We start from the raw sequence: 72089 nt of genomic DNA on the forward strand, positions 1-72089 counted from the left end.
GGGGGGTGGGGAGAGGCCGCTTTAAGGAGCGGGGGGGGTGGGGAGAGGCCGCTTTAAGGAGCGGGGGGGGGTGGGGAGAGGCCGCTTTAAGGAGCGGGGGGGGGGTGGGGAGAGGCCGCTTTAAGGAGCCGGGGGGGGGGGGGGTTGGTGGGGAGAGGCCGCTTTAAGGAGCGGGGGGGGGGGTTGGTGGGGAGAGGCCGCTTTAAGGAGCGGGGTGGGGAGAGGCCGCTTGAAGGAGCCGGGGGGGGGGGGGGTTGGTGGGGAGAGGCCGCTTTAAGGAGCGGGGGGGGGGTGGGGAGAGGCCGCTTTAAGGAGCGGGGGGGGTGGGGAGAGGCCGCTTTAAGGAGCGGGGGGGGGAGGGGAGAGGCCGCTTTAAGGAGCGGGGGGGGTGGGGAGAGGCCGCTTTAAGGAGCGGGGGGGGGGAGGGGAGAGGCCGCTTTAAGGAGCGGGGGGGGTGGGGAGAGGCCGCTTTAAGGAGCGGGGGGGGGGGTTGGGAGAGGCCGCTTTAAGGAGCGGGGTGGGGAGAGGCCGCTTTAAGGAGCCGGGGGGGGGTTGGTGGGGAGAGGCCGCTTTAAGGAGCGGGGGAGGGGAGAGGCCGCTTTAAGGAGCGGGGGGGGGATGGGGAGAGGCCGCTTTAAGGAGCGGGGGGGGGGGTGGGGAGAGGCCGCTTTAAGGAGCGGGGTGGGGAGAGGCCGCTTTAAGGAGCCGGGGGGGGGGGGTTGGTGGGGAGAGGCCGCTTTAAGGAGCGGGGTGGGGAGAGGCCGCTTTAAGGAGCCGGGGGGGGGGGGGGTTGGTGGGGAGAGGCCGCTTTAAGGAGCGGGGGAGGGGAGAGGCCGCTTTAAGGAGCGGGGGGGGGGGAGGGGAGGGGCCGCTTTAAGGAGCGGGGGGGGGGTGGGGAGAGGCCGCTTTAAGGAGCGGGGGGGGTGGGGAGAGGCCGCTTTAAGGAGCGGGGGGGGGTGGGGAGAGGCCGCTTTAAGGAGCGGGGGAGGGGAGAGGCCGCTTTAAGGAGCGGGGGGGGGGAGGGGAGAGGCCGCTTTAAGGAGCGGGGGGGGGTGGGGAGAGGCCGCTTTAAGGAGCGGGGGGGGGGTGGGGAGAGGCCGCTTTAAGGAGCGGGGGGGGGGTGGGGAGAGGCCGCTTTAAGGAGCGGGGGGGGGAGGGGAGAGGCCGCTTTAAGGAGCGGGGGGGGGAGGGGAGAGGCCGCTTTAAGGAGCGGGGGGGGGGGGTGGGGAGAGGCCGCTTTAAGGAGCCGGGAGCTGTCCCTGGTGTCGGTGCTGAACGCCAGGCTGGGAGTTTGGTGCGGAGGCCGGGCTGGAGATCGCAGGCTGAGGCTGAACCGGAATCAGAGGAGCGGCGGGGAGGGACTGAGCTCCGGAACCGGAGAGACCGAAGCGGTTTAATCATCAAAATAAACAGCCTGAGCGACTCGGAGATCGGCGGCCAGCCCCAGTGAGCCGGCCCCGGACCGGCTCTGAACCCGGCCCCGGACCGCCTCCACCTTCCGATCCATCGATTGATTTCTTGCAATTCACCTGCAGAACGCGCGACTCTGAAACTGATCAAATGACGATGCATTTATTCACCAACCGATTTATCGATACTGGCCCGAGTGGAACTGCTGAAATCGCTTTAAAATCGGCTCCACATTTGTGATTTCCGAGCCCAGAACGGATTCATTTCCGATTGTTACTGTTGGGGGAGAAAAGAAAGAAATCCAATAATAAATCGATCAATAATTCAGCACAGGCTCCGCTCCTGGAGGCCCGGCACTGTCCCGGGCTCGGTTCAGTCTGTCCCAGGGACCCCGGGCTCGGTTCAGTCTGTCCCAGGGATCCCGGGCTCGGTTCAGTCTGTCCCAGGGATCCCGGGCTCGGTTCAGTCTGTCCCAAGGACCCCGGGCTCAGTTTCGTCTGTCCCAAGGACCCCGGGCTCGGTTCAGTCTGTCCCAAGGACCACGGGCTCGCTTCAGTCTGTCCCAAGGACCCCGGGCTCGGTTCCGTCTGTCCCAGGGACCCCGGGCTCGGTTCCGTCTGTCCCAGGGACCCCGGGCTCGGTTCAGTCTGTCCCAAGGACCCCGGGCTCGGTTCAGTCTGTCCCAGGGACCCCGGGCTCGGTTCAGTCTGTCCCAGGGACCCCGGGCTCGGTTCAGTCTGTCCCAGGGACCCCGGGCTCGGTTCAGTCCCCGGGCTCGGCTCAGTCTGTTCCAGGGACCCCGAGCTCGGTTCAGTCTGTCCCAGGGATCCCGGGCTCGGCTCAGTCTGTCCCAGGGACCCCGAGCTCGGTTCAGTCTGTCCCAGGGATCCCGGGCTCGGCTCAGTCTGTCCCAAGGACCCCGGGCTCGGTTCAGTCTGTCCCAGGGACCCCGGGCTCGGCTCAGTCTGTTCAAGGACCCCGGGCTCGGCTCAGTCTGTCCCAGGGACCCCGGGCTCGGCTCAGTCTGTCCCAGGGACCCCGGGCTCGGTTCAGTCTGTCCCAGGGACCCTGACCAGGGCTTGTTCTGTTGCTCAGCTGCACATTGTTGGCTCACAACACACAGATGTTGCGCCAGGTCCGGCTCAAGTGCCGCTGCCGCATGTTGTTCAGTGACCTGAAGGTTTTGTTCCTCGGGCGACCTCCTCCTCCGCCTCCTGTTATGAATTACGACCAAATCTCACGGCCGATCAACAACGGAGTCCCGTCCAACAACAACACACTGCCGCCGGTTGGCAAAGGGAGTAAGTCGCGGGCAGGCGGCGCCGCGCCAGGGGAGGAGTGCCCTCAGGAACACCAGTACAGCGGCTATGAGCAGCCCATGGGGAGTCCCTCACCCGAGGAGTATTACCGGAGGAAAGGCGAGGACAGAGTGTCTCTCACCAGCAGCATTGCCAGTGGCTGTAGATCACCTCAGTGCCGGATCTGCTTCCAGGGGCCTGAGCAGGTGAGTGATGGACCTTTCCCAATTACAGCTTGTTCCACCTTTCAAACCCACCCCCATCTCCGCTCCGGTATCCCTCGTCCCTCCACTCCCCCACTTTCAAGGACATTGTCTGCATGAAAGAAATATTAGCACTTTTTGGGAGGGAAGAGCTGGGTTACATGGCATCTCAGGTAACTGGGATGATAATGAGTTTGGTATGTTGATGTCATTGAATTGTTTACTTGTGAACACATTTTTAAAAATTGTCAAAACCTTGCTCATGAAGACAGAGTCCCTCTTACCCCTCACTGGCGACAATTTGGGTTTTTTGGGTACAAGCAAAATAGTTACCCCTCACTGGCGACAGTGGGTACATGCCACAGGCACAAGTCTCAAGAACCTGGCCTGAACATAAAGTATCAGTGGATACTGATGATCAGACACACCTGGTGTCCACACACACTCACACCTACACCTCCAATAGAAGTGTCCACACAAAAGAGCGGCGAGAGCGGGAGCAGCGACACGGAGAGCGCCGAGAGCGGGAGCAGCGACACGGAGAGCGCCGAGAGCGGGAGCAGCGACACGGAGAGCGCCGAGAGCGGGAGCAGCGACACGGAGAGCGCCGAGAGCGGGAGCAGCGACACGGAGAGCGCCGAGAGCGGGAGCAGCGACACGGAGAGCGCCGAGAGCGGGAGCAGCGACACGGAGAGCGCCGAGAGCGGGAGCAGCGACACGGAGAGCGCCGAGAGCGGGAGCAGCGACACGGAGAGCGCCGAGAGCGGGAGCAGCGACACGGAGAGCGCCGAGAGCGGGAGCAGCGACACGGAGAGCGCCGAGAGCGGCAGCAGCGACACGGAGAGCGCCGAGAGCGGGAGCAGCGACACGGAGAGCGCCGAGAGCGGGAGCAGCGACACGGAGAGCGCCGAGAGCGGGAGCAGCGACACGGAGAGCGCCGAGAGCGGGAGCAGGACAAAGAGCACCGAGAGTGGGAGCAGCACAGGAAGGAGCGGACCTAGTGGGAGCAGTCTTGAGCGGCAGCAACTCAACAGATCGCACTCTCCAACCAGTATTCTGTTCCGAGTACTGGTGAGGGCGATGGTTCCTCTGGGGAGTGCAGCCAGAGATGAGTCCATGGCACCACGGGTGGCTCAGCTGCATATGGCGGGGGGGGGGGGGGAAAGAGTGGATGAGCAATAGTGGTAGGGAATTCGATAGTTAGGGTAGCAGGCAGGCGTTTCTGCAGCTGCAGACGTGACTCCAGGACGGTATGTTGCCTCCCAGCATCAAGGATGTCACTGAGCGGCTGCAGGGCACTCTGAGGTGGGAGGGTGAACAGCCAGAGGTTGTTGTCCATATCGGTACCAATGACATAGGCAGAAAGAGGTCCTGCAGGCAGAGTTTAGGGAGCTAGGAAAGAGATTAAAAAGCAGGACCTCAAAGGTAGTAATCTCCAGATTACTCCCAGCACCATGTGCTACTGACTACAGGAATAGGAGGATAGAACAGATGAATGCGTGGCTGGAGAGATGGTGCAGGAGGGAGGGCTTTAGATTCCCGAGGCATTGGGACCGTTTCTGGGGAAGGTGGGACCTGTACAAGCCGGACGGGTTACACCTCAACAGAGCCGGGACCGATATTCTCACAGGGAGGTTTGTTAGTGCTGTTGGGGTGGGGTTAAACTTGCTTGGCAGGGGGCTGGGCACCAGCATATAGGAATAGAAAAGAGGAATAAGGTGCATAAAAGGAGTGACTGTGTTGGATAGTACTAGAGAAGAAAGTACTAGAGGCAGTAGTAGTACCATATTAGATAGGAACAGGTTAAGAAAGACGACGAAATATTCAAAAATGGGATTAGAATGCATGTACGTAAACGCACAAAGTGTGGTGAATAAGGTTGGTGAGCTACAAGCACAATTAGCCGTGAACGGAAATGTGGCTCAAAAACGGTGAGGACTGGGCACTTACTATTCAAGGGTACAAGGTGTTCAGAAAAGATAGGGAAGGAAAAAAGGGAGGTGGGGTGGCAGTGCTGATTAAGGAAGACATTGTAGTGTTGGAAAGGGAGGACGTTCCCTGAATGGACAAGGACAGAATCCATTTAGTTAGAGTTGAGGAACAAAAAGGGTCTGATCACACTATTGGGGGTATTCTACAGGCCTCCAAATAGTGAGAGGGAGGTAGAGGAGCAAATCTGCAGGGAAATCACAGAGATATGCACGAGCTATAGAGTGGTGATATTGGGGGACTTTAATTACCCAAATATCGATTGGGATAATGCTAGGGTAAAGGGAAAGGAAGGGGAGGAATTTCTGAAATGTGTACAGGAGAATTTCCTTGACCAGTATGTTCTTGGCCCAACTAGGAAGGAGGCATTGCTGGATCTGGTGCTGGGGAATGAGGTGGGCCAGGTCGACCAAGTGTCTGTTGTAGAACACTTGGGTACGAGTGATCATCGTATCATAAGATTTAGATTAGCTATGGAGAGGAGCAAGGAACAATCTAGAGTGGAACTTCTAAACTGGAATAGGGCTAACTTCAATGGGATGCTAACTTCAGGGTAAAATGGAACCAAAGACTGACAGGGAAAACTGTAACAGAACAATGGGTGATCTTTAAGGAGGAGATTTTCCAAGTACAGGCTAGGTACATTCCAACAAGAGGGAAGGGTAAGGGAACCAAAGCAAGGGCTCCTTGGATGACGAGGGAGATAGAGAAGATGATGAAACAAAAAAAGTGTATGATGCATGTCAGGTGATTTCTTAAAGAGAGAACCAGACCAAATACAGTGGCCCAGAAATTAGGTTCAGGGGCTTGCCGCGCGTGCAAGCCCCCGATGTGCACTCACCCTGCGCGCCGACAGCTGAAGCCTGGGCCTGCTTGGAATTCCTGTCACTGGCCCGGTTCAGCTGTCGGCGCGCTATGCTTGCCTGATCCAGCGGTGTAGTTAGTGCGATGTGCCGGCTGGGATCAGGTGAGCACTGGGCAGCCAATCGGGAGGGAAAACTTCATTCATGAGTTTGATAGTAAGAACTGTCAAACTCATGAAAAGTACGGGCGCCCAAAACACTACTTAAACTTTAAATAAAATTTTAATAAACATCCCACTAATTAAATGAACTATAAATAACTTTAAAAAACTATTTTAAACAATTAATCAAATTTTTGAAAAAAATAATTTTTTAAGAAATCGGGTCTAAAAATAAACTTACCTTACTGTAAAGTCTTTAAAAACAATAAAGCTGTGGAAAAAATGTTATAATTTTAAATAATAGACCACTTACCTTAAAGAATCAAGTCCTTACGCCTCCTTTTTACATTTCTAAAAAGTTGAGGCCCTTACACACGGGCAAACCTGTCAAAAAGAAGGAAGTTCAACGCGTGCGCGCAGAGTCCTGCGCACACGCGTTGGACCTCTGAACCCCTTGGAGGAAATGCCGGTTTCCCGCACATGCGCTGTGCATGCTGAAATCCGGCACTTCCAACGGGCCCACGCGTGAGGGTTTGAGTACAGGAACAAGGATGTCTTGCTGTAGTTGTACAGGGTCTTGAGAGTATTGTGTGCAGTTTTGGTTGCCTTATCTGAGGAAGGACGTTCTTGCCATGGAGGGAGTGCAGCGAAGATTCACCAGGCTGATACCTGGGATGGCAGGAATGACGTATGAGGAAAGATTGGGTCAATTGGGCTTATACTCGTTGGAGTTTAGAAGAATGAGAGGGGACTTCATTGAAACTTATAAAATTCTGACAGGACTGGACAGACTAGACGCAGGAAGGATGTTCTCGATGGTCGGGGAGTCCAGAACCAGGGGTCACAGTCGAAGGGTAAGGGGTAAGTCATTTAGGACAGAGATGAGGAGGAATTTCTTCACCCAGAAAGTGGTGAACCTGTGGAATTCTCTACCACAGAAGGCAGCAGAGGCCAATTCATTAAATATATTCAAGAAGGAGTTGGATATATTTCTTAAGGCTAAAGGGATATGGAGAGAAAGCAGGGACCGGGTACTGAGTTTGGATGATCAGCCATGATCTCACTGAATGGCGGAGCAGGCTCGAGGGGCCGAATGGCCTACTCATGCTCCTATCTTCTATGTTTCTATGATCTTATTGAATGGTAGAGGAACGCAGTAGTAATTGGGGATTTGATAGTCAGGGGGACAGACAGGCAGTTCTGCAATTGTCGACGTGAGACCCATATGGTATGATGCCTCCCTGTTGCCAGGGTAAGGGACATCACGGAGAGGATGCAAAACTTTCTGCGGGGGGAAACGGGATGAGCCAGAAGTCATGGTCCATGTCAGAACCGACATAGGGAGGAAGAGGGTTGAGGTCCTGCAGTCAGAGTTTAAGGAGCTAGGGAGGAAGTTAAAAAGCAGGACCTCAAAGGTAGTAATCACTGGATTATTCTCAGCGCCACACGCTAGTGAGAGTAGAAATTGGAGGATATGGCAGGTTAATGCATGGCTAAACACATGGTGCAGGAGGGAGGGCTTCAGATTCCTGGGGCACTGGGACCAGTTCTGTGGCAGGAGGGACTGGTTCAAGATGGACAGGTTGCAACTGAACAGAGCTGGGACCAGTAACCTCGCGGGCAGATTAACTAATCCTGTGGGGGAGTGTTTAAACTAATTCAGCAGGAGGTTGGGTACCAAGATGTAATATAAAAAAATAGAAACAAGGTGTACAGGGACTGGGAGAGACAGTGAGAGTTAGAAATACAGAATTAGTTGGGATCATCAAAAATACAAGGAGGTCTAAGTTAGGTTTGGAGTGTAAATGCATGGTGTGGTAAATAAGGTTGGTGAACTGCAGATGCAAATAGCCACGTGGGAATATGATGTATTGGCGGTAACAGAGATCTGCCTTAAAGGGGAAAATTGGATGGTTAATATTCCTGGGCACAAGGTATTCAGGAAAGATAGGGAAGGCAAAAAAGGAGGGGGAGCAGTTTTGCTCAAGAAAAATATTAGTTTTCAAAAGAGAGAATGTACTTGAGCAGATTTGCCAAGAAATTACTCCAGTGCAAGCACTATAGAGTGTTGATAATGGGAGACTTTAATTAATCCAATATTGAATGGGGCAGTGATTTAAAAAAAAAAAAATTAAATTTGTTTTTATGGGATGTGGGCGTCTCTGGCAAGGCCAGCATTTATTGCCCATCCCTAGTTGCCCTTGAGAAGGCGGTGGTGAGCCGCGACCTTGAACCGCTGCAGTCCGTGTGGTGAAGGTACTCCCACAGTGCTGTTAGGGAGGGAGTTCCAGGATTTTGACCCAGCGACGATGAAGGAATGGCGATATACTTCTAAGTCAGGATGGTGTGTGACTTGGAGGGGATCTTGGAGGTGGTGGTGTTCCCATGAGTCTGCTGCCCTTGTCCTTCTAGGTGGAAGAGGTCGCAGGTTTGGGAGGTGCTGTTGAAGAAGTCTTGGCGAGTTGCTGCATTGCATCTTGTAGATGGTACACACTGCAGCCACGGTGCGCCGGTGATGGAGGGAGTGAATGTTTAAAGTGGTGGATGGGGTGCGAATCAAGCAGGCTGCTTTTTCCTGGATGGTGTCGAGCTTCTTGAGTGTTCTTGGAGCTGCACTCATCCAGGCAAGTGGAGAGTATTCCATCACACTCCTTACTTGTGCCTTGTAGATGGTGGAAAGGCTTTGGGGAGTTAGAAGGTGAGACACTTGCCGCAGAATACTCAGCCTCTCACCTGCTCTTGTTGCCACAGTATTTATGTGGCTGGTCCAGTTAAGTTTCTGATCAATGGTGACCCCCAGGATGTTGATGGTGGGGGATTCGGTGATGGTAATGCCATTGAATGTCAGGGGGTGGTATTTAGACTCTTGCTTGTTGGAGATACTCATTGCCTGGCACTTCTGTGGCACGAATGTTACCTGCCACTTATCAGCCGAAGCCTGAACGTCGTCCAGGTCTTGCTGCATGCGGGCATGGACTGCTTCATTATCTGAGGAGTTGTGAATGGCACTGAACACTGTGCAGTCATCAGTGAACATCCCCATTTCTGACCTTATGTTGGAGGGAAGGTCATTGATGAAGCAGCTGAAGATGGTTGGGCCTAGGACACTGCCCTGAGGAACTCCTGCAGTGATGTCCTGGGGCTGTGATGATTGACCTTCAACCACCACAACCATCTTCCTTTGTGCTAGGTATGACTCCAGCCAGTGGAGCATTTTCCCTCCGATTCCCATTGACTTCAGTTTTACTAGGGCTCCTTGATGCTACACTCGGTCAAATGCTGCCTTGATGAGAAGGGCAGTCACTCTCTCCTCACCTCTGGAATTCAGCTCTTTTGTCCATGTTTGGACCAAGGAAGTAATGAGGTCGGGAGCGGAGTGGTCTTGGCGGAACCCAAACTGGGCATCAGTGAGCAGGTTATTGGTGAGTAAGCGTCACTTGACAGCACTGTCAATGATACCATCCATCATTTTGCTGATGATTGAGAGTGGACTGATGGGGCGTTAATTGCCCGGGTTGGATTTGTCCTGCAGGACATACCTGGGCCGTTTTCCACATTGTCGGATAGATGCCAGTGTTGTAGCTGTACTAGAACAGCTTGGCTAGAGGCGTGGCTAGTTCTGGAGCACAAGTCTTCAGCACGATAGCCAGGATGTTGTTGTGGCCCATAGCCTTTGCTGTATCCAGTGTGCTCAGCCGTTTCTTGATATCATGTGGAGTGAATCGAATTGGCTGAAGACTGACTTCTGTGGTGGTGGGGACCTCAGGAGTAGGCCGATATGAATCACCCACTCGGCACTTCTGGCTGAAGATGGTAGCAAATGCTTCAGCCTTGTCTTTTGCACTTGTGCTGGGCTCCACCATCATTGAGGATGGGGATATTCATGGAGCCTCCTCCCATTAGTTGTTTAATGGTCCACCACCATTCACGAGTGGATGTGGCAGGACTGCAGAGCTTTGATCTGATCCGTTGATTGTGGGCTCGCTTAGCCCTGTCTATAGCATGCTGCTTTCACTTTTTAGCATGCATGTAGTCCTGTGTTGCAGCTTCCCCAGGTTGGCACCTCATTTTTAGGTACACCTGGTGCTGCTCCTGGCACCCTCTTCTACACTCCTTATTGAACCAGGGTTGGTCCCCTGGCTTGATGGTAATGGTAGAGTGAGGGATATGCCAGGCTATGAGGTTACAGATTGTGGTGGAATACAATTCTGCTGTTGCTGATGGCCCATAGCGCCTCATGGATGCCCAGTTTTGAGCTGCTAGATCTGTTCTGAATCTATCCCATTTAGCACGATGGTAGCGCCACACAACACAATGGAGGCTGTCCTCAGTGTGAAGATGGGACTTCATCTCCACAATGATTGTGCGGTGGTCACTGCTACCAATACTGTCATGGACAGATGCATCTGCGACAGGTAGGTTGGTGAGGACGAGATCGAGTAGGTTTTTCCCTCGTGTTGGTTCTCTCACCACGTGTCGCAGACCCAGACTGGCAGTTATGTCCTTCAGGACTCAGCCAGCTCAGTTAGTAGAAGTGCTACTGAGCCACTCTTGGTGATGGACATTGATGTCCCCCACCCAGAGTACATTCTGTGCCCTTGCTACTCTCAGTGCTTCTTCCAAGTGGTGTTCAACATGGAGGTGTTCTGATTATCAGCTGAGGGAGGGCGGTAGGTGGTAATCAGCAGGAGGTTTCTTTGCCCATGCTTGACCTGGAGCCATGAGACTTCATGGGGTCCGGAGTCAATGTTGAGGACTCCCAGGGCCACTCCTTCCTTACTATATACCACTGTGCCGCCAGCCCTGGTGGGTCTGTCCTGCTGGTGGGAAGGACAGACCCAGGGATGGTGATGGAGGAGTCTGGGACATTGGCTGAAAGGTATGATTCTGTGAGTATGACTGTCAGGCTGTTGCTTGACTAGTCTGTGTGACAGCTCTCCCAATTTTGGCACAAGTCCCCAGATGTTGGTGTGGAGGACTTTGCAGGGTCGATGGACTGGGTGTGCTGTTGCCGTGTCCGTAGCTGGTGCTGAGGGCGATGCCGATGGTCCGTTCAGTTTCATTCTTATTATTGTGTTTCGTAGCATTTGCAGTAAGTGTTGGCTGCTCGAGGAATTCCGGCTCCGTGTTGAAGAGCTGGAGTCCGAGCTTCAAACACTGAGACACATCAGGGAGGGGGAGAGTTACCTGGACTCTGTGTATCACGAGGTAGTCACACCAATTAGATTAATTAATTCAGATGTAGTCCGTGGCCAGGGTCAGGATGGTGTGACTAGAAGTGAGGCAGGTACGGGGATCCAGGAGGTAGTGTTGGAGGAGCCGCAGCCCTTGCACTTGTCCAACAGGTTCGAGGCTCTTACTCCCTGTGAGGAGGGGAACAGGGACTGCGGGGAGGATGAGCAACCTGGCCACAGCACCATGGAGCGGGGGGCCATTCAAGTGGGGGGAGTTAAAAGAAATGTTGTAGTGGTAGGGGATAGTATCGTTAGGGGGATAGATAGAGTTCTTTGCAGCTGAGAGCGAGAGTCCCGAAGGCTGTGTTGCCTGCCCGGTGCCAGGGTTAAGGACATCTCCTCTGGACTGGAGAGAAACTTGGAGTGGGAGGGGGAGGATCCAGTTGTCGTGGTCCATGTTGGTATCAATGACATAGATAGGACAAGGAAGGAGGTTCTGCTGAGGGAGTTTGAGCAGCTAGGGGCCAAATTAAAAAGCAGAACCACAAGGGTAATAATCCTGAGCCACGAGCGAATTTGGCTAGGACAAATAAAATTAGAGAGTTAAATGCGTGGCTCAAAGACTGGTGTGGGAGAAATGGGTTTTGCTTCCTGGGACACTGGCACCAGTACTGGGGCAGGAGGGACGGGCTTCACTTGGCCAGTGCTGGGACTAGAGTCCTGGAGGATCATATAACTTGGGCTGTAGAGAGGGCTTTAAACTAACTAGTGGGGGGGGGGAGGTTCCTAGAGAGCAAATAATAAAAATGACAACAGAGAAGGTCATAGACTTAGGTAGCAGTGGGGAAATTAAAAACCAGAGCGTGTCAGGAAGGGGCAGAAGGTATGGAGTAAAAGGTAAAGTAATAAAAAGGGTAAAAGCAGGAACTAAGTGTCACAAAACATCTTTGAAAGTTCTCTATCTGAATGCACGTAACATTCGTAACAAAATAGACGAGTTAATGGCACAAATAACTACATATGGGTATGATCTTGTGGCCATTACAGAAACATGGCTGCAGGGTGACAATGCCTGGGAATTAAACATACCAGGTTATTTAACGATCAGGAAGGACAGGCAGGAAGGAAGGGGAGGTGGGGTGGCTATGTTAATAAAGGAAGGAATCACTGTAATACAGAGAAATGATATTGGGTCAAAAGATCAGGATAATGAAACAGTTTGGGTGGAGATAAGGAATAATAAGGGGAAAAAAGCACTAGTGGGCGTAGTCTATAGGCCTCCGAACAGTGGCAACTCTGTTGGACGGAGTATCAATCAGGAAATAGTTGAGGCTTGTAATAAGGGAACATCTATAATTATGGGGGATTTTAACTATCATATTAATTGGACAAATCAAATTGGGCAGGGCTGCCTTGAGGATGAGTTCATTGAGTGTATTAGGGATGGGTTTCTTGAGCAGTATGTAACTGAACCGACCAGGGGGCAAGCAACCTTAGATCTGGCCCTGTGTAACGAGACAGGATTAATTAAAAATGTCCTAGTAAAGGATCCCCTTGGAATGAGTGACCATAACATGGTTGAATTCCATATTCAATTAGAGGGTGAGAAGGTTGGATCTCAAACAAGCGTGCTAAGCTTGAATAAAGGAGACTATGAAGGTATGAGAGCGGAATTGAGTAGAGTGGATTGGGAAAATAGATTAAAGGGTAAGACGATACATGATCAGTGGTGTACATTTAAGGAGTTATTTTACAACTTCCAAAAAATATATATTCCACTGAGAAGAAAAGGGTGTAAAAGAAAAGACAGCCATCCGTGGCTAAGTAAAGAAATTAAGGATAGTATTTGACTAAAAACAAGGGCATATAAGGTAGCCAAATCTAGTGGGAGGATAGAGGATTGGGAAAACTTTAAAAGACAGCAAAAAATAACAAAAAGATTGATTAAGAAAGGGAAGATAGATTATGAAAGTAAATTAGCAAAAAATATAAAAACAGATAGTAAGAGTTTTTATAGTTATATAAAAAGAAAAAGGGTGGCTAAAGTAAATGTTGGTCCCTTAGAGGATGAGACCGGGAAATTAATGGTGGGAAATATGGAGATGGCAAAAACACTGAATGAATATTTTACATCAGTCTTTACAGTAGAGGACACTAAGAATATCCCAACACTGGACAAACAGGGGGCCAAAGGGGGGGAGGAGCTAAACACGATCAAAATCACTAAGGAAGTGGTACTCGGTAAAATAATGGGACTCAAGGCGGATAAATCACCTGGACCTGATGGCTTACATCCTAGGGTCTTGAGGGAAGTGGCGGTAGGGATTGTGGAAGCATTGATAATTTTCCAAAACTTCCTGGACTCGGCAAAGGTCCCGGCAAACTGGAAAACTGCTAATGTCACACCCTTATTTAAAAAGGGCAGTAGACAGAAGGCTGGAAACTATAGACCGGTTAGCCTAACATCTGTGGCAGGTAAAATTTTGGAGTCCATTATTAAGGAGACAGTAACAGGACATTTGGATAATCATAATTGAATAGGACAAAGTCAGCATGGTTTTATGAAGGGGAAGTCATGTTTGACAAATTTGCTGGAGTTCTTTGAGGAAGTAACATATCGGGTGGATGAAGGGGAACCAGTGGACGTAGTGTATTTAGACTTCCAAAAGGCATTTGACAAGGTGCCACACAAAAGATTATTGCTTAAGATAAAAAATCACGGGATTGGGGGTAATATTCTGGCATGGATAGAGGATTGGCTATCTAACAGAAGGCAGAGTTTTGGGATAAATGGTTCATAGATACATAGAGATAGGAACAGGAGTAGGCCATTCGGCCCTTCGAGCCTGCTCCGCCATTCAATGAGATCATGGCTGATCTTCGTCTGAGATCATAGCTGATCTTACCAGTTCAGTACCCCGTCCCCGCCTTTTCTCCGTAACCCTTAATCCCCTTAGCCTTCAGAAATATATCCAATTCTCTCTTGAAAATATTTATTGAATTAGCCTTCACAGCCCTCTGTGGCAGGGAATTCCACAGGCTCACCACTCTGAGTGAAGAAATTCTTCCTCATCTCTGTTTTAAATGATTTGCCCGCTATTTTTAGACTGTGGCCCCTGGTTCTGTGCTCCCCGGCCATTGGAAACATTCTCTCTGAATTCAGCCTGTCCAGGCCTGCCATAATTTTATATGTTTCGATGAGATCCCCTCTCAATCTTCTAAACTCCAGTGAGTACAAGCCCAAACTATTTAATCTCTCTTCGTAGGTCATTCCCGCCTTTCCAGGTATCAGCCTGGTGAATCGCCGTTGCACTCTTTCCATGGCAAGAACATCCTTCCGCAGATGGGGCGACCAAAACTGTACACAATACTCCAGATGCGGTCTCACCAGCACCTTGTACAGCTGTAGTAAGGTATCCCTATTCCTATACTCGAACCCCCTTGATATGAAGGCCAACATACCATTTGCCTTCTTAATCGCCTGTTGCACCTGCATGCTCTCCTTCAGTGACTGGTGCACAAGAACACCCAGGTCCCTCTGCACTTCCCCATCTCCCAATCTATTGCCATTTAGATAATAATCTACCCTCCTGTTTTTACCCCCAAAGTGGATAACCTCGCATTTATCCACATTATAGTGCATCTGCCACGTATCCGCCCATTCCCCCAACCTGTCCAAATCACACTGTAGCCTCCTGACATCCTCATCAGAGCCCACCCCTCCTCCTAGTTTAGTGTCGTCAGCGAATTTGGAAATATTGCATCCAATTCCCTGATCCAGATCATTTATATATATTGTGAACAGCTGGGGTCCCAGGACAGATCCTTGCGGCACCCCGCTGGTCACTGCCTGCCACTCCGAAAACGAGCCGTTTATTCCAACTCTCTGTTTTCTATCCGCCAGCCAGTTCTCTATCCACGTTAATACTTTGCCCCCAATCCCATGAGCCTTAATTTTGCATGATAATCTTTTGTGTGGAACCTTATCGAAGGCTTTCTGGAAGTCAAGGTACACCACATCCACTGGCTCTCCCCCATCTATTCTACCAGTTACCTCCTCAAAAAATTCCAGCAGATTAGTCAAACACGATTTACCCTTTGTAAATCCATGTTGACTCTGTCCGATCCTTTCCCCATTTGTCAAGTGCTCCGCTATTTTATCCTTAATAATGGACTCTAGCATTTTGCCCACAACCGATGTAAGGCTTACTGGTCTATAATTCCCTGCTTTCTCTCTACCCCCCTTTTTAAATATTGGGGTAACATTAGCTACCCTCCAATCCACGGGTACTGTTCCCGAGTCAATGGAGTTCCGGAAGATGATCCTTAGAGCATCTGCTATCTCCAGGGCCACCTCCTTAAGTACCCTAGGATGTAGTTTATCAGGCCCTGGGGATTTGTCGGCCTTCAGTCCCCTCAACTTACCCAACACCATATCCCTAGAGATACTAATTTCTGTCAGCTCCTCCCTCTCATTAGTCCCTATGTTTGCCGATATTCCTGGGAGGTTATTTGTGTCCTCCTTTGTGAATACAGAACCAAAGTATGAGTTTAATTGGTCTGCCATTTCCTTATTCTCCATTATATATTCTCCCGAATCGGACTGCAAGGGACCGACTTGGGATTTTACCAGTCTTTTCCTCCTGATATACCGATAAAAGCTTTTGCAGTCTGTCTTTATGTTTGCTGCAAGTTTACTTTCGTATTCTATTTTCCCCTTCCTGATTAATCCCTTTGTCCTCTTTTGCTGTATCCTGTACTGCCCCCAATCTTCCGGTCTGGTGCTTTTTTTTGCCAGTTGATATGCCCTTTTTTTTGATTTTATGCTGTCCCTAATTTCCCTCGTTATCCACGGTTGAGTCACCTTTTTAGGTTTATTTTTATGCCAAACCGGTATAAACATGTTCTGGAATTCTTCCATTCTATCTTTGAATGCTTGCCATTGTCTATCCACTGTCAATCCCCCCAGAAACACCACCCAATCAATCTTACCCAATTCCCGTCTCATACCCTCGTAATTCCCTTTATTTAAGTTCTGGACCTTAGTCTCTGATTCAATTTCCTCACTCTCCATCTCGACTGAGAGCTCGATCATATTATGATCGCTCTGACCCAAGGGGCCTCGTACAAGAAGATTGCTGATAAGTCCCTTCTCATTGCACAATACCCAGTCTAAAATGGCCTGATCTCGAGTCGGCTCCTCGACATATTGGTCCAGATAACCGTCCCGAAAACATTCCAGGAATTCCTCCTCCTCAGAATTTTTACTAATTTGGGTAGTCCAATCAATATGTAAATTAAAGTCACCCATGATGACAGCTGTGCTCTTATCGCACGCTTCTCTAATTTCCCTTTTTATGCCTTCCCTCACCTCCATATTACTATTTGGAGGCCTATATATCACACCCACTAACGTTTTCCTCCCCTTGCTATTTCTCATTTCTACCCATACAGATTCCGTTTCATCCGAGTTAATATCCTTCCTTTCCATTGCATTAATCCCCTCCTTTACCAGCAATGCTACCCCACCTCCCCTACCTTTTTGCCGATCCTTCCTAAATATTGTATATCCCTGGATGTTAAGTTCCCAGCCTTGCCCACCCTGCAGCCACGTTTCTGTAATCCCAATCAAATCATACTTGTTTACCTCTATTTCCACAACTAATTCATCCACCTTGTTCCTAATGCTTCTAGCATTAAGATACAAAGCCTTCAGGCTTGCTTTATTCACACTCTCATTATGAATTAGTTTGGCCCTTTGTGTTTCTCTCCTTTGCTTATTGCTTCTCACCTTTCTACCATCTATTTCTGACTTCATATGACTTCCCTCTTTTCCACTACCTAGGTTCCCATCCCCCTGCCAAATTAGTTTAAATCCTCCCGAACCGCCCTAGAAAATATTACCCCGAGGACATCGGCTCCCTCACAGTTCAGGTGTAGACCGTCCCCTTGGTACAGGTCACTCCTCCCCAAGAACTGGTTCCAATGCCTCAGGAATTTAAATCCCTCTCCCTTGCACCACTGCTCAAGCCACGTATTTAGCTTATCTATCTTACTCTCTCTAAACTTATTAGCTCGTGGCACTGGTAGCAATCCAGAGATTACTACCTTTGAGGTCCTACTTTTCAATTTAGCTCCTAACTCCCTAAATTCAGCTTGTAGGACCTCCTCCCTCTTTTTACCTACATCGTTGGTACCTACATGTACCACGACAACTGGCTGATCCCCCTCCCCCTTCAGAATGCTCTGCACCCGCTCCGAGACATCCTTGACCCTTGCACCAGGGAGGCAACATACCATCTTGGAGTCTCGGTCTCGGCCACAGAAACTCCTATCTATCCCCCTTACAATTGAATCCCCTATCACTATAGCCCTATCCCTCTTTTTTCCGCCCTTCTGTGCAGCAGAGCCAGTCATGGTGCCCTGAACCTGGCTGCTGGTGCCTTCCCCTGATAAGTCATCTCCCCCAACAGTACCCAAAACGGTAAACCTGTTTTGGAGGGAGATGACCGCAGGCGACTCCTGCACTACCTTCCTGCCTTTACCCTGCCTGTTCATTCTCAGACTGGCAATCAGTAACAAGTGGTGTTCCGCAGGGGTCAGTGCTGGGTCCCCAACTCTTTACAATCTATATTAACGATTTGGAGGAGGGGACCGAGTGTAACATATCAAAGTTTGCAGATGATACTAAGATGGGAGGGAAAGTAGTGAGTGAGGAGGACATAAAAAACCTGCAAGGGGACATAGACAGGCTAAGTAAGTGGGCAGAGATTTGGCAGATGGAATACAATACTGGAAAGTGTGAGGTTATGCACTTTGGCAGGAAAAATCGTAGAGCAAGTTATTATCTTAATGGCAAGAAACTGGAAAGTACTGAAGTACAAAGGGATCTGGGGGTCCTGGTGCACGAAACTCAAAAGGTTAGTATGCAGGTGCAGCAAGTGATTAAGAAGGCCAATGGAATGTTGGCTTTCATTGCTAGGGGGATAGAATATAAAAATAGGGAGGTATTGCTTCAATTGTACAAGGTATTGGTGAGACCGCACCTGGAATACTGCGTACAGTTTTGGTGTCCATACTTAAGAAAGGACATACTTGCTCTCGAGTCAGTACAAAGAAGGTTCACTCGGTTAATCCCGGGGATGAGGGGATGGACATATGAGGAGAGGTTGAGTAGATTGGGACTCTACTCATTGGAGTTCAGAAGAATGAGAGGCGATCTTATTGAAACATATAAGATTGTGAAGGGGTTGGATTGGGTGGATGCGGTGAGGATGTTCCCGATGATGGGTGAAACTAGAACTAGGGGGCATAGTCTTAGAATAAGGGGCTGCTCTTTCAAAACTGAGATGAGGAGGAACTACTTCACTCAGAGGGTGGTAGGTCCATGGAATATGCTGCCCCAAAAAGCTGTAGAAGCTACATCATTACATAAATTTAAAACAGAAATAGACAGTTTCCTAGAAGTAAAGGGAATTAAGGGTTACGGGGAGCGGGCAGGAATTTGGACATGAGTCTAGGTTCGGATCGGTCATGGTCCGGTGGGTAGCGGAGCGGGCCCAGGGGCCATGTAGCCTGATCCTGCTCCTATTTCATGTGTCTAATTCTGTTAGGTTCAGGAGATGGTTCTGTGATAGTAGATTGGCGGTTAGGATCAGATCAGCCATGATCTTATTGAATGGCGGAGCAGGCTCGAGGGGCCGATTGGCCTACTCCTGCTCCTATTTCTTATGTTCTTATGTAGCGGTTTGGTACAACTGAGTGGCTTGCTAGACCATTTCAGAGGGCAGTTAAGAGTCAACCATATTGCTGTGGGTCTGGAGTGACATATAGGCAGACCAGGTAAGGACGGCAGATTTCCTTCCCTAAAGTACATTAGTGAACCAGTTTGTGTTAAGGGCAGAGATTGTGAGGAATTTCTGAAGTGTGTTCAGGAAACTTTTCTTGATCAGTATGTTTTCTGCCAAATGAGGAAGGAGGCATTGCTGGATGACGTTCTGGGGAATGAAGTGGGTGAAGTGGAGAATGTCATAGTGGGGGAGCATCTCAGGAATAGTGATCATTGTATCATAAGGTTTGGATTAGTTATGGAGAAGGACAAGGAGCAATCTAGAATAAAAATACTTAACCGAGGAGGGCTAATTTCAGCGAATTTAAAGAGCAGATGGTTCGGGTACAGTCTAGGGACATTCCCACAAGGGGGAAATGAGGGCAACCAAAGCCAGAGCTCCCTGGATGACGAAGGAATTAGGAGTAGGATGAAACAGAAAAAGGGGGCATATGACAGATGTCAGCTTGATAATACAAGGGAGAATTAGGCTAAATATAAAAGGTACAGCGGAGAAGGGAAAAAGGAAATAAGAGGGGCAAAGAGACAGTACGAGAATCGATTGGCGACTAACATAAAAGGGAATCCAAAGGTCTTCTGTCGGCATATTAACAGTAAAAGAATTGACAGAGGAGCTGTGGGGCCGATTAGGGACAAAAATGGAGATCTACTGACGGAGGCAGAAGGCATGGCTGAGGCATCGGTGTTTACCAAGGAAGAGGACTTTGCCAGGGGCCATGTCTTAAAGTTAGAGCCTGGCCTTTCAGTAAACGAGGAGGTTGTCGGGATACTGGCCGAGATAAAAATAGATAGAGGAGATACTAGAAAGGCTGGCAGTACTTAAAGTGGATAAGTCACCTGGTCCGGATGGAATGCATGCTCGGTTTCTGAGGGAAGCAAGAGTAGAAATTCGAGGTGCTGGCCACAAACTCCCTTCGACACAGAAGGTGGTGCCAGAGTGCGAGAGGATTGCAAATGTTACATGCTTGTTCAAAACAGGGGAGGAGGATAAACTTGGCAATTACAGGCCAGTCAGTTTAACGTCAGTAATGGGGAAGCTTTTAGAAACTATTATCAAAGAGAAATTAACAGCCACTTGGACAAGCATTGACTAATAAAGCATGGATTTAAGGGCAAATTGTGTTTGACTAACTTGATTGAGTTTTTTGATGAGGTAACAGAGAGGGCAGTGCAGTTGATGTGTATATGGACTTTCAAAAGGCATTTTATAATATGTAAGAACATAAGAAATAGGAGCAGGAGTTGGCCATTTGGCCCTTCGAGCCTGCTCCGTCATTCAATAAGATCATGGCTGAACCTCTACCTCATCTCCACTTTCCTGCCCGATCTCCATATCCCTTGATTCCCTTAATATTCAAAAAGCTATCTGTCTCTGTCTTGAATATGCTCATCGACTGAGCCTCCAGAGCCCTCTGGGGAAGAGAATTCCAAAGATTCACCACCCTGAGTTAAGAAATTTCTCCTCATCTCAGTCCTAGATGACCGACCACTTATTCTGAAACTGTGACCCCTAGTTCTAGACACAACCTCTCAGCATCTACCCTGTCAATCCCCTTCAGAATCTTGTATGTTTCAATGAGATCACCTCTCATTCTTCTAAACTCGAGAGTATAGGCTCATTCTACAAAATCTCTCATCCCAGGAATCAATCTAGTGAACCTTTGTTGCACTGTCTCCAAGGCAAGTATATCCTTCCTTAGATAAAGAGACCAAAACTGTGCACAGTACTCCAGGTGTGGTCTCACCAAGGCCCTGCACAATTGTAGCAAGACTTCCTTACTCTTACACTCCAACCCCCTTGCAGTAAAGGCCAAGAAGTTATGCTACAGCTATACAAAGCCCTGGTAAGACCACACGTGGAGTACTGGGTTCAGTTCTGGACGCCACACCTTAGGAAGAATATACTGGCCTTGGAGGAAGTGCAGCGTAGGTTTACCAGAATAATACTGGGACTCCAAGGGTTAAATTACAAGGAGAGATTACACAAACTAGGGTTTTGTTCACTGACATTTAGAAGGTTAAGGGGTGATTTGATTGAAGTTTGCATAATAGAATTCCCATTGGTTGGGGAGTAGGGGACATGGGTTAGAGCCTGGCCTTTCATAGAATGATACAGAAGGAGGCCATTCGGTCCATTGCACCTGTGCTGGCTCTTTGAAAGAGCTATCGAATTAGTCCCACTCCCCCTTGCCCTTAAACATATACTGAATATATTATCTCACATAAATGATTTAAAACAGTAAAACATAAGAGGGTGCGAGCAAGGGAGTTCATGATCTCACGGTTTGAAACTACTCAAGTATCACGTTCCCATCGGAACCCTTTGTTATTGATTTATGAACCCCCGCCACCCCTTGGTAGTGCCACACTTGATGTAACCAAATAGGAAATGAGATGTACCAAAGGCATTACATAGAAAATTTAAGTTAGGAAACACTTCTACACACACAGGGTGGTAGAAGTTTGGAACCTTCTTCTGCAAACGGCAGTTGATGCTAGATCAATTGTTGATTTTAAATCGGAGACTGATAGATTTTTGTTCACCAAAGGTATGAAGGGATATGGAGTTAGGTCACAGATCAGCCATGATCTCATTGAATGGCGGAATATGCTCAAGGGCTGAATGGCCTCCTCCTGTTCCTTTGTTCCTATGATGTATGGGGTGAGGTTTGGTGAAGAGAACAATACTTCCAGGCCACAGTTAAAATAGTATACTATCACAGCAGAAAACCAAAATGATCATATTGCATGCAACTTGCAAATGGTTCCAGTAACCCTGCATAAATTAATCACAAGTATGAGCTGAACTAAAATCTCACCTGCAAACAAGATTAGAAAAATGAATGAAAACATCTGGCGCAGTGCTTTGGACACCAGTGGGTGGCACCAGAATTATGTTCTGTCCACAAAAAGCAGGACACATCAATCTGGCCATTCACCGCCCCATCAGTCTACTCTCAATCATCAGCAAAGTGATGGAAGGTGTTGTCAAGAGTGCTACCAAGTGGTACTTACTCACCAAAACCTGCTCACCACTGGGTTCTGCCAAAATCACTCGGCTCCAGACCTCATTACAGCCATGGTCCAAACATGGCTAAAAGAGCTGAATTCCAGAAGTGAGGTCAGAGTGACTGTCCTCAACATCAAGGCAGCATTCGACCAAGTGTGGCACCAAGGAGCCCTAGTAAAACTGAAGTTAATGGGAATTAAGGAGAAAACTCTCCAGTGGCTGGAGTCATACCTGACACAAAGGAAGATGGTTGTTGGAGGCCAATCATCTCAGCCCCAGGACATCGCTGCAGGAGTTCCTCAGGGCAGTGTCCGAGGCCCAAACATTTTCAGCTGCTTCCTCAATGACCTTCCCTCTATCATAAGGTTTTAAGTGGGGATGTTCGCTGATGATTGCACAGTGTTCTGTTCCATTTGCAATTTTTCAGATAATGAAGCAGTCCGTGCTTGCAGGCAGCAGGACCTGGACAACATCCAGGCTTGGGCTGATAAGTGGCAGGTAACATTCACACCACACAAGTGCCAGGCAATGATCATCTCCAACAAGGTAGAATCTAACCACCTCCACATGACATTCAATGAGATTACAACACTCAAGAAGCTCGACACCATCCAAGACAAAGCAGTCCGCTTGATCGGCACCCCATCCACCATCTTAAGCATTCGCTTCCTCTACCACCGGTGCACCATGGCTGCAGTGTATACTATCTACAAGATGCACTGCAGAAAATCACCAAGGCTTCTTCAATAGCACCTCCGAAACCCACGATCTTCACCACCTCAAAGGACAAGGGCAGCAGACACATGGGAACACCATCACCTCCAAGTACCCTTCCAAGTCACACACCTCCTGACTTGGAAAGAAATCGCCATTCCTTCATCGTCGCTTGGTCAAAATCCTGGAACTCCCGACCTAACAGCACTGTGGGAGTACCTTCACCACACGGACTGCAGCGGTTCAAGAAGGCAGCTCACCACCACCACCTTCTTAAGGGAAATTAGGGACGAGCAATAAATGCTGGACTTGCCAGGAACACCCACATCCAGAGAATGAATAAAAAATGTCAGTGATCTGTCCCTCTAGTACACAGATTAATGATCACCCTGTATTGCATTGGTATGTCCGATGCTGTTGTCCTGTTAGTCACACCTCCATTGTGTCTCTTACTGTTGTTTAGGGAGATTTGTTGAGCCCATGTCGCTGTGCTGGATCCGTTCGCTGTACGCACCAACCTTGCCTGATAAAGTGGATCAGTGAGCGGGGATCCTGGAGTTGTGAGCTGTGTTACTACAAGTACCACGTCATCGCCATCAGTGCAAAGAACCCCCTCCAGGTACCACCTCTCATTTTTCTACCTTTGAATTACTCCACTTCTCTCCCTTCCCTCCTCAAATGTAAGAAGTCACACAACACCAGGTTATAGTCCAACAGCTTTATTTGAAATCACAAGCTTTCGGAGCGCTGCTCCTTCTTCAGGTGAAGGAGCAGCGCTCCGAAAGCTTGTGATTTCAAATAAAGCTGTTGGACTATAACCTGGTGTTGTGTGACTTCTTACATTTGTCCACCCCAGTCCAACTCCGGCATCTCCACACCTTCCCTCCTCAAGGCACTGACTCAGACAAGGATCAGTCGCTCTCTCGTGCTTCACCCAAAGGGCCATTCCCCATCAGTGAGCGGAGACCAAGGGGCCATTCCCCATCAGTGAGCGGAGACCAAGGGGCCATTCCCCATCAGTGAGCGGAGACCAAGGGGCCATTCACCCTCAGTGAGCGGAGACCAAGGGGCCATTCACCATCAGTGAGCCTCACCCAAGGGGCCATTCCCCATCAGTGAGCCTCACCCAAGGGGCCATTCCCCATCAGTGAGCCTCACCCAAGGGGCCATTCCCATCAGTGAGCGGAGACCAAGGGGCCATTCACCCTCAGTGAGCCTCACCCAAGGGGCCATTCCCCATCAGTGAGCCTCACCCAAGGGGCCATTCCCATCAGTGAGCGGAGACCAAGGGGCCATTCACCCTCAGTGAGCCGAGACCAAGGGGCCATTCCCCATCAGTGAGCCTCACCCAAGGGGCCATTCCCCATCAGTGAGCCTCACCCAAGGGGCCATTCCCCATCAGTGAGCCTCACCCAAGGGGCCATTCCCCATCAGTGAGCCTCACCCAAGGGGCCATTCCCCATCAGTGAGCCTCACCCAAGGGGCCATTCCCCATCAGTGAGCCTCACCCAAGGGGTCATCCCCATCAGTGAGCCTCACCCAAGGGGTCATCCCCATCAGTGAGCCTCACCCAAGGGGTCATCCCCATCAGTGAGCCTCACCCAAGGGGTCATCCCCATCAGTGAGCCTCACCCAAGGGGTCATCCCCATCAGTGAGCCTCACCCAAGGGGTCATCCCCATCAGTGAGCCTCACCCAAGGGGTCATCCCCATCAGTGAGCCGAGACCAACGGGTCATTCCCCATCAGTGAGCCTCACCCAAGGGGCCATTCCCCATCAGTGAGCTTAGACCATGCGACAGTGGTCTTTCCATTTAGTGGGGGGTCTCGTTCCCTGATGTTCACACACATGCACGTTCTAGCAGGGATCAGCGGACAGTGTTCAGGAATGGGAATCCTGGCCGATAACTCAGGGGCACTGAGGCCAACTGCCTCCTCAGCCAATGTCAACTGGGCATGGAACCATCCTGGTTCTTACGCTTCAGGTCAAGACGAAAGGCGAGACAGACGTGAATTTATACAAGGTATTCTCATGTCTGTCAGATATCCCAGAGTTCTTCACAGAATCATAGAAATTTACAAGCCAGAAGGAGGCCATTCGGCCCAACTTGTCCGTGCCAGCTGACAAAGAGCTATCCACCCTAATCCCACTTTCCAGCTCTTGGTCCGTAGCCCTGTAGGTAACGGCACTTCAAGTGCACATCCAAGTACTTTTTAAATGTGATGAGGGTTTCTGCCTCTACCACCCTTTCAGATAGTGAGTTCCAGACCCCCACCACCCTCTGGATGAAAAATTTCTCCTCAAATCCCCTCTAAACGTCCTACCAATTACTTTAAATCTATGCCCCCTGGTTATCAACCTCTCTGCTAAGGGAAATAGGTCCTTCCTATCCACTCTATCTCGGCCTCTCTCAATTCTATACACCTCAATTGGGTCTCCCCTCAGCTTCCTCTGTTCCAAAGCAAACAACCCCAGCCTCTCCAATCTTTCCTCATAGCTAAAATTTCCCAGCCCAGGCAACATCCTCGTAAATCTCCTCTGCACCCTCTCTAGTGCAATTACATCCTTCCTGTAATGTGGTGACCAGAACTGTACACAGTATTCTAGCTGAGGCCTAACTAGTGTTTTATACAGTTCAAGCATAACCCCCCTGCTCTTATATTCTATGCCTCGGCTAATAAAGGCAAGTATCCCGTATGCCTTCTTAACCACCTTATCTACCTGTCCTGCTACCTTCAGGGATCTGTGGTCATGCAGTAATCATAATTCAGTTAGATTTAGGGTAGTTATGCAAAAGGACAAAAATAGACCAGGAATAAAAGTTCTCAATTGGGGAAAAGCCAATTTTGCTAAGCTGAGATGTGATTTAGCCAAAGTGGACTGGAAACGGCTACTTGAAGGTAAATCAGTGTCAGAGCAGTGGGAGGCATTCAAAGGGGAGATAGTGAGGGTTCAGAGCAAGTATGTTCCCTTAAAGAAAAAGTGTGGGTCTAAAATCTAGAGCCCCCTGGATGTCAAGGGACATACAGGGTAGGATAAAGAAAAAAAGGAAGCTCATGACAAATACTGAGGGCTCAATATTGCAGAAACCCTAGAGGAGTACAGAAAGTGCAGGGGTGCAATTAAAAATGATATTAGGAAAGCAAAGAGAGAGCATGAAAAATTCTTGGCAAGTAAAATCAAGGAAAACCAAAGATGTTTTATAAATATATTAAGAGTAAGAGGATAACTAAAGAAAGGGTAGGGCCTATTAGAGATCATGAGGGTAATCTGTGTGTGGAGGCGGGAGATGTCAGTAGGGTTCTTAATGAATACTTTGCGTCTGTTTTCACAAAGGAGAGGGGCAAAGCAGACATTGCTATCGAGGGGGAGGAGTGTGAAATATTAGATGAAATAAACATAGTGAGAGAGGAAGTATTAAGGAGTTTAGCAGCTTTAAAAGTGGATAAATCCCCAGGCCCGGATGAAATGTATCCCAGGCTGTTAAGCGAAGCAAAAGAGGAAATAGCAGAGGCCCTGACCATCATTTTTCAATCCTCTCTAGTTTCAGGTGTAGTGCCGGAGGACTGCTAATACATAGATACATAGAAGATAGGAGCAGGAGTAGGCCATTCGGCCCTTCGTGCCTGCTCCGCCATTCGATGAGATCATGGCTGATCCTTTAATTCAGTATCCCGTCCCCGCCTTCTCTCCGTAACCCTTAACCCCTTTTGCCCGTAGAAATATATCTAATTCCCTCTTAAATATATTTAATGAGCTGGCGTACACTGCCCTCTGTGGCAATGAGTTCCACAGGTTCACCACTCTCTGAGTGAAGAAATTCCCCCTCATCTCTGTCCTAAATGGTTTAGCCCTTATCCTTAAATTATGTCCTCTAGTTCTGTTCTCACCCGCCAAGGGAAACATTCCTTCTGCATCCAGTCTGTCTAGACCTGTCAGAATTTTATACACTTCTATGAGGTCCCCTCTCAATCTTCTAAACTCCAGTGTGTACATCCCTAAACTACATAGTCTCTCCTCATAGGTCATTCCCGCCATTCCTGGTATCAGCCTGGTGAATCGCCGCTGCACCCCCTCCATGGCAAGAACATCCTTCCTCAGATGAGGCGACCAAAACTGTACACAGTACTCGAGGTGTGGTCTCACCAGTGCCCTGTACAGCTGCAGCAAGGTATCCCTGTTCCTGTATTCTAACCCTTTTGCTATGAAGGCCAGCATACCGTTTGCCTTCTTGACCGCCTGTTGCACCTGCATGCTCGCCTTCAGTGACTGGTGTACAAGAACACCCAGGTCTCTCTGTACTTCCCCCTCTCCCAATCTATTGCCATTTAAATAATAATTTGCCCTCCCGTTCCTGCACCCAAGGTGGATAACTTCGCACTTGTCCACATTATAGTGCATCTGCCATTTATCCGCCCAATCGCCCAGTCTGTCCAAATCGCTCTGGAGCTTCCTGGTCTCTTCCTCTGAGCCCACCCCCCCTCCTAGTTTAGTGTCGTCTGCAAATTTGGAAATGCTGCATCCGACTCCCTGATCCAGGTCATTAATGTAAATTGTGAACAGCTGGGGGCCCAGGACAGATCCCTGTGGTACCCCACTTGTTACTGCCTGCCATTCAGAAAATGAGCCGTTTATTCCAACTCTCTGTTTTCTATCTGACAGCCAGTTCCCTATCCACACCAAAACTTTCCCCTTTATCCCATGAGCCTCAATTTTCCATGCTAATCTTTTATGTGGGACCTTATCGAAGGCCTTTTGGAAGTCCAGGTACACCACATCTACTGGCTCTCCCCCATCTATTCTACCAGTTACTCCCTCAAAAAATTCCAATAGATTAGTCAAGCACGATTTACCCTTTGTAAATCCATGTTGACTCTGTCCTATCCTGTCCCCATTTGCTAAGTGCTCCGCTATTTCATCCTTAATGATGGACTCCAGCATTTTGCCCACAACTGATGTAAGGCTTACAGGTCTGTAATTACCTGCTTTTTCCCTACCCCCCTTTTTGAATAGTGGGGTAACGTTAGCTACCCTCCAATCCATCGGCACTGTTCCCGAGTCTAATGAATTCTGAAAAATCATCCTTAGTGCATCCGCTATCTCTAGGGCCACCTCCTTCAGTACCCTAGGATGCATGTTATCAGGCCCTGGGGATTTGTCCACCTTCAATCCCTTTAGCTTCCTTAACACCATATCCTTAGAGATATTGATTTGCGTCAGTTCCTCCTTTGCCAATGTCCCTATTTTTCCCGATATCCCAGGGAGGTTTTTTGTGTCTTCCTTCGTAAAGACTGACCCAAAGTATGCATTTAGTTGATCTGCCATTTCCTTATTTCCCATTATATATTCCCCCGTATCTGACTGCAATGGACCAACTTTGGTTTTCACCAGTCTTTTCCTTTTGATATATTTATAAAAGCTTTTGGAGTTAGTTTTTATATTTTCCGCCAGCTTGTTTTCGTAAGCTATTTTGCCCCTCTTGATCATGCCCTTTGCCCTCCTTTGCTCTATCTTAAACTGTTCCCAATCTTCCGCTCTGGCGCTTTTTTTGGCTATTTTATACGCCCTATCTTTGGATTTTATGCTGTCTCTAATTTCCCCTGTTATCCACGGTTGAGTCACCTTTTTAGATTTCCTTTTATGCCAGATTGGTATAAACAATTTTTGCAATTTTGTCATTCTATCTTTAAATGTTTGCCATTGTTTATCTACCTCCAGTCCTCCCAGGAACGTTGTCCAATCAGACCTACTCAGTTCCCGTCTCATGGCATCATAATTCCCCTTGTTTAAATTCAGGACCTTAGTCTCTGAGTCAATTTCTTCGCTCTCCATTTCGAGTGAGAAATCGATCATGTTATGATCGCTCTGACCCAAGGGTCCCCGTACAACAAGATTACTGATTAGTCCCTTCTCATTGCACAGTACCCAGTCCAATATAGCCTGTTCCCGAGTTGGTTCCTCGACATATTGATCCAGATAACCATCCCTTAAACACTCAAGGAATTCCTCCTCCTCATTATTTTTACTGATTAGGCTAGTCCAATCTATATGTAAGTTAAAGTCACCTATGATGACAGCTGTGCTCTTATTGCACGCTTCTCTAATTTCCCTCGTGATGCCCTCCCTAACCTCTATTTTACTATTTGGAGGCCTATATACCACTCCTATTAATGTTTTTCGCCCCCCGCTATTTCTTAGCTCCACCCATATAGATTCTGTATTAACTGAGTTAATATCCTTCTTTTCAATTGCATTTATCCCCTCTTTTACTAGCAATGCTACCCCTCCTCCCTTTCTTTTTTGTCGATCCTTCCTAAATACTGAATACCCCTGTATGTTAAGCTCCCAGCCCTGCTCACCCTGCAACCATGTTTCCGTAATCCCAATTAGATCATAATTATTAACCTCTATTTCCACAGCTAATTCATCTACCTTGTTCCTGATGCTTCTCGCATTAAGGTATAAAACCCTCAGGCTTTTTTTATGCTCACATTTTTTATGAATTAGTTTGGCCCTTTGTTTTTTGTTCCTCACCCTTTTACCATTTATTTCTGTCTGCCTTTCACTTTCCTCTATTTCACTACATAGGTTTCTAGCCCCCTGCCATACTAGTTTAAATGCTCCCGAACTGCTTTATCAAAAATTACCCCGAGAACATCAGTTCCATCTCTGCACAGGTGTAGACCGTCCCTTTTGTATAGGTCACACCTACCACAAAACTGGTTCCAATGCCTCAAAAATTTAAAACCCTCCCTCTTACACCACTGCTCAAGCCACGTATTTAGCCTAACTATCCTGTTCTCTGTACTCTTACTAGCACGTGGCACTGGTAGTAATCCAGAGATTACTACCTTCGAGGTCCTACTTTTTAGCTTGGCTCCTAACTCCCTAAATTCTACTTGTAGGACCTCTTCCCTTTTTTTAGCTACGTCGTTGGTACCAACATGTATCACGACAACTGGCTGTTCCCCCTCCCCCTCCAGAATGTTCTGCACCCGCGCCGAGACATCCTTGACCCTTGCACCAGGGAGGCAACATACCATCCTGGAGTCTCGGTCGCGACCACAGAAACCCCTATCTATTCCCCTTACAATCGAATCCCCTATTACTATAGCCCTGCCACTCTTTTTCCCTCCCTTCTTTGCAACAGAGCCAGTCATGGTGCCATGAGCCTGGCTGCTGGTGCCTTCCCCCGATGCGTCACCCCCCCCGACAACAGTACCTAAGACGGTGAACCTGTTGCTAAGGGAGACAACCCCAGGGGATTTCTGCACTACCTTCCTGCCCTTGCTCTGCCTTTTGGTCACCCATGTACTGTCTACGCTGGCCTTAACCTGCGGTGTGACCAACTCACTAAATGTGCTATCCACACCCCTCTCAGAATCGTGGATGCTCCAAAGTGAGTCCATCTGCAGCTCAAGGGCCGTCATGCGGTCCCACATGAGCTGCAGCTGGACACACTTCCCGCACACATAGTCGTCAGGGACACAGGAAGCGTCCCTGATTTCCCACATGTTACAGGAGGAGCATGACACAGGTCCGAGCTCTACTGCCATGACTTAACCCTTATATTACTTTTTAATTTTCTAGTTTTAGTTTATTTATCGACTTTTGTTTTCCCGAAGCTTACTTAGACCAATGTATACTGTACTCCTCTTATTCCTTTTTAAACTAACCAAATCCCACTAGTTTTGGTTTTACTTTCTAGGAAGGTTTGAGGAAAGTACTTACCAGTTAGTCTTACCTCCCTGGTCTTTCACTGACTTCCCGGTCTTGTCCCCTTGGTCCTACGCCGACTTCCCGCTCCTCCCGGTTCCTGCCCTGCTGAAAAGAAACTGAGACCAAAAAATTTGTGACCTCTGTTTTTAGACAGCTGCTAAAAGACTACTAGGTTAGAGGAGGGGGGCGGTGGGGGTTCCTACTCTGTAGGAACTCGGGTTTAAGCCACCACCCTCCTTAAATACCTTTCACCCTTGTTTAAAAAGGGAGAAAAGGATAGACCGAGTAATTATAGGCCAGTCAGCCTAACCTCGGTGGTGGGTAAATTATTGGAAAGAATTCTGAAGGACAGGATAAATCTTCATTTAGAAAGACACGGATTAATCAAGGATAGTCAGCACGGATTTGTTAAGGGAAGGTCGTGTCTGACAAACTTGACTGAATTTTTTGAGGAGGTAACAAGGAGGATAGATGAGGGTAGTGTGTTTGATGTGTATATGGACGTTAGCAAGGCTTTTGATAAGGTTCCACATGGCAGACTGGTCACAAAGTTAAAAGCCTATGGGATCCAGGGCAAAGTGTCAAGTTGGATTCAAAACTGGCTCGGAGACAGGAAACAGAGGGTAATGGTTGATGGGTGTTTTTGTGACTGGAAGGCTGTTTCCAGTGGGGTTCCGCAGGGCTCTACTAGGTCCCTTGCTTTTTGTGGTATATATCAACTATCTTGACTTGACTATAGAGGGTATGGTTAAGAAGTTTGCAGATGATACTAAAATCGGCTGTGTGGTTGATACTGAAGAAGGAAGCTGTAGACTGCAGGAAGATATCAATAAATTGGTCAGGTGGGCAGAACAGTGGCAAATGGAATTCAATCCGGAGAAGTGTGAGGTAATGTATTTGGGGAGGGCTAACAAGGAAAGGGAATACACATTAAATGGTAGGACACTGAGTAGTGTAGAGGAACAAAGGGACCTTGGAGTGCATGTCCACAGATCCCTGAAGGTAGCAGGCCAGGTAGATAAGGTGATTAAGAAGGCATACGGAACGCTTGTATTCTATGCCTCAGCTAATAAAGGCAAGAGCAGGGGGGTTATACTTGAACTGTATGAAACACTAGTTAGGCCACAGCTAGAGTACTGCGTGCAGTTCTGGTCACCACATTACAGGAACGATGTGATTGCACTAGAGAGGGTACAGGGGAGATTTACTCGGATGTTGCCGGGAGTAGAGAATTCTAGCTATGAGGAAAGATTGGATAGGTTGGGTTTGTTTTCTTTGGAACAGAGGAAGCTGAGGGGAGACCTTATTGAGGTGTATAAAATTGAGGGGCCTAGATAGAGTGGATAGAAAGGACCTATTTCCCTTAGCAGAGGGGTCAACAATCAGGGGGCACAGATTTAAAGTAATTGGTAGGAGATTTAGAGGAGATTTGATGGGAAATTTCTTCACCCAGAGGATGGTGGGGGTCTGGAACTCACTGCCTGAAAGGGTGGTAGAGGCAGAAACCCTCACCATATTTAAAAAGTGCTTGGATGTATACGTGAAGTGCCGTAACCTACAGGCTACGGAACAAGAGCTGGAAAGTGGGATTAGGCTGGATAGGTCTTTGTCGGCCGGCATGGACACGATGGGCCGAATGGCCTCTTTCTGTGCTGTAACTTTCTATGATTCTATGCACTCCAAGGTCCCTCTGATCCTCTGCACTTCAGTGTCCTACCATTGTGTATTCCCTTGCCTTGTTAGCCCTCCCAAATGCATTACCTCTCACTTTTCCGGATTGAATTCCATTTGCCACTGTTCTGCCCACCTGACCAGTCCATTGATATCTTCCTGCAGTCTACAGCTTTCTTCTTCATTATCAACCACACGACCAATTTTTGTATCATCTGCAAACTTCTTAACCATACTTCCTACATTCAAGTCCAAATCATTGATATATACCACAAAAAGCAAAGGACCCAGTACTGAGCCCTGCAGAACCTCACTGGAAACAGCCTTCCAGTCACAAAAACACCCTTCGACCTTTACCCTTTGTTTCCTGCCTGTGAGCCAATTTCGGATCCAACTTGCCACTTTTCCTTGTATCCCATGGGCTTTTACTTTCGTGACCAGTCTGCCATGCTGGACCTTTTCAAAAGCCTTGCTAAAATCCATATAGACTACCCTCATCGACCCTCCTTGGTATTTCCTCAAAAAATTCAATCAAGTTAGTCAGACACAACCTTCCCTTAACAAATCCATGCTGACTGTCCCTGATTAATCCTTGTCTTTCTAAATGAAAATTTATCCTGTCCCTCAGAATTTTTTCCAGTAATTTTCCCACCACCGAGGTTAGGCTGACTGACCTGTAATTACTCAGTCTATCCCTTTCTCCCTTTTTAAACAACAGTACCATGTTAGCAGTCCTCCAGCACCACACCTGTAGCCAGAGAGGATTGGAAAATGATGGTCAGGGCCTCTGCTATTTCCTCTTTTGCTTCTCTTAACAGCCTGGGATACAGTTCATCTGGGCCTTGGAATTTTATCCACATTCCAAGATGCTAAACCCCTTAATACTTCCTCTTTCACTATGTTTATTTCATCTAATATTTCACACTTCTGCAAGGAAGCAGAGTCAGTGTCATATTGTAGGCAAATGTGATAACCAATGTGTGTTCAGCAAGATCCCGCAAGTAGTAATTGAGTGAACTACCAGTTAATCTGCTTGTATCAACGTTGGTTGCGATAGGACTGTTGCCCAAGACAGTGAGGCACCTGGACCAATAGAGCAGGCACACAAACCTCACTGTAATATCTCATCCAAAGGACTGATTGCTTCATTTAGCAGCCGAGCCACTGGGTACACACCTGCTGAAGATTAACCTTCATTGGTAAGGCTATTGGCTCAGCAAGTTAAATCTTGTAGACCGTTTCACAGCCACCGATCAGTCGCAAACACATCAGCCACATTGGGCAAGTTTCAGCACATTAATGGAGCCACAAGGGCAGGAGACTAGAGAGATCTCCGAGGAAAAAATCTTCACCACAGCAGAAAGTCAACACTGCACTGTCCAGATCTTGAGATGGTCACTGGTTAAATCACAACTTGATATGAGAAAACTCCTTCAGTGAATGCTGACATCAGCAATACTCAGTACTTGAACATGAATGGGTAACACTCCAACACCAGCGCCATGGTAGTTAATAACTAGTAGGTATTAAACCAATCATTGCCTTCAGAATGTCTAGTCACTCCTGAACAAGGCCTTTGCCACCTTACCTACAGAAGGTAGGTGGGTATTGGGGGATGTGTCCCCAGTCACTGTGTGTAGAGCTAGGTGGGTACTGGGGGATATGTCTACCAGTCACCTTGCTGTCATGAAACTTGGTTGATCAGAGAGGAATTTCCCAGATTTTCCCCATCAATTGGCTGGGGTTCTTTTGCCTCTCCCAGGAGATTGCAGAGCTTGTACCAACAGGCTCCATGCATCAGCTAGTCTTTTCATGTCCTTTGTATTTATATGTTCATATGTACAACTTTATTTTCGATAATCATATTGACATCTTGACTTTCACACTTTGGGGATTATTGTGACTTTGCGTGATGATGTAAAACAGGTGATCGCGAACCGGCTGTGGGTTTTGCATTTCTCCCCATTATTATGTCCATTGAAGTCAGGAGAGATGTAAAACGAGCAGTCAATTTCCTATCACACATTTTACACTATTGCACAAAGTCAAAATTACCCTCTTTGTCCCTTGCTGAATCCTCCCCATCTCGCTACACTTTTCAATCTCCACCACACCTCCCTTTACCATCTCTCCAATTCATCACCCTCCTTTACTTCCTAAACCTCTCTGTTGAAATAAAGTCCTGGCTGCTTCCTCGACCCCCATGGCCTCTCCATTGCCAAGGTCTCAATTACTGACGACTCCGACCCCGACTACTTCCTTGTATCCTTCACCACCCACATCCCCTTGTCCCTTTGAACCACACTTCCTTCTACGTCCATCCCTGGAAAAATATTTGCCCAAGTTGCTTAAAACTACATTTTCAAACTCTGAACTAGCCTTTGGCCTTCAATTTGCCACTATCCCTTGGAGTATATTCACAATATTTATTAATGACTTAGATGATGGCATAGAAAGTCATATATCCAAATTTGCCGATGACACAAAGATAGGCGGCATTGTAGGCAGTGTAAATTAAAGTATAAAATTATAAGGGGATATTGTAAGTTTATCAGTTTAACATCAGTGGTGGGTAAAGTTTTAGAAACAATAATCAAGGAAAAAATGAACGGGCATTTGGAGAGGTTTAAGGTAATTAAGGAGAGCCAACACGGGTTTGTAAAAGGCAGATCGTGTTTGACTAATCTAATTGAATTTTTTGAAGAAGTAACAGAGAGGATTGATGAAGGGAATGCAATGGATGTTGTCTACGTGGATTTTCGGAAGGCGTTTGACAAAGTACCACATAGAAGGCTGGTTAACAAAATTGAGGCTCATGGAATAGGTGGGTCAGTGGCAGCTTGGATAAGGAATTGGCTTAAGGACAGAAAACAGTGAGTTGTGGTAAATGGCTGTTTTTCAGACTGGAGGATGGTAGACAGTGGTGTTCCCCAAGGGTCAGTGCTGGGGCCACTGCTTTTTTTGATATAAATATATATATAAAAATGACCTGGATATTGGAATAGAGAGTAGAATTTCTAAATTTGCCGATGATCCCAAACTTGGGGGTGTGGCAAACAGTAATGACGATACCAATCGACTGCAACACAACATAGAAAAGCTAGCAGAATGGGCAGACAAGTGGCAGATGGAATTTCAGAGAGAAATGTGAGGTGATGCATTTTGGCAGAAGGAACAGGGAGAGGCAATATACACTTAATGGCACAGTTTTAAAGGGTGTGCAGGGACAGAGGGACCTGGGAGTTAATGTGCATAGGTCCCTCCCTGAAGGTGGCAGGACATATTGAGACTGGTTAACAAAGCATATGGGATCTTGGGCTTCATAAATAGAGGTATTGAGTACAAAAGTAGAGAAGTTATGCTGAACCTTTATAAATCGTTGGTTAGGCCACAACTGGAGTATTGCATCCAGTTCTGGTCACCACACTTTAGGAAGGATCTGAAGGCACTTGAGAGGGTGCAGAGGAGATTTACCAGAATGGTTCTATGAATGGTGGATCTTAGCTACAAGGACAGGTTTTTTTTTAAATTCGTTTTTATGGGATGTGGTTGTCGCTGGCAAGGCTAGCATTTTTTGCCCATCCCGAATTGCCCTCAAGAAGGTGGTGGTGAGCCGCCACCTTGAATGTCTGCAGTCCGTGTGGTGAAGGTACTCCCACAGTGCTGTTGGGTAGGGAGTTCCAGGATTTTGACCCAGCGACGATGAAGGATCAGCGATATACTTCTAAGTCAGGATGGTGTGTGACTTGGAGGGGAACTTGGAGGTGGTGGTGTTCCCATGCGTCTGCTGCCCTTGTCATTCTAGGCGGAAGAGGTCACAGGTTTGGGAGGTGCTGCCGAAGAAGCCTTGGCGAGTTGCTGCAGTGCATCTTGTAGATGGTACACACTGCAGCCACGGTACGCTGGTGGTGGAGGGAGTGGATAATTAAGGTGGTAGAGGGGGTGCCAATCAAGCAGGCTGCTTTGTCCTGGGTATTATGTAATGAGAAAGGATTAATTAGCAATCTTGTTGTGCAAGGCCCCTTGGGGAGGAGCGATCATAATATGATAGAATTCTTCATTAAAATGGAGAGCGAAGTAGTTGACTCGGAGACCAGGGTCCTGAATTTAAATAAAGGAAACTACAATGGTATGAGGCACAAGTTGGCTAGGATGGATTGGGGAACATTACTTAAAGGGTTGACGGTGGATAGGCAATGGCAAACATTTAAAGATCGCATGGATGAACTACAGAATTTGTTCATCCCTATTTGGCATAAAAATAAAACAAAAAAAGGTGACTCAACCGTGGCTTACAAGGGAAATATGGGATAGCATAAGATCCAAGGAGAGGACATATAATTTGGCCAGAAAAAGCAGCAAACCTGAGGATTGGGAGCAGTTTAGGATTCAGCAAAGGAGGACAAAAGGATTAATTAAGAGGGGGGAAATAGATTATGAGAGTAAGCTTGCAGGGAACATAAAAACTGACTGTAAAAGCTTCTATAGATATGTGAAGAGAAAAAGATTGAAGTCAAGCATAGGTCCCTTGCAGTCAGAATCAGGGGAATTTATAATGGGGAACAAAGAAATGGCAGACCAATTAAATATATACTTTGGTTCTGTCTTCACAAAGGAGGACACAAATAACCTCCCAGAGATGTCTGGGAACATAGAGTCTAATGAGAGGGAGGAACTGAATGAAATCAGTATTTGTAGGGAAATGGTGTTAGAGAAATTGACGGGATTGAAAGTCGATAAATCCCCAGGGCCTGATAATCTACATCCTAGGGTACTTAAGGAAGTGGCCCTAGAAATAGTAGATGCATTGCTGGTCATCTTCCAAAATTCGATAGACTCTGGAACACTTCCCATGGATTGGAGGATAGCTAATGTAACCCCACTATTTAAGAGGGGTGGGCCAGAGGGAACAGGGAATTATACACTGGTAAGCCTGACATCGGTAGTGGGGAAAATGCTAGAGTCCATTATAAAAGATGTAATAGCAGCGCACTTGGAAAACAGTGACCGGATCGGACAAAGTCAACATGGATTTACAAAAGGTAAATCATGTTTGACTAATCTACTGAAATTTTTTGAGGATGTAACTGGTAGAATAGATAAGGGAGAACCAGTGGATGTGGTGTATTTAGACTTTCAGAAGGCTTTCGATAAGGTTCCGCATAAAAGATTAGCGTGTAAAGTTAAAGCACATGGGATTGGGGGTAAGGTACTGCCTTGGATAGAGAACTGGTTGGCAGACAGAAAGCAAAGAGTTGGAATAAACGGGTCTTTTTCCGAGTGGCAGGCAGTGACTAGTGGGGTACTGCAGGGATTGGTGCTAGGACCCCAGCAATTCACTATATATATTGATTATCTAGACAAGGGAACTGGATGTAATATCTCCAAGTTTGCAGATGACACAAAGCTGGATGGGCGTGTGTGCTGTGAGGAGGATGCAGAGAAACTCCAGTACAATTTGGACAGGTTGGGTGATTGGGCAGATGCATGGCAGATGCAGTATAATGTGGATAAATGCGAGGTTATCCAATTCGGTGGCAAAAACAGGAAGACAGATTATCTGAACGGTAATAGATTGGGGAAAAGGGGAAGTGCAACGAGACCTGGGTGTCCTTGTGCACCAATCACTGAAGGTAAGCATGCAGGTGCAGCAGGCAGTTAAGAAGGCAAATGGTATGTTGGCCTTCATAGCGAGAGGATTTTGAGTACAGGAGCAAGGAAGTCTTGCTGCAGTTATACAGGGCCTTGGTGAGACCACACCTTGAGTATTGTATGCAGTTTTGGTCGCCTAATCTGAGGAAGGATGTTCTTGCCATGAAGAGAGTGCAGCGAAGATTCACCAGCCTGATACCTGGGATGGCAGGAATGACGTATGAGGAGAGATTAGGTCAATTAGGCTTATATCCGCTAGAGTTTAGAAGAATGAGAGGGTATCTCATTGAAACTTATAAAATTCTAACAGGACTAGACAGACTAGCTGCAGGAACGTGTTCCCGATGGCGGGGGAGTCCAGAACCAGGGGTCACAGTCTAAGGATAAGGGGTAAGCCATTTAGGACTGAGATGAGGAGGAATTTCTTCACCCAGAGAGTGGTGAACCTGTGGAATTCTCTGCCACACAGGGCAGTTGAGGCCAATTCATTAAATATATTCAAGAAGGAGTTGGATATATTTCTTGAGGCTAAAGGGATCAAGGGATATGGGGAGAAAGCAGGAACAGGGTACTGAATTTGGCGGAACGGGCTCGAGGGGCCGAATGGCCTACTCCTGCTCCTATCTTCTATGTTTCTGTGTCCTGGATGGTGTCGAGCTTCTCGAGTGTTGTTGGAGCTGCACTCATCCAGGCACTCATTCCATCACACTCCGTACTTGTGCCTTGTAGATGGTAGAAAGGCTTTGGGAAAGTCAGGAGGTGAGATACTCGCTGCATAATACCTAGCCTCTGACTTGCTCTTGTTGCCACAGTATTTATGTGGCTGGTCCAGTTAAGTTTCTGATCAATGTCAGGGGGCGGCGTTTAGATTCTCGCTTGTTGGAGATAGTCATTGCCTGGTACTTCTGTGGCGCGAATGTTGTGTACAAGATTATGACAGGTTTGGATAGGTTAGATGGGGAAAGGCTGTTCCCACTAGTTGATGGTACAAGGACTAGGGGACTCGGATTCAAGGTTTTGGGCATGAGATACAGGGAGGATGTGAGGAAAAACTTTTTTGAGTGGCGAGGGCCTGGAACTCGCTGCCTATGGAAGTGGTGGAAGCTGGGACACTCAATGTTTTCAGGGGGAGACTGGATAGATACTGCAGGGAAATAAACTTGCAGGGCTACGGGGATAGAGCGGGGGAATGGGACTGACTGGATTGCTCTAGAGAGAGCCGGCATGGACTCGATGGGCCGAATGGCCTCCTTCATTGCCGCAATGACACTATGACTATGATCCTCCCCAAATTCATTACCTCACACTTCTCCGGACTGAATTGCATTTGGCACTTTTCTGCCCACCTGACCAGTCCATTGATATCTTCCAGCAGTCTACAGCTTTCTTCCTCATGATCAAACAGCCAACTTTTGTATCATCTGCAAACTTCTTAATCATGCCCCCCACATTGAAGTCTAAATCATTGATATATACCACAAAAAGCAAAGGACCTAGTACTGAGCTCTGCAGAACCCCACTGGAAACAGTCTTTCGGTCACAAAAACACCCATCGACCATTACCTTTTGCTTCCTGCCACTGAGCCAATTTTGGATCCAACTTGACACTTTCCCTTGGATCCCATGGGCTTTTACCTTTCTGATCAATCTACCATGTGGGACCTTGCTAAAATCAATGTAGGCTACATCAAACATGCTACCCTCATCAACTCTCCTTGTTACCTCCTCAAAAAATTCATCGTTAGTCAGACATGACCTTCCCTTAACAAATCCATGCTGACTGTCCTTGATTAATCCATGCCTTTCTAAATGACAACACCGTCCCTCAGAAGTTTTTCCAATAATTTGCCCACCACTGAGGTTAGGCTGACTGGCCTGTAATTTGCGGTCTATCCCTTTCTCCCTTTTTAAACAATGGTACAATGTTAGCAGTCCTCCGGCACCACACCTGTAGCCAGAGGATTGGCAAATGATGATCAGAGCCTCCGTTATTTCCTCCCTTGCCTCTCAACAGCCTGAGATGCATTTCATCCAGGCCTGGTCATTTATCTGCTATCAAAGATGCTAAACTCCTTAATATTTCCTCTCTCATGATGTTTCTCTCATCTAATATTTCACACTCCTCCTCAACTACAATGTCTGCATCGTCCCTCTCTTTTGTGAAGACAGACACAAAGTATTCATTAAGAACCATACCCACATCTTCCACCTCCACACACAGGTTACCCTTTTGGTCTGGAATAGGCCCTACTCTTTCTTCAGTTATCCTCTTGCTCTTTATATATTTACTAGCTGGGGGGGCCCGGCGTTGCCAAGGCTTTTTTGTAAAACGGCAGTTTACAGGGCCGCGCGGTTTATGGCCGGCCGCTGCCACTCCCCCGCTCTGTGTCTCAGGCCGAGCGGTTGTCAGGCCCGGCCCGAGTGACCCCAACTCGGCACCGGCGGGCCGGGAGCGGGATACTGTGCTGGAGCCGCAATGTGGGGGTTTGTTGTGCTGGTGCTGTCGGAATTTTAAAAATGGTGGTGACGTTTCGGGAGGCTGCAAGATTAGGCCCGCCCACACATGGAATGAAACGCCCACCCATGATGCACCGATTGGTCAACCATCAGGTCACTGAACTGTAGGATTGGTCAACGATCACGTCACTCAATGCTAATGAGCGGTAGGATTGGTGAACTGCTAATGAGCGGATCTTTGAACGTTTTTTGTATACTGTCCAAACAATTTTTGTCTGACCAAAAAGTAAATATGCCTATGACACTCCCCTGATCATCAGCTTTCTTTTGATATAACATATGTGTAGGTACGCTCTATAACTTTTGAGTGTATAGCGGACAGACAGACATACATACAGACGGACAGACACCACTATCCTTTTATCTTTGGGTTTTCCTTGATGTTACTTGCCAATATTTTTCATGCCTTCTCTTTGCTTTCCTAATTTCCTTTTTTAATTTCACCCCTTTTTATACTCTAGGCTTTCTGCAGTATTTAGCTCTCGGTATCTGACATAAGCTCTCCTTTTTTGCCTCATCTTACCCTGTATGCCACTTGACATCCAAGGGGCTCTAGATTTGTGAGTCCCACCCTTTTGCTTTGTGGGAACATATTTGCTCCAAACCCTCACTATCTCCTCCTTGAATGCCTCCCACTGCTCAGACACTGATTTACCTTCAAGTAGCTGTTTCCAGTCCACTTTTGATAAATCACATGACTGGCATTACCCCCTCAAAAATCCCACTCTTCACCCTTCTGTTCTCACTAACTGCCATTCCACCTCCAACCGCCCTTTCCTTGCCAACGTTCTTAAATATTTCTCACCTATTAGATCCATGCCCACCTTTCCTGCACGCCCTGAGGAACCAACCAGAGATCAGGCCATCTTAGACTGGGTATTATGTAACAAGAAAGGATTAATTAGCAATCTTGTTGTATGAGGCCCCTTGGGTCGGAGCGATCATAATATGATTGAATTCTTCATTAAGATGGAGAATGAAGTAGTTGACTCAGAGACTAGGGTCCTAAATTTAAATAAAGGAAACTACAATGGTCTGAGGCGCAAGTTGGGTAGGATTGATTGGGGAATGTCACTTGAAGGGTTGACGGTGGATAGGCAATGGCAAACATTCAAAGACCGCATGGATGAACTACAGAATTTGTTCATCCCAGTTTGGCATAAAAATAAAACAAAAAAGGTGACTCAACCTTGGCTAACAAGGGAAATTAGGGATTGCATAAGATCCAAGGAGAGGACATATAAATTGGCCAGAAAAAGCAATAATCCTGATGATTGGGAACAGTTTAGGATTCAACAAAGGAGGACAAAGGGATTAATTAAGGGGAAAATAGAATATGAGAGTATGCTTGCAGGGAACATAAAAACTGACTGTAAAAACTTTTATAGATATGTGAAGAGAAAAAGATTGGTGAAGTCAAGCGTAGGTCCCTTGCAGTCAGAATCAGGGGAATTTATAATGGGGAACAAAGAAATGGCATACCAACTAAATACATATTTTCGTTCTGTCTTCACAAAGGAGGACACAAATAACCTCCCAGAGATGCCGGGAACATAGGGTCTGATGAAAAGAAGGAACTGAAAGAAATCAGTATTTGTAGGGAATTGGTGTTAGGGAAATTGATGGGATTGAAGGCCGATAAATCCCCAGGGCCTGATAATCTACATCCTAGGGTACTTAAGGAAGTGGCCCTAGAAATAGTAGATGCATTGCTGATCATCTTCCAACATTCGATGGAATCTGGAACAGTACCCATGGATTGGAGGGTAGCTAATGTTACCCCACTATTCAAAAAAGGTGGTAGAGAGAAAACGGGGAATTACAGACCGGTAAGCCTGACATCGGTAGTGGGGAAAATGCTAGAGTCCATTATAAAAGATGTAATAGCAGAGCACTTGGAAAACAGTGACAGGATCGGACAAAGTCAACATGGATTCACCAAAGGTAAATCGTGCTTGACTAATCTACTGGAATTTTTTGAGGATGTAACTGGTAAAATAGATAAGGGAGAACCAGTGGATGTGATGTACCTGGACTTTCAGAAGGCCTTCGATAAGGTCCCGCATAAGAGATTAGCGTGTAAAGATAAGGCACATGGGATTGGGGGCAAGGTACTGACTTGGATAGAGAACTGGTTGGCAGACAGAAAGCAAAGAGTTGGAATAAGCGGGTCTTTTTCCGAGTGGCAGGCAGTGACTAGTGGGGTACCGCAGGGATCGGTCCTCGGACCCCAGCTATTTACAATATATATAAATGATCTGGACAAGGGAACTAGATGTAATATCTCCAAGTTTGCAGATGACACAAAACTGGGTGGGCGTGTGTGCAGTGAGGAGGATGTCGAGAAACTCCAGGATGATTTGCACATGTTGGGTGATTGGGCAGAAACATGGCGGATGCAATATAACGTGGATAAATGTGAGGTTATCCACTTTGGTGGCAAAAACAGGAAGGCAGATTATCTAAATGGCAATAGATTGGGAGAAGGGGAAGTGCAACGAGACCTGGGTGTCCTTGTGCACCAGTCGCTGAAGGTAAGCATGCAGGTGCAGCAGGTGGTTAAGAAGGCAAATGGTATGTTGGCCTTCGTAGCGAGAGGGTTTGACTACAGGAACAAGGATGTCTTGCTGCAGTTGGACAGGGCCTTGGTGAGACCACATCTTGAGTATTGTGTGCAGTTTTGGTCACCTTATCTGAGGAAGGATGTTCAGCGAAGATTCACCAGGCTGATACCTGGGATGGCAGGAATGACGTATGAGGAGAGATTGGGTCGATTGGGCTTGTACTCGCTGGAGTTTAGAAGAATGAGAGGGGATCTCATTGAAATTTATAAAATTCTGACAGGACTGGACAGACTAGATGCAGGAAGGATGTTCCCGATGGTTGGGGAGTCCAGAACCAGGGGACACAGTCTCAGGATAAAGGGTAGGCCATTTAGGACAGAAATGAGGAGGAATTTCTTCACCCAGAGAGTGGTGAACCTGTGGAACTCTCTACCACAGAAGGCGGTGAAGGCCAATTCATTAAATATATTCAAGGAGTTGGATATATTTCTTAAGGCTAAAGGGATATGGGGAGAAGGCAGGGACCGGGTACTGAATTTGGATGATCAGCTATGATCGCATTGAATGGCGGAGCAGGCTCGAGGGGCCGAATGGCCTACTCCTGCTCCTATCTTCTATGTTTCTATGAATCCGTCCAAATAGGTTTCTATCCCTTCTGCAGCTCTCAACGACTCTGATTCTCTGAACCAGACTGTTCAGAACCTTGGCGACCTGTTTGACCCCGAGCTGAGATTCCGACTCCATATCCTCTCCATCACAAAGACTGCGTACTTCCACATCTGTAATATCGCCCGCTTCCGCCCCTGCCTCAGCTTATCTTCTCTTCTGCTGATAAGAACATTGGAACAGGAGTAGGCCATTCAGCCCCTCAAGCCCGTTCCACCTGAGATGCTCTCAGCCATGCCTTTGTCACCTCCAGGTTATTCTAATGCTCTTCTAGCTGGCCTTTCATTCTCCACTCTCTAAACTTCAGCACATCCAAAACTCTGCTGCCCATATCCTATCCTACATCAAGTCCCATTCTCCCATCACCCCTGTGCTCACTGACCTACATTGGCTCCTGGTTCCCCAATGCTCAAATTTTAAATTCTCATCCATGTGTTTAAATCCCTCCATGGCCTAACCCTCCCTATCTCTGTAACCTCCTACAGCCCTACAACCCTTCAGAAACTCTCCATTGCTCTGATTCCTACCTCTAGTCCACACCCATCTCCCTTTACCCCGCCATTGACGGCCGTGCTTTCAGTTGCCTCGGTCTCTTGCTCTGGAATTCCCTCCCTAAACCTGTCCATCTCCCTCTTTTATCCTCCTTAAAACACACTTCTTTGACCAAGCTTTGTCACCCCTCTGAATGTTTGCTTTGGCTCTATATTTGTCCATCCTTACACCTCAGGGTGTTTTTACATTAATTATGCTACATAAATATACGTCGTCATTACTGATTGTGCAGCTGTGATGTTAGTGTGTGTTATGTAAGCAAACTGCGAACTATACTGTCAACTAAAAAAGGCCCTCACTACTCTGCACCATAGGATGTCCTCCTGCAACAATTTGTAATAAAGAGTTTGACCACTTTCTGCTCCCTCCCCCAGTGGCAGGCAATATCCTTGACGGTGATTGAGAGAGTTCAGATTGCAGCTGCAATCCTTGGCTCCTTGTTCCTCATCGCAAGCATTTCCTGGCTTATCTGGTCAACAATCAGCCCATCAGCAAAGTGGCAGAGACAGGACCTGCTCTTCCAGATCTGCTATGGAATGTATGGATTCATGGACATTGTCTGCATCGGTAGGTTCTCATTACTGAGTGTGTAAATAATATGAGGCGAGCGGAAGAGAGGAAGGGGTTTGGTGTGAGGGAGTTGGGCGCTGGTCTTCCCTCTCTGGGAACAAGATCTGAATCTGTTGGGTGCGAGGAGCAAACATGAAGTGAATTTAGGGGGTCTTGATCCCAGTACCTGATGAGCATTGGCCTATGGAACAAAACTGTCCATAATTGCAGTCTCACTCACAAAGGGCAGTGGACGGACACAACTATTGCCCGTTAGGAGGTACCCCGACAACGTATCACACCACTTCAGAGGACATGAAGAATCAACCATAATGTGGGGACTGAAGTCACATGTCAGCCAGACTGGGTAACAGGGGGTACCTCTCTTCCCTGAAACGCAACAGTGAACCAGTTGGGGTTTTCTGACAATCCGGGAGATACATGCACACATGTATAGAGCTGTGTGGTATTTTGTCTAATATACATACTACACATATATAGAGCTGCAAGATGATTATAATGCATCCATTATAGTATTACTAAAAATACTACATGTGCCCACACTTCCTGTTGCCACAAACCACACTTCCTGTTGTCACAACTCACACTTCCTGTTGTCACAATTTGTGGTAATGCTTCAATGTCAAAATCCAAACACCTTATAATCGCATTTCCCAATATAATGAGTTGTTGGTCATGGTTTGTTGATGAACCTTCTGGGAAAAAAAAATTATCCACTATTTTACTTGGTAACTAACATTTATAACATACTATCTATATATATATATATTAACATGATTAAACTTACCAATTAAATTATCTTTTAATGCCCTCCTTCAGGAATTGTCCCTTTAGATTGGAAAATTGCAAATGTAACTCCATTATTTAAGAAAGGTGAGAGAGAGAAACCAGGAAATTATAGACCCGTTAGTCTGTTGTGGGAAGTTATTGGAATCTATAATTAAGGACAGAGTGACTGAGCACTTAGAGAAATTTAAGCTGATTAGAGAGCGCCAACATGGATTTGTAAACGGTAGGTAATGTTTAACAAACCTAATTGAATTTTCTGAGGAAGTAACTAAAGTAGTAGACAGGGGAATGTCTATGGATGTAGTTTATATGGACTTCCAGAAGGCATTCGATAAGGTTCCACATAAGAGACTGTTGGCTAAAATTAAAGCTCATGGAACTGAAGGCAAATTATTGACCTGGTTAGGAGATTGGTTCGGCAGTAGAAGTCAAAGAGTAGGGATAATGGGTATGTACTCGAATTGGAAGGAAGTGACTAGTGGTATCCCACAAGGAGCTGTGCTGGGGCCTCAACTATTCACTATATTTACTGTATTAAGGACTTAGATAGTACAAATGAGAGCCAGATATCCAAGTTTGCCAATGACACAAAAATAGGTGGTATAGTAAGTAGTGTAGACGGGAGCATAAAATTACAAAGAGACATTGCTAGATTAAATGAATGGACAAAACTGGCAGATGGATTTCAACGCAGGTAAGTGTGAGGTCATCCATTTTGGACCAATGAAGGATAGATCAGAGTATTATTTAAACGGTGAAAAGCTAGGAACAGTGGCTTTCCAAAGAGAGGGCGGGTGGGGAGGAGTCTAGGACAAGGGGACAGAACCTTAAAATTAGAGACCGGCCATTCAGGAGAGAAGTTAGGAAATGCATCTTCACGCAAAGGGAGAAGTAGTATGGAACTCCCACAAAAAGCAGTAGATGCTAAATTAATCATTTTAAATCTGAGATCGCTAGGTTTTTTTCTAGACAAGGGTATAAAAGAATATGGAGCCAAGGCAGGTGGATGGAGTTAAGATACAGATCAGCCGTGATCTCATTGAATGACAGAACAGGCTCGAGGGGCTGAATGGCCTCCTCCTGTTCCTATGTTCTTTTAAAAATTTTACTTCAAGATCACACCCAGTGTCCAAAATCTGGGCTTCGACTGGAAATATTACCCCGGAAAAGTTGTAGAGCTTCGATCTATATGTCTGCATTCTGAGCATCTGTATTTTGCAGAATTCATCTGTACACCACGCAAGTGAGGACTGGAAAGTTTCTTTACCTTTTCTAAAATACTTGCGAATATTTTCAGAGATTCTTAAAGGTTTATTTCAGGCAGGTTCTCATTTAATGTATCAGCAAAGTTTCTGTTGTGAGATGCGCAGTTAGGCAGAGTCTGTGTTTGTGGCTGTGTTTGGGTTAGTGGCCCGGTCTGTGTTTGGGTTAGTGGCCCGGTCTGTGTTTGGGTTAGTGGCCCGGTCTGTGTTTGGGTTAGTGGCCCGGTCTGTGTTTGGGTTAGTGGCCCGGTCGGTGTTTGGGTTAGTGGCCCGGTCTGTGTTTGGGTTAGTGGCCCGGTCTGTGTTTGGGTTAGTGGCCCGGTCTGTGTTTGGGTTAGTGGCCCGGTCTGTGTTTGGGTTAGTGGCCCGGTCTGTGTTTGGGTTAGTGGCCCGGTCTGTGTTTGGGTTAGTGGCCCGGTCGGTGTTTGGGTTAGTGGCCCGGTCTGTGTTTGGGTTAGTGGCCCGGTCTGTGTTTGGGTTAGTGGCCCGGTCTGTGTTTGGGTTAGTGGCCCGGTCTGTGTTTGGGTTAGTGGCCCGGTCTGTGTTTGGGTTAGTGGCCCGGTCTGTGTTTGGGTTAGTGGCCCGGTCTGTGTTTGGGTTAGTGGCCCGGTCTGTGTTTGGGTTAGTGGCCCGGTCTGTGTTTGTATCTTCTGGTGCCCTGATAGCTGCCCCGGGCATAAGAAATAGGAGCAGGAGTAGGCCATATGGCCCTTCAAGCCTGCTCCGCCATTCAATAAGATCATGGCTGATTTTTGATCAGACATGAGTGAAGCCAGCCACTGCTGTAAATCCCAGAGCGCTCTCGTTCTGACTGTTGGCTTCTATTAGGAAGGTAATGCATTAGTTTAGTCTGACAGGCATTGGTGACCTGCTTGATGCAGCCGAGCTCTGCAGACTGCGAGAGGTAGGTAATGTCCCAGCAGCTGCCTGGAAGGAACCCGAGGTGTAAAAGTTTTGGGCAGCAGTGACTAACAAGCATAGGCAAAGCCTGGCCCCCCAATGCAGCAAGTGCTGCTGCAGGAAGCTGCATCAATCAGCGACAGCCTACCTGGTGAAGCACAGACTCCTGATGCACTGCTGCTCGGGGATATCCTGGAAACTGACTGGGCCGAGACCCTTTTTACCAGCTGTTCCCTCCTGCTGTGTTGGATCAGGCCGAGTGCTGCTCTTGATAAGCTGTGAGTAGTTCATCAGGACAAGAAGCAATCTGCAAGCCCAAAAATGCCTGTAGCAGATAGACCTTAATGACACCAGCTTCCAATCATGGCTGTCAGTTTGTGAAGCCAATCTCGTGCAGTTTTACTCGGCAGGTTTGCCTTTGGGCCTGGTGTCTGACGTGGTTAAAATCACGTCTGGGTCCATGTGACATCATGGGACCACTATTTGCATTGATTGGAGGCCCTGCTTCTGTGTGAGTTTCCAATTTCGGTCAGTTATAAAGTAAAAATAGCAGTTGGAGAGTTTTTGGTGGGACGGGGAGGTGATTTTAACTGCCCATCCCTGCCTGCTGGGTTCAGTTAAAATTGGGGCCTAACTGGGCAGGAGTGAAAAATAAACTGAGTTTGTTACATCTCAAGAGTTTAATAACCTTGCTTGTATGACAGAGTACGCAGGAGACAGAGTTCAGTTCACAGCCATGACTTCCAAGAGAGAATCTCTTCTCAACTCCATGCACTCTATTTCCCATAGTGCATTGCACATCACAACTACGGTAAGCTATGTGGAATAATTCAAATACAACATTCAAAATATACAACATCTCCTCCCCTCTTACATTTAATGTCCCAATAAAACCACAAAATTTTTAAAATACAATAACCTGGGAGTGAAGGTAGACTTCCTCCAACCATGGCTATGCCCATGGGGATTATTCTGCCCCAGATAAAGGGTAAGCCTCTGAACTATAAGTTCAAACGTATAGGGGCCTGCCGCTCTCTGGTAGGATACCGGCGGTCAACCTGGCTCTCCAGTTCATTGTCTCTCACAGGTGACGTCAACACAGGTGTAGGCGGCTGAGGTGCCTGTATACAGGTCTCCCTTGCTGATGAGATAGGGGCTGAAGCGGCTGCTTCCTCAGAAGGTGAGCCTCTCTGTGTAGAAGGTGGATGACCCACAGCGTCACCCAATGGCAGATAAACTGCTGTTGGTGGTTCAGTGGGTGTTGCTGCACTTCGTAGAAGCTGATCGGTGTGTCTCTTCCAGACAATGTCCTCGGTTGCCTGTACAGTATAGGATACTGGACCAATCTGTGCAATGACAGTAGCAGGAACCCACTTAGGTCCACCACTGTAGTTCCGTGCCAACACATGTTCACCTGGACTGAAGACTCTGTCTTTGGAGCGTTGTTCACGTCGCTTGATCTGCTTGTCCTACTGATACTGTACCACGTCTTTCACCTTTGGCGGTTTCAGCAGGTCGAAGTTGGTTCGTAGCTCTCTTTTGAGCAGTAGAGTGGCAGGTGATGCTTTTGTGGTCGCATGTGGTGTGTTCCTGTAACTCAACAGGAAACTATTCAGGCGCTGATGAAGCGTTCCCTGGCCTTGCGATGCCTTTAGGAGTGTTTCATGGTCTGAACAAACCTCTCAGCTAGACCATTGGTCGCAGGGTGGTATGGTGCAGCCCTGATATGTTGTACGCCATTCACCTGCAGAAATGTAGCCATTTCTTGTGACATCCACTGTGGACCGTTGTCTGAGACAAGTTGCATAGGAGATCCAAATCGGCTGAACACCTCACCTAACTTCTCAGAGGTGGTGGACCTCATTATAACAACCTCTGGCCACTTACTGTGCACGTCAACAGCCACCAGGAACATTCTCTCCTCGAATGGACCTGCAAAGTCTACATGAATGTGGTGCCATGCTTCCTCCGGAAAGTCCCAGGGGTGAAGAGGTGCAAGCTGTGGCACATTACGAACTCTCTGACATGAGGAACCGGTTTTAGCTTTGTCCTCAATCTGTCCATCCATACCCGGCCACCAGAAGTAGCTCCTCACTATTTCTTTCATACGAGCCATTCCGCAGTGTCCGGAGCATAGTTGCTGTAACACTGGTTTCCGTAGGATGGTGGAATAACCACTCTCCTCCCGCACAGCAAACATCCAGACTGCACCGACAGTTCGTTTCTCCTTAAGAGATATGGTTTCAGGTTTGGGTCATTGCTGTCAAGCTTGCCCCTGACAATGTCCAGCACTGCAGACAACACTGGGTCATTTCTGGTGTTTCGTCGGACCTGTGTCGAAGAAACAGGCACGTTCTCCACCTGCCTAAAATAGCAGATGTCCATGCTACGCGTCATAGGCTTGGTGACAGGCAGCGGCAACCTGGAAAGACCGTCGGCATTGCCGTGCAGGTCAGACTTGCGATATCTAATGTCAAATGTGTGTGCAGACAACAGCAGCGCCCACCTTTGCATTCTGCTCGCAGCAAGTGACAGAATCCCTGTATGTGGCCCGAAGATGGTCGTGAGAGGGCGGTGATCTGTAAGTAGGGTGAACTGTCTCCCGTACAAATATTGGTGAAACTTGCGAACGCCAAAAACGATGCTCAGTGCTTCTCGTTCTATTTGGGCGTAGTTAGTTTCAGCTCTGTTCAAAGCCCTAGATGCGAATGCTATCGGCTTCTCTTCTCCGTTTGGCATGATATGAGAAACGACCGCTCCCACACCATATGACGATGCATCGCAAGCTAACTGTATTGGTAATGAAGGGTTAAAATGCGTCAAAGCCTCTGACTTCAGGAGCGTGTCCTTTGCTGTCATGAACGCCTCCTGGCACTTGTTAGTCCATTCCCACTTCTTGTCTTTACATAGCAACTAATGCAGCGGCCTCAGCATCGAGGCTAGGTTCGGTATGAACCGTCCATAGTAGTTCAGTAACCCTAGAAAAGAACGCAGCTGGCTGATATTTTCAGGTGCTGGGGCATCCACGATTGCCTTGGTCTTGGACGGTGCCTTGTGAAGGCCTGTGGCATCGATCACATGACCGAGGTACTCAACTGATGCCTGAAAAAAATCGCAGTTATCCCTGCGAACTGAGTCCATAATCCCTCAGTCTCTGCAGCATTGCGTCCAAGTTACGCAGATGGTCTTGGTCATCACACCCAGTAACTAAGATATCATCTAAGTAGCACTGGACTCCAGGCAATCCACTAAGGATCTGGTCCATAGCACGTTGGAAAAGCGCTGGAGTTGATGTAATTCCGAAAGGAAGTCGACGATACCTAAATAGGCCCTTGTACGTCACAATAGTCAGCATTTCTCGTGACTGTTCATCCACATGCATTTGCAGGTAGGCTTGACAGAGGTCAATTGTGCTAAACTTCTGGCCCCCAGCAAGTCCCGCAAACAAATCATCAATATGGGGAAGCGGATATTGCTCCACTGACAATACAGGGTTAACAGTTACTTTAAAATCTCCACATATCCTAACTCCACCCCCTTTCTTGAGCACTGGTACGATGGGTGTTGCCCATTCACTCACGCTGACTAGTTCCAGTACTCCGCTTTCAACTAGGGCTTCTAAGTCAGCCTCGACTTTTGGTCTGATGGCATAAGGTACGGGTCGTGCCTTCATGAACTTGGGTTTGCTATCCTGCTTAATACGAAGCTTCACAGTAATATCTTTCATGGTACCCAGTTCTCCATTAAAGACTTCTGCATGTTTCTTTAAGATGGCGGGTAAGCCTGGTGTGATGAAATATTTCTATTCATCACTGCCTGTGACTGAGATCGGTTTCAGTGTCATTTCCCTTCCCCCAGACCTCATTGTATTGTGTACTGGAATGTGCTGTATTGTATACTGGAATGTGCTGTGTGTAGGGCTCCGCCCATACCTGGCCCCGTTTGTAAGCTAGCTTCAGTCTAGCCCCAGTCTCCAGAAGGACGACATCTCTCTCGCTTACATGTTTCGTTCTAAGTTAATAAAAGCCTTGTTTTGTTCTGCTACCTTCGAGTCTCGGAATTATTGAGGCACATCACCTGGATCATTGTGTAACATCATGTAGACTGATGACCAGTCTAATTTTATTCTCTCCACCCACGAACGTCCCAGCAGGGAGGGGTAGTCTCCTTTAACTACGTAAAGTGGTAACTTCCTAGTTTGTCCATTCAACTGAACTGTGACCTCAGTGATACCTCTCACGGTTACTCTTTCACCGGTATATATCTTTAACGCTATGTTAGCTGGCTGAAGTGGAAGGTGCTTTAATGTCTTTTTGTAGACTGTCTCTGACATAAGAGATACTGCTGCCCCGGTATCGATCTGCATTCGCACAGGCTGCCCCTCTAGCAAGGGTGAGACCCAGTAGCCATGCGAATCCCCAGCTACAGTCAGCACGTTCAGTGATAGTTCATCCTCTGAAGTGTCACTTGCCTCTGTTTTGTCCTGTTCTACAGAGCGGACATGCTGCTTTGTCTTTTGTCTGAATGTTTTATTTCTTCCTTCCGTCTTTGATGTTTTCTCTGTCCTTTTTATTTCTGCATGCGCGCTGAATATGTCCCTTTTTACCACAGCTGTGGCAATCCATGTCCACACACCAGCATGCAGACGCAAGATGCCCCGTTTTGCCACAACGGAAGCATGGCCCTTGGCTCTCTGTTCTTACTTTGTGCAATTTTTCTGTTGCACCCAACTGTTGAGCTTCCTTAGCTGCCAATTCCATGGAAATACTGATTTCAGTGGCCTTTTGTAGAGTCAGATTACTCTCCGTTAATAGTCTCTTCTGTATGGCTTCAGTTCTCATACCACACACTAGCCTGTCTCTTATAGTATCATTTAGCACGTCATTAAACTCACAGTGCTCTGATAGTCTTTTTAGTGCAGCTACAAACATGGTCACTGTTTCTCCTTCTTCCTGGTTACGCCTGTGGAACCTAAACCTCTCAGCTATGACTAGGGGTTTGGGTGAAAAATGCCCTTTTAGTATCTTCACAATTTCGCTATATTGTTTAGTCCCTGGTTTATCTGGCTGCACTAAAGTACGCAAAAGATTGAAAGTCTTTGGTCCCATCATACTTAACAATGTAGGTACTATCTTGTTCCCTCCAATGTCATTTGCTTGTGTGAAGTATTCAAATCGTTCTGTGTATGAGCTCCATTGTTCGACATTCTCATCAAACGGTCCAATGTTAGCGATAATTCCAGCCATTTTCCTTCTCTCAGGCTCCTAATTATCATCCACTAAGGATCCTTCCAATGTTGAACTCAACTAAAATCACTATCAGTTATTTAGTGCTTCAAGTCACAGATCATTTCACAGTTGAATAAATGTCCTTCCTGATTTACTCACTGCTTTTCCTCCCCTTCCTCAAGTCGTTAGTACCTTATACGCCGTCTCGTCTTCCCGCCATTGCAAGCTCCTTTATCCTCGAGCCAGCCTCACTTTAATAACTGTCCACGGCAAAAATAACAGTTTTAAACACGTAAAACCCGACTATCTTCCGCACAGCAGAGCCACGTAAGTTCAGACGTCCTCGTCGCCACTTTTGTTACATCTCAAGAGTTTAATAACTTGCTTGTATGATAATTAGAAGAGTACGCAGGAGACAGAGTTCAGTTCACAGCCATGACTTCCCAGAGAGAATCTTCTCAACTCCATGCACTCTATTTCCCATAGTGCATTGCACATCACAACTACGGTAAGCTATGTGGGATAATTCAAATACAACATTCAAAATACACAACAGAGTTATAATATTTTTAGGAGGGACATGAAGAGGATTGGCAATATTGGTGAAAAAACATGTGGCAGGTACTCCCACAGTGCTGTTAGGGAAGAAGTTCCAGGATTTTGACCCAGCAACGATGAAGGAATGGCGATATACTTCCAAGTCAGGATGATGTGTGACTTGGAGGGGAATTTAGGAAGTGGTGGTGTTCCCATGCATCTGCTGCCTTTGTCCTTCTAGATGGTAGAGGTCGCGGGTTTGAGAAGTGCTGTCAAAGAAGCCTTCTCAATGAACATACGTTCCCTTGAGGAATAAAAACTCCACAGTAAAAGAGGTCCAACTATGGCTAACTAGAGAAATTTAAGGATAGTATTAGATTAAAAGAAGAGGCTTACACAATATTGCCAAAAAGAGTTGCAAGCCTGATGATTGGGAAGGTTTTATAAATCAGCAAAGGATGACTAAGAAATTGATAGAGGGAGAAAATAGAAAGTAAACTAGCAATATAAAAACAGTAATACAAAGAAAATACTGCAGATGCTGGAAATCTGAAATAAAAACAGAAAATGCTGGAAATACTCAGCAGGTCAGGCAGCATCTGTGAAGAGAGAAACAGAGTTAACGTTTCAGGTCGATGATCTTTCGTCAGAACTGGAAAAAAGCAGGAAATGGTAGATTTTTAAGCAAGTGTAGGAGCTGGGAAAAGGGGGAGGGGATGAAAGAACAAAAGGGAAGGTCTGTGATAGGATAGAAGGCAGGAGAAGTTAAGAGACCTTAAGAGATATTCAAGGCAAAAGGAGATGGTAATGGAACAGGTTATGAAAAAAAGGATGGTTCTAGATGAAGTGTAAATTGTGCTGGCAGAATGAAAGACAGTTTGGAAAAGCTTTTACAATTAGGTAAAAAGGAAGAGATTAGCAAAAGTAAACATAGGTCCCTTAGAGGCTGAGACATGAGAAATTATAATAGGGAATAAGCAAATGGCAGAGATGTTAAACAAATAATTTGTGTCTGTCTTCACAGTTGAGGACTCAAAGAACATTGTGGGGAACCAAAGGTCTAATGAGAGTGAGGAACTTAAAGTAATTAATATTAGTAAAGAAAAAGTACTGGAGAATTAATGGGACTGAAAGCCAACAAATCCCCTAGCCCTGATGGCCTACATTCTAGGGTTATAAAAGAGATAGTGGATGCAATGGTTGTGATCTTCCAAAATTCCCTAGATTCTAGAATGGTCCTAGTGGATTGGAAGGTAGCAAATGTAACCCTGCTATTCAAGAAAGGAGGGAGAGAGAAAACGGGGAACTATAGGCCAGTTGGTTGGACATCAGTAGTAGGGATAATGCTAGAATCTATTATTAGGACGTGGTAACGGGGCACTTGGAAAAATCACTATGATTGGGCAGAGTTATGAAAGGGAAATAGTGTTTGACAAATGTATTAAGAGTTTTTTGAGGGTGTAACTAGCAGGGTAGATAAGGGGGAACCAGTGGATATAGTATGTTTGGATTTTCAGTAGGCATTCGATAAGGTGTTACACAAGATTAGGGCTCATGGGATTAGGGACAATATATTAGCATGGATTGAGGATTGGTTAACAAACAGAAAACAGAATAGGAATAAATGGGTCATTTCGGGGGTGGCAGGCTGTAACTAGTGGAGTGCCATAAGGATCAGTGCTTGGGCCTCGGGTATTTACAATCTATATCAATGTCTTAGATGAGGGGACAGAGTGTAATATATCCAAGTTTGCTGACGATACAAAGCTAGGTGGGAAAGTAAGCTGTGAGGAGGACGCAAAGAGGCTGCAAAGGGATATAGACAGGTAAAGTGAGTAGGCAAGAAGGTGGCAGATGGAGTATAATGTGGGTTAGTGTGTAATTATGTACTATGGTCGAAAGAATGGAAAAGCAGAATATTTTTTAAAGATGAAATACTAGTAAATGTTGGTATACAGAGGGATTTGGGAGGATTTGTGCACGTATCACAAAGTTAACATGCAGGTACAGCAATCAATTCGGAAGGCAAATGGTATGTTAGCATTTATTGCAAGGGGGTTAGAAACACAGAAGATAGGGGCAGGAGTAGGCCATTCGGCCCCTCGAGCCTGTTCCGCCATTTAATGAGATCATGGCTGATCATCCAAATTCAGTACCCTGTCCCTGCTTTCTCTCCATATCTCTTGATCCCTTTAGCCTTAAGAAATATATCTAACTCCTTCTTGAATATATTTAATGAATTGGCCTCGACTGCCTTGTGTGGTAGAGAATTCCACAGGTTCACCACTCTCTGGGTGAAGAAATTCCTCCTCATCTTAGTCCTAAATGGCTTACCGCTTATCCTTAGACTGTGACCCCTGGTTCTGGACTCCCCCGCCATTGGGAACATCCTTCCTGCATCTAGTCCCGTTAGAATTTTATAAGTTTCAATGAGATCCCCTCTCATTCTTCTAAACTCTAGCGAATATAAGCCTAATCGACCCAATCTCTCCTCATACGTCATTCCAGCCATCCCAGGTATCAGTCTGGTGAATCTTCGCTGAACTCTCTCCATGGCAAGAACATCCTTCCTCAGATAAGGTGACCAAAACTGCACACAATACTCAAGGTGTGGTCTCACCAAGGCCCTGTACAACTGCAGCAAGACATCCTTGCTCCTGTAATCTAATCCTCTCGCTATGAAGGCCAACATACCATTTGCCTTCTTAACCGCCTGCTGCACCTGCATGCTTACCTTCAGCGACTGGTGCACAAGGACACCCAGGTCTCGTTGCACTTCCTCTTTTCCCAATCTATTGCTGTTCAGATAATAATCTGTCTTCCTGTTTTTGCCACCGAAGTGGGTTGGAGTATCAGAGTAAGGAAGTTTTGCTGCAATTATACAGGGCTATGGTGAGACCACCCTGGAGTACTGTGTACAGTTTTGGTCTCCTTACCGAAGAAGGGGTGCAACAAAGGTTTACTAGATTGATTCCTGGGATGAGAGGGATGTCCTATGAGGAGAGATTGAGTAGAATGGGCCGATATTCTCTGGAGTTTAGAAGAATGAGAGGTGATCGCATTGAAATTTATAAAATTCTTAGTGGGCTTGGCAGTGTAGATGCTGAGAGGCTGTTTCCCCTGGCTGGAGAGTCTAGAACTACAGGTCACAGTCTTAGGACAGAGATGAGGAGAAATTTCTTCACTCAGATGGTTGTGAATCTTTGGAATTCTCTACCCCAGAGGGCTGTGGATGCTCAGTCGTTGGGTATATTCAAGACTGAGATCGAGAGATTTTTTGGGGCACTAAGGGGATCAGGCAGGAAAGTGGAGTTGAGCTCAATGATCAGCCATGATCTTATTGAATGGCGGAGCACTGCTGCCCCTAATTCTTGTGTTTTTATATTCAAATCTGCAATAAGCCAGAAAAGGGTTCATGAATTCTGGGTTTTATAGACAAGGGCATTGAACACAAAAACAAGGAGATGATCAATCTGCACAAGACATTGATTGGGCCGTAGCTGGAGACTGTGTGCAGATTCGGACATCCCATTTTAGGAAGGATCTTTGAGTCATGGAGAAGGTCCAGCGTAAATTCTCTGGGATGAGAAGATTTACTGAAGATTAATATTCTGGGGTTGTATTGACGAGCAGAGAAGATTAATGGGAATCTAATAGAAGTGTTCAAAATGATGAACGGGTTTGAGAGGGTAAATGATGAAAGATTACTTCTACTGGCTGGTGAATTGGTAAAGGGGACACTGACTCAGGATTAGTATTAGAAGCAAAACAAGTCCCTGGCATCTGGAATCCACTGCTGCATCTGGCTGAATCAATCAACACTTGAGATACAATTAGATAAACACGCAAAGGAAATATTAAAAGGTATTGGGATAGAGCAGGGAAAGGGAATTATATAAGCTCCGATGTGGAGCCAACACCAGCCCAGACACATCAAGCCAATTGGTCTCATTTTATGTTAAGATTACAGTGATTTTATCATCACAAGTAACTGGGATTGAGCTGGGCTCCGGCAGTAACACTGACAAGACCTTTGACTGCTCTTTCCGTTCTGCTTTTCCAGGACTGATTATTCATGAGGGACCGTCTGTATATCGAATCTTTAAGCGTTGGCAAGCTGTTAACCAGCAGTGGAAAGTACTGAACTATGAAAAATCCAAGGACATGGAGGATCAGAAGAGCGGCATGAACCGTAATAGGAACTCACGGGCCGAACGCTCATCTACCACACACAACAGTTCCAGAGGCAACCGGCCAATGGGAACCATGTCCAATCACCACTGTGCATATACCATTCTACACATTCTCAGCCACTTGAGGCCTAATGAACAGAGGCACCAAACAAGCACAAGCAGAGAACTGGTGATGAGGGTGACTACAGTCTGATGACAAGAGCTGCCTTAAGGACATCTTGATGAGGCACTGTTAAACATGGGAATGACCGCAGGAGGAAGAATGAATAGGCCGAGATTGAGACAGTGATGGTAGAAGGACAGTACCAGGCACCATGAATCTACCAGGGCTGCCTGTGGAGAAAGGCCACAATCGAGGCTACACAGGACAATGGAAATTAGTCCAGTTCACAAATTACAGTCACTGTATAATCTGAACTGCCTGTGAAACAAGATAAAAATGGCCACAACTGTTAAACAATTCTCTCAACACCATCTCATTATTTAACTCCAGTTCTGAGCCAAATTGCCAGAGAGTCAAACAATGGTCGATTACAGTCTGGATAACCTCACCCTGATCCAGGCTCAATATTCTCATTGTACAGATAGTCTTATCTTTACGATATTCCCATTGCCTCTCGCTGGCATCTGTATGCGGCTGAACCAGACTGTTCGCAAACTTGGTGTTGTATTTGACTCCAGGATGAGCTTCCATCTATCACCAAGACCACCAACTTGCACCTCTGCAACATCACCCGTCTCTGCTCCTGCCTCAGCTCATCTGCTGCTGAAACCCTCGTCCATGCCTTTGTTACCTCTAGACTTGCCTAATCCAATGCTCCCCTGGCCGGCCTCCCGTCTTCCACCCTCCATAAACTTGAGCTCATCCAAAACTCTGCTGCCCGTATCCTAACTTGCACCAAGTCCCGTTCACCCATCACCCGTGTTCGCCGATCTACATTGGCTCCCGGTCCGGCAACACCTCCAATTTAAAATTCTCATTTTCAAATCCCTCCATGGCCTCATCACCTTCCCTATCTCTGTAGCCTCCTCCAGCTCTACAAGCCTCCGAGATCTCTCACTCCTCCAATTCTGACCTCTTGCAAATCACCAATTTTAATCACGCCACCCTTGGCGGCCGTGCCTTCAGCTGCCTAAGCTCTGGAGTACCCTCCCTAAACCTCTCCTCCTTTAAGATGCTCCTTAAAACCTACCTCTTTGACCAAGCTTTTGGTCACCTGTCCAAATATCTCCTTATGTAGCTCGGTGTCCACATTTTTTTGATAACACTCCTGTGAAGCGCCTTAGGAAGTTTTACTATGCTAAAGGTGTTATATACATGCAAGTTGTTGTTTTAGTACAGATGGTCTTATCTAACAACATTCCATTGTACAGATAGTCTTATCCATTACAATAATCCCATTGTACAAATAGTGTTATCCATTACGATATTCCCATTCTACAGATAATATTATCTATTACAATAAAAGCTGAATATAGGGAGTTAGGCGGTAAATTAAAAAATAGGATCTCAAAGGTAGTAATCTCAGGATTGCTACCAGTGCCACATGCTAGTCAGAGTAGAAATAGAAGAATATTTCAGATGAATACGTGGCTAGAGGAATGGTGCAAGGGGGAGGGATTCAAATTCCTGGGACATTGGAACCGGTTCTGGGGTACGGTTTGCACCTGGGCAGGGCCGGGACCGATGTCATAGAGTCATAGAGTTATACAGCACGGATAGAGGCCCTTCGGCCCATCGTGTCCGCGCCGGCCATCAAGCCCTGTCTAATCTAATCCCATATTCCAGCATTTGGTCCGTAGCCTTGTATGCTTTGGCATTTCAAGTGCTCATCCAAATGCTTCTTAAATGTTGTGAGGGTTCCTGCCTCCACAACCCTTTCAGGCAGTGAGTTCCAGACTCCAACCACCCTCTGGGTGAAAAAGTTCTTTCTCAAATCCCCTCTAAACCTCCCGCCCTTTACCTTGAATCTATGCCCCCTAGTTATTGACCCTTCTACTAAGGGAAAAAGCTCCTCAGCATCCATCCTATCTATGCCCCTCATAATTTTGTACACCTCAATCATGTCCCCCCTCAGCCTCCTCTGCTCCAAGGAAAACAAACCCAATCTGCCCAGTCTCTCTTCATAGCTGAAGCGCTCCAGCCCTGGTAACATCCTGGTGAACCTCCTCTGCACCCTCTCCAACGCGATCACATCCTTCCTGTAGTGTGGCGACCAGAACTGCACACAGTATTCCAGCTGTGGCCTAACCAGTGTTTTATACAGCTCCATCATAACCTCCTTGCTCTTATATTCAATGCCTCGGCTAATGAAGGCAAGTATCCCATATGCCTTTTTTACCACCTTATCCACCTGTTCCGCCGCCTTCAGGGATCTGTGTACTTGCACACCCAGATCCCTCTGACCCTCCGTCTTGCCTAGGGTCTTACCATTCATTGTGTATTCCCTTGCCTTGTTAGTCCCCCCAAAGTGCATCACCTCGCACTTTTCCAGGTTAAATTCCATTTGCCACTGTTCCGCCCATCTGACCAACCCATCTATATCGTCCTGCAGACTGAGGCTACCCTCCTCGCTATTTACCACCCTACCAATTTTTGTATCATTCGCGAACTTACTGATCATACCTTTTACATTCATATCCAAGTCATTAATGTAGACCACAAACAGCAAGGGACCCAGCACCGATCCCTGTGGTACCCCACTGGCCACAGGCTTCCAGTCACAAAAACAACCTTCGACCATCACCCTCTGCCTTCTGCCACTAAGCCAGTTTTGTATCCAATGTGCCAAGGCACCCTGGATTCCATGGGCTCTTACCTTCTTGACCAGTCTCCTGTGCGGGACTTTATCGAAGGCCTTACTGAAATCCATGTATACCACATCCACTGCGTTACCCTCATCCACACACCTAGTCACCCCCTCAAAAAATTCAATCAAATTAGTCAGACATGATCTTCCCTTGATAAAGCCATGTTGACTATCCCTGATTAATCCTTGCCTCTCCAAGTGGAGACAAATTTTGTCCCTCAGAATTTTTTCCAATAATTTTCCTACCACTGATGTTAGGCTCACTGGCCTGTAGTTCCCCGGTATTTCCCTACTTCCCTTCTTGAATAATGGTACTACATTAGCGGTTCTCCAGTCCTCTGGCACATCCCCTGTGGCCAGAGAGGTCCTGAATATATGTGTTAGAGTCCCCGCAATCTCTTCCTTTGCCTCACACAGCAGCCTGGGATACATTTCATCCGGGCCTGGGGATTTATCCATTTTTAGGCCAGCTAAAACCACCAATACCTCCTCCCTCTCGATGTTAATATGTTCGAGCATATCACAGTCCCCCCGCCCTATTTCTATGTCTACATCGTCCTTCTCCATAGTGAAAACAGACGCAAAAAATTCATTTAGAACCCCTCCTACATCTTCCGGCTCCACACACAGATTGCCACTTTTGTCCCTAATGGGCCCTATTTTTTCCCTAGTTATCCTCTTACCCTTAATATACTTATAAAACATCTTAGGATTTTCCTTTATTTTGCTCGCCAGTGTTATTTCATGGCCCCTCCTTGATCTCCTAATTTCTTTTTTAAGTATCCCCCTGCACTTTTTGTACTCCTCTAGGGCTTCCTCCGTCTTTAGCCTTTTGTATCTGCCAAAAGCCCTCCTTTTTTTCCTAATCCATTCTCGTATATCCCCTGACATCCAAGGTTCCCTGTGGTTTTTGGAACCACCCTTGACCTTTACGGGAACATGTTGCCATTGTATGATCTCAATCTCCCTTCTGAAAGCCTCCCATTGCTCCGATGCGGATTTTCCTACAAGTAGCTGATCCCAGTCCATTTTGGCCAGATCCTGCCTTATCTTATTAAAATCGGCCTTCCCCCAATTTAGAACCTTTATTTCCGGCCCATCCCTGTCCTTTTCCATGACCACCTTAAATCTCACCATATTATGTTCACTGTCACCAAAGTGCTCCCCTACTAGCACTTTTTCCACTTGGCCGGCCACATTCCCTCGAATTAGGTCCAGTACCGCCCCCTCTCTTGTAGGACTTTCTACATGCTGGCTCAAAAAGCTCTCCTGGATGCACTTTAAGAATTCTACACCCTCTGAGCCTTTCACACTCTGACTATCCCAGTTAATATTGGGGAAGTTGAAATCCCCCATTATTATTACCCTATTATTTGCACATTTCTCTGAGATTTGCCTACATATCTGTTCCTCTATCTCCCCCTGACTGTTTGGAGGCCTATAGTACACTCCCAGCAAAGTGCTTGCCCCCTTTTTGTTTTTAAGCTCCACCCATATGGCCTCATTAGAGGAACCTGCTAATATATCATCCCTCCTTACTGCAGTAATTGACTCCTTAATTAATATTGCGACACCCCCTCCTCTTTTACCTCCCCCTCTGTCTCGCCTGAAGATTCTGTACCCCGGAATATTGAGCTGCCAGTCTTGCCCCTCCCTCAACCATGTCTCCGTGATAGCAACAATATCATACTCCCATGTGTTTATCAACACCTTCAGTTCATCCACCTTACTTGCAAGACTCCTTGCATTAAAATAGATGCCATCCAGCCTTGCCCTTATATGTTTGCCCTGTCTACCAAGCTGACTTGTTTTTTTCTCTATAATTGGCAGCACATCACCCCCTATTTCAGCTCCCCTCTGTATCCCATCCCCCTGCCAAGTTAGTTTAAACCCCCCCCAACAGTGCTAGCAAACCTCCCCGCAAGGATATTTGTCCCGCTCTGGTTCAGGTGCAACCCGTCCGACTTGTACAAGTCCCACCTTTCCCAGAAGCAGGCCCAGTGATCCAGGAAAGTAAAACCCTCCCCCCTACACCAACTCTTTAGCCACGCATTCATCTGCTCTATCCTCCCATTCCTATACTCACTAGCACGTGGCACTGGGAGTAATCCAGAGATTACAACCTTTGATGTCCTAGGGGGAGTGTTTGCTAGTGCTCTGGGGGAGGGTTTAAACTAAAATGGCAGGGGTTTGGGAACCTGAGCAGGGAGACATAGGAAAGGGAATCAAGGATATAAGCAAAAGACAGGAAGGAGAAAAACAAAAGTGGCAGTCAGAGAAATCAAGGGTTTAAATCAAACATGGCCACAGTAAATAATAATTCTAAAAGGTCTAAGAGCGTTAAAAAAACAAGCCTGAAGGCTTTGTGTCTTAATGTGAGGAGCATTTGTAATAAGGTGGATGAATTAGCTGCGCAAATAGAGGTAAACGAATATATCATATGATTGAGATTACAGAAACATGGCTCCAGGGTGGCCAAGGCTGGGAACTCAATATCCAGGGGTATTCAATATTCAGGAAAAATGGGCAAAAAGGAAAAGGAGGTGGGGTAGCATTGCTGGTTAAAGAGGGGATTAACACAATTGTAAAGAAGGACATTAGCTCTGATGATGTGGAATCTGTATGGGTAGAACTGAGAAATACCAAGGGGCAGAAAACATTAGTGGGAGTGGTATATAGACCTCCAAACAGTAATGCGGAGGTTGGGGATGGCATTAAAAGGGAAATTGGAGAAGCGTGCAATAAGGGCACCGCAGTTATCATGGGTGACTTTAATCTACATATAGATTGGGCTAACCAAATTAGTAACAATACTGTGGAAAAGGAATTCCTGGAGTGTATACGGGATGGTTTCCTGAACCAATATGTCAAGGAACCAACGAGAGATCAGGCCATCTTAGACTGGGTATTATGTAATGAGAAAGGATTAATTAGCAATCGTGTTGTGCGAGGCCCCTTGGGTCGGAGTGATCATAATATGATCGAATTCTTCATTAAGATGGAGAGTGAAGTAGTTGATTCAGAGACTAGGGTCCTGAATTTAAATAAAAGAAACTACGATGGTATGAGGTGCGAGTTGGGTAGGATTGACTGGGGAATGTTACTCAAAGGGTTGACGGTGGATAGGCAATGGCAAACATTCAAAGATCGCATGGATGAACTACAGAATTTGTTAATCCCAGTTTGGCATAAAAATAAAACAAAAAAGGTGACTCAACCGTGGCTAACAAAGGAAATTAGGGATAGCATAAGATCCAAGGAGAGGACATATAAAATGGCCAGAAAAAGCAGTAAAACTGAGGATTGGGAGCAGTTTAGGATTCAACAAAGGAGGACAAAGGGATTAATTAAGAGGGGGGAAATAAGCTTGCAGGGAACATAAAAACTGACTGTAAAAGCTTTTATAGATATGTGAAGTGAAAAAGATTGGTGAAGTCAAGCGTAGGTCCCTTGCAGTCAGAATCAGGGGAATTTACAATGGGGAACAAAGAAATGGCAGACGAATTAAATACATACTTTGGTTCGGTCTTCACAAAGGAGGACACAAATAACCTCCCAGAGATGTCGGGGAACATAAGGTCTAATGAAAGGGAGGAATTGAAAGAAATCAGTATTTGTAGGGAAATGGTATTAGGGAAATTGACTGGATTGAAGGCCGATAAATCCCCAGGGCCTGATAATCTACATCCTAGGGTACTTAAGGAAGTGGCCCTAGAAATAGTAGATGCATTGCTGGTCATCTTCCAAAATTCGATAGACTCTGGAACAGTTCCCATGGATTGGAGGGTAGCTAATGTAACCCCACTATTCAAAAAAGGGTGGTAGAGAGAAAATGGGGAATTACAGACCGGTAAGCCTGACATCGGTAGTGGGGAAAATGCTAGAGTCCATTATAAAAGATGTAATAGCAGAGCACTTGGAAAACAGTGACCGAATCAGACAAAGTCAACATGGATTTACAAAAGGTAAATCGTGCTTGACTAATCTACTGGAATATTTTGAGGATGTAACTGGTAAAATAGATAAGGGAGAACCAGTGGATGTGGTGTATTTGGACTTTCGAAAGGCTTTCGATAAGGTCCCGCATAAGAGATTAGCATGTAAAGTTAAGGCACATGGGATTGGGGGCAAAGTGTTGACTTGGATAGAGAACTGGTTGGCAGACAGAAAGCAAAGAGTTGGAATAAACGGGTCTTTTTCCGAGTGGCAGGCAGTGACTAGTGGGGTACCGCAGGGATCAGTCCTTGGACCCCAGCTATTCACAATATATATTGATTATCTAGACAAGGGAACTAGATGTAATATCTCCAAGTTTGCAGACGACACAAAGCTGGGTGGGCATGTGTGCTGTGAGGAGGATGCCGAGAAACTCCAGTATGATTTGGACAGGTTGGGTGATTGGGCAGAAGCATAGCAGATGCAATAGAACGTGGATAAATGCGAGGTCATCCACTTTGGTGTCAAAAACAGGAAGGCAGAATATTATCTGAATGGCAATAGATTGGGAGAAGGGGAAGTGCAACGAGACCTGGGTGTCCTTGTGCACCAGTCGCTGAAGGTAAGCATGCAGGTGCAGCAGGTGGTTAAGAAGGCAAATGGTATGTTGGCCTTCGCAGCGAGAGGGTTTGAGGTCAGGAACAAGGATGTCTTGCTGCAGTTGTACAGGGCCTTGGTGAGACCACATCTTGAGTATTGTGTGCAGTTTTGGTCGCCTTATCTGAGGAAGGATGTTCTTGCCATGGAGGGACTGCAGTGAAGTATCACCAGGCTGATACCTGGGATGGCAGGAATGACGTATGAGGAGAGATTGGGTCGATTGGGCTTATACTCGCTGGAGTTTAGAAGAATGAGAGGGGATCTCATTGAAACTTATAAAATTCTAACAGGACTAGACAGACTAGATGCAGGAAGGATGTTTCCGATGGTCGGGGAGTCCAGAACCAGGTGTCACAGTCTAAGCCATTTAAGACAGAGATGAGGAGGAATTTCTTCATCCAGAGAGTGGTGAACCTGTGGAATTCTCTAACATAGAAGATAGCCGCAGGAGTAGGCCATTCGGCCCCTCGAGCCTGCTCCGCCATTCAATGCGATCATGGCTGATCATCCAATTTCAGTGCCCGGTCCCTGCTTTCTCCCCATACCCCTTGATCCCTTTAGCCTTAAGAAATATATCTAACTCCTTCTTGAATATATTTAATGAATTGAAGACAGAAGGCAGTAGAGGCCAATTCATTAAATATATTCAAGAAGGAGTTAGATATATTTCTTAAGGCTAAAGGGATCAAGGGATACGGAGAGAAGGGAGGGACAGGGTACTGAAGTTGGATGATCAGCCATGATCTCATTGAATGGCAGAGCAGGCTCGAGGGGCCGAATGGCCTACTCCTGCTCCTATCTTCTATGTTTAATCCCATTGTACGGATAGTTTTATCCATTACAATATTCCCATTGTACAGATAGTTTTATAGATTACAATAATCCCATTGTAGATAGTTTTGTCCATTACGATATTCCCATTGTAGATAGTTTTATCCATTGCAATAATCTCATTGTACAAATACTCTTATCCATTACAATATTCCCAGTGCAGATTGTTTTATCCATGACGATATTCCCATTGTACAGATCATCTTATCCATTACAATAATCCCATTGTACAGATAGTTTTATCAATTACTAGCTGGCTGCAAGACAGAGAGCAGAGAGTAGGGGTTAAAGGTATTCAGAGTTTCAGAAGGTGTCCCACAAGGATCAGTGCTAGGACCACTGTTGTTGACAATTTACATTAATGATTTGGGCTTTGGAATCAAAAATACAAGTTCTAAATTTGCAGATGACACCAAATTGTTCGTGGGGAGGGGATAGTCAATACTGAGGAGGACTGAAACAAATTACAAGAAGACATTAATAAAATCGCAGAATGAATTGGCAAATTAATTTCAACACAGATAAGTGTGAGGTATTACATTTTGGTAAGAAAAATAAGGAGGCCACATACTCCTTGGAAAAGAAGAATCTAAATGGGGTAGAGGTACAAAGGGATCTGGGAGTACAAATACACAAATCACTAAAAGTAGCAAAGCATGTTAATAAGGCCATTAAAAAAAGCAAACCAAGCACTCAGGTTTATTTCTAGAGGGATAGAATTGAGAAGTAGAGAAGTTATGTTAAACTTGTATTGAACCTTGGTTAGACCACACCTGGAGTACTGTGTACAGTTCTGGTCACCAAACTATATAAAGGATATCGAGGCACTGGAGAGGGTGAAAAAAATATTTACAAGGATGATACCAGAACTGCGAGGTTATAACCATCAGAAAAGGATGACCAGGCTGGTTCTCTCTTCTCTTGAAAAGAGACGGTAGAGGTGACCTAATAGAGGTCTTTAAAATTATGAAAGGTATTGATAGAGTGGATAGAGAGAATGTTTCCACTTGTGGGAAAGAGCATAACTAGAGGCCTCAATATAAGATAGTCACCAAGAAATCCAATAGGGAATTCAGGAGAAACTTCTTTACCCAGAGAGTGGTGAAAATGTGGAACTCGCTCCCACAGGGAGTGGTTGAGGCGAATAGTATAAATGCATTTAAGGGGAAGCTGGACAAGCAGAAGGATAAGGGAACAGAGGATTATGCCAACAGGGTTAGATGAGGAAGGATGGGAGAAGGCTCCAGTGGAGCATAAATGCCGGCACAGACTGGTTGGGCTGAACAGCCTGTTTCTGCGCTGTATATTCTATGTAATTCTATGTAACAATATTCCCATTGTACAGTCTTATCTGTTATGATAGTCCCATCATACAGATGGTCAAAAAGAATGATATAGCACAGAAGGGGGTCATTTGGCCCATCGTTCCTGCACCGGCTCCTTGAATGAGTTATCCAATTATTCCCACTCCCCTGCTCTTTCCAGATAGCCTTGTAAATTTTTTCCCTTCAAGTATTTATCCAATGCCCTTTTGAAAGTTACTATTGAATCTGAGCCAACACAACAGCTTGCATTTATATAGTGCCTTCACATAGTAAACCTTCCCAAGGTGCTTCACAGGAGCTTTATCAAACAAAATTTTACACCAAGCCACATAAGATGATATTAGAACAAGTGACAAAAAACTTGTTCAAAGAGGTAGGTTTTAAGGAGCATCTTAAAGGAGGAGAGGTAGAGAGACGCATTTAGGGAGGGAATTCCAGAGCTTAGTGCCCAGGCAGCTGAAGGCACAGCCACCAACGGTGGAGCGATTAAAATTGGGGATGGACAAGGGGCCAGAATTGGAGGAGTGCAGAGATCTCAGAGGGTTGTAGGGCAGGAGGAGATTACAGAGATAGGAAGGGGTGAGGTCATGGAGGGATTTGAAAACAAGGACAAGAATTTTAAAATTGAGGCATTGCCAGTCTGGGAGCCAATGTAGGTCAGCGAGCACAGGGATGATGGGTGAACGGGACTTGGTGCGAGTTAAGATACAGGCAGCGAGCACAGGGGGTGATGGGTGAACGGGACTGGGTGTGAGTTAGGACACGGGGCAGTGAGCGCAGGGGTGATGGGTGAACGGGACTTGGTGCGAGTTAAGACACGGGTCAGTGAGCACAGGGATGATGGGTGAACGGGACTTGGTGCGAGTTAGGACACGGGTCAGCGAGCACAGGGATGATGGGTGAACGGGACTTGGTGCGAGTTAAGACACGGGTCAGTGAGCACAGGGATGATGGGTGAACGGGACTTGGTGCGAGTTAGGACACGGGTCAGCGAGCACAGGGATGATGGGTGAACGGGACTTGGTGCGAGTTAGGACACGGGTCAGCGAGCACAGGGATGATGGGTGAACGGGACTGGGTGCGAATTAGGACACGGGTCAGTGAGCACAGGGGTGATGGGTGAACGGGACTTGGTGCGAGTTAAGATACAGGCAGCAGAGTTTTAGATGAGCTCAAGTTTATGGAGAATTGAAAATGGGAGGCCGACCAGGAGCGCATTGGAATAGGCAAGTCTAGAGATAACAAAAACATGGATGAGGGTTTCAGCAGCCGATGAGCTGAGGCAGGATTGGAGATGAGCGATGTTACGGAGGTGGAAGTGAGTGGATTTGTGGTCAGAAGCTCATCTCGGGGTCAAATAGGATGCCAAGGTTGTGAACGGGTGGTTCAGCCTCAGACAGTGGCCAGGGAGAGGGATGGAGTCGGTGGCTAGACTAACAGCGTTTGTGGCAGGGACCAAAGACGATGGCTTCGGTCTTCCCAATATTTAGTTGGACAAAATTTCTGCTCATTCAGTACTAAATGTCAGACAAGCAGCATGACAAATCAAAGACAGTGGAGGGGTGGATGTCGTCAGTGTACATGTGGATGATGTCAATGAGGGGCAGTATGTAGATGAGAAACAGGAGGGGGCCAAGGATAGATCCTTGGGGCACTCCAGAGGTAACGGGTGCAGGAGCCATTGCAGGAGATTCTCTGGCTACAAATGGAACCAGGCGAGTGCAGTCCCACCCAGTTAGACAACGGAAGAGATGCGTTGGAGGAGGATGGTGTGGTCAATCGTGTCAAAGGCTGCAGACAGATCGAGAAGGATGAGGAGGAACAGTTTACTACATGCATAGTCACATAGGATGTCACTTGTGACTTTGATAAGGGCTGTTTCAGTGCCGTGGCAGGGGTGGAAACCTGATTGGAGGGATTCAAGCACAGAGTTGCGGGAAAGATGGGCACGGGTTTCGGAGGCAGCAACACGTTCAAGGACTTGAGAGGAAAGGGAGGTTGGAGATTGGTAGTTTGCAAGGACAGAGGGGTCAAGTGTGTTTTTTTTTGAGGAGGGGGTAATGAAGACAGATTTTAAAGGGAGGGGGGACAGTACCTGAGGAGAGGGAACTGTTATCAATATTAGCTAACATGGGGGCCAGGAAATCAAGTTGGGTGGTGAGCAGTTGAGTGGGGATAGTGTTGACGGAGCAGGAAGTGTGTTTCATGGACAAGTTGTGCTTGGAGGGGGCACGAGTGGGTATATGAGAGAAACTAGAGAAAGATGTGAGTTCAGGGTTGGACATGGGGGAACTGTAAGGGAAGTTTGGCTTAGTGGGTTAGGGAAAGGGAGGGAAGCGGCAGAGGCAGCTGAGCAGATGGTCTCAATCTTAGTGACAAAGATGTTGGAAGTGAGCCCTTTCAGGCTGTACATTCCAGATCACAACTTGCTGCATGAAATAGAAAATCCTCATGCTGCCTCTGCTTCTTTTGACAATCACTGTTGCCCTCTGGTTACCAACCCTTCTGCCACTGGAAACATTTTCTCCTTATTTACCCTATCAGAACTGTGTATGACTTTGAACATCTGTAAAATCTCCTCTTAACCTTCTCTGCTCAAAGGAGAACAACCCCAGCTTCACCAGTCTCTCCACATAACTGAAGTCCCTCATCCCTGGTACAACTCTAGTAAATCTCCTCTGCATCCTCACCAAGGCCTTGACATCCTTCCTAAAGTGTAATGCCCAGAATTGAACACAATTACAAAGTATTACAAAGTATTTACAGCACAGAAAGTGCCTCCTCTCACCCCATTAATATATCCTTCTATTCCTTTCTCCCTCATGTGTTTATCGAGCTATCCCTTAAATGCATCTATACTAGTCGCCTCAACTACTCCCTGTGGTAGTGAGTTCCACATTTCAACCAGTCTCTGGGTAAAGTAGTTTCTCCTGAATTGCCTATTGAATTTATTAGTGAGTAGCTTATATTTATGGCCCCTAGATCTGGCCTTGCCCACAAGTGGAAACATCTTCTCTACGTCTACCCTTTCATAAACTTAAAGATCTCTATCAGAACACCTCTCAGAGAAAAGAGCCCCAGCCTGTTCAAACTTTCCCGTTAGATATAACTTCTCAGTTCTGGTATCATTCCAGTGAATCTTTTTTGCACCTACTCCAGTGCCTCTATATCCTTTATATAATATGGAGACCAGAACTGTTCACAGTACTCCAAGTCTGGTCTAACCAAGGTTCGATACAAGTTTAACATAACTTATCTGCTTTTCAATTCTATCCCTCTAGAAATGAACCCCAGTGCTTTGTTGTTTTTTTATGGCCTTGTTGTGTCGCTACTTTTAGTGATTTGTATATCTGTACTCCCAGTTCCCCCTGTTCCTCTACCCCATTTAGACAATTATTTTTCCAAGAAGTATGTGGCCTCCTTATCCTTCCTACCAAACTGTACTATCTCACACTTAACTATATTGCCATTCTGCAAGTTTATTAATGTCTTAATGTATTTTTTCCCACAGTCCTCTGTATTAACTACACCCCCCAATTTGGTGTCATCTGCAAATTTTGACATTTTTCTTCCAATTCCCAAGTCCATTTATGTAAATGTTGAACAACAGTGGTCCCAGCACCTATCCTTCTGTAACACCACTTCCCACATTTTGGCAATCTGAGTAACAATACTCCAGCTGAGGTCTAACAAGCGATTTATAAAGGTTTAGCATGACTTACTTGCTATTGTACTCTATACCTCTATTAATAAAGCCAAGGATCCCATATGCCATTTAACATAAGAACACAAGAACATAAGAAATAGGAGCAGGAGTGGGAGTAGGCCATTTGGACCCTCGAGCCTGCCCCGCCATTCAATAAGATCATGGCTGATCTGATTTTGACCTCCACGCCACTTTCCCGCCCACTCCCCATAACTTTCAACTCCCCTGTAGTTCAAAAATCTGTCAATCTCCACCTTGAATATATTCAATGACTCCGCCTCCACAGCGCTCTGGGGCAGAGAATTCCAAAGATTCACGACCCTTAGAGAAGAAATTCCTCCTCATCTCCGTTTTAAATGGGTGCCCCCTTATCCTGAAACTGTACCCCCTCGTTCTAGATACCCCCACGAGAGGAAACATCCTCCCTGCATCTACCCTGTCACATAGAAGATAGGAGCAGGAGTAAGCCATTCGGCCCCTCGAGCCTGCTCCGCCATTCAATAAGATCATGGCTGATCATCCAAATTCAGTACCCTGTTCCTGCCTTCCCTCCATATCCCTTGATCCCTTTAGCCTTAAGAAATATATCCAACTCCTTCTTGAATATATTTAATGAATTGGCCTCTACTGCCTTCTGTGGTAGAGAATTCCACAGGTTCACCGCTCTCTGGGTGAAGAAATTCCTCCTCATCTCTGGGTGAAGAAATTCCTCCTCATCTCTGTCCTAAATGGCTTACCCCTTATCCTTAGACTGTGACCCCTGGTTCTGGACTCCCCGACCATCGGGAACATCCTTCCAGCATCTAGTCTGTCTAGTCCTGTTAGAATTTTATAAGTTTCGATGAGATCCCCTCTCATTCTTCTAAACTCCAGCGAGTACAAGCCCAATCGACCCAATCTCTCCTCATACGTCATTCCTGCCATCCCAGGTATCAGCCTGGTGAATCTTCGCTGCACTCCTTCCATGGCAAGAACATCCTTCCTCAGATAAGGCGACCAAAACTGCACACAATACTCAAGGTGTGGTCTCACCAAGGCCCTGTACAACTGCAGCAAGACATCCTTGCTCCTGTACTCAAACCCTCTCGCTACGAAGGCCAACATACCATTTGCCTTCTTAACCGCCTGCTGCACCTGCAGGCTTACTTTCAGCGACTGGTGCACAAGGACGCCCAGGTCTCGTTGCACTTCCTCTTCTTCCAATCTATTGCCATTCAGATAATAATCTGCCTTCCTGTTTTTGACACCAAAGTGGATAACCTCGCATTTATCCACGTTATATTGCATCTGCCATGCTTCTGCCCAATCACCCAACCTGTCCAAATCATACTGGAGTTTCTCGGCATCCTCCTCACAGCACACACGCCCACCCAGCTTTGTGTCATCTGCAA

The 72089-nt window shown here is 46.7% G+C and overlaps 1 protein-coding gene across 1 annotated transcript; it reads left to right on the top strand.

Annotated features, from left to right (window-relative positions):
• Positions 1-1238: 1238 nt before the first annotated feature.
• LOC147120738 (E3 ubiquitin-protein ligase MARCHF4-like) lies at positions 1239-57936 on the top strand. Its single transcript, XM_085986971.1, has 4 exons — positions 1239-2914; positions 23075-23230; positions 44326-44518; positions 57301-57936. Exons 1-4 carry the CDS (start codon positions 2534-2536, stop codon positions 57621-57623), a joined length of 1053 nt encoding a protein of 350 aa, XP_085843097.1. The 5' UTR covers positions 1239-2533; the 3' UTR covers positions 57624-57936.
• Positions 57937-72089: the final 14153 nt, after the last annotated feature.

Source organism: Somniosus microcephalus, chromosome 4 (genome assembly GCF_052327205.1).
Source record: "Somniosus microcephalus isolate GS21.2 chromosome 4, FLI_Smic_1.0, whole genome shotgun sequence".
NCBI lineage: Eukaryota > Metazoa > Chordata > Chondrichthyes > Squaliformes > Somniosidae > Somniosus > Somniosus microcephalus.

Coding starts and splice junctions, on each gene's coding strand:
- LOC147120738 (XM_085986971.1), top strand. CDS start 2,534: ATGTTGCGCCAGGTCCGGCTCAAGTGCCGCTGCCGCATGTTGTTCAGT. Junction 23,231..44,325: donor GTGCAAAGAACCCCCTCCAG/GTACCACCTCTC, acceptor TCCCTCCCCCAG/TGGCAGGCAATATCCTTGAC. Junction 44,519..57,300: donor CATGGACATTGTCTGCATCG/GTAGGTTCTCAT, acceptor CTGCTTTTCCAG/GACTGATTATTCATGAGGGA.